General features: G+C 34.5%; 3 protein-coding genes and 1 non-coding gene across 9 annotated transcripts; 2 read left to right on the top strand and 2 right to left on the bottom strand.

The window, feature by feature from the left end:
• Positions 1-291: 291 nt before the first annotated feature.
• Positions 292-10764, bottom strand: LOC125055597 (hormone receptor 4). Of its 6 annotated transcripts, none has more exons than XM_047658054.1 (10): positions 10477-10764; positions 9011-9172; positions 4093-4377; positions 3459-3718; positions 3056-3222; positions 2894-2977; positions 2685-2822; positions 2393-2607; positions 1855-2046; positions 292-978 (listed from the first exon to the last, which is right to left on the bottom strand). In XM_047658054.1, the coding sequence occupies exons 1-10, from the start codon at positions 10669-10671 to the stop codon at positions 625-627; spliced, it is 2052 nt and encodes a 683-aa protein (XP_047514010.1). In that variant the 5' UTR covers positions 10672-10764; the 3' UTR covers positions 292-624. The 6 variants fall into 6 exon arrangements, with proteins under 6 accessions (XP_047514010.1, XP_047514009.1, XP_047514012.1 ...); XM_047658053.1 differs by having other exon boundaries at positions 304-978; positions 3056-3240; positions 9011-9169; positions 10477-10763; XM_047658056.1 differs by having other exon boundaries at positions 304-978; positions 2709-2822; positions 3056-3240; positions 10477-10763.
• A 428-nt stretch (positions 10765-11192) lies between these two features.
• LOC125055312 (nucleoside diphosphate kinase homolog 5-like) lies at positions 11193-15942 on the top strand. The gene is made up of 4 exons (XM_047657733.1): positions 11193-11527; positions 14891-15063; positions 15270-15415; positions 15686-15942. Exons 1-4 carry the CDS (start codon positions 11390-11392, stop codon positions 15928-15930), a joined length of 702 nt encoding a protein of 233 aa, XP_047513689.1. The 5' UTR covers positions 11193-11389; the 3' UTR covers positions 15931-15942.
• On the top strand, positions 15513-15584 carry Trnad-guc. The gene has a single exon. It is a non-coding gene; the product is annotated as a tRNA-Asp (tRNA).
• Positions 15943-16417: 475 nt separating the features above from the next.
• Positions 16418-46597, bottom strand: LOC125055586. Its single transcript, XM_047658042.1, has 21 exons — positions 46386-46597; positions 44835-44904; positions 44249-44393; positions 42244-42438; positions 41381-41414; positions 40998-41058; positions 37826-37973; positions 30368-30565; positions 29688-29801; positions 28724-28923; positions 28062-28159; positions 25989-26236; positions 25342-25515; positions 24013-24147; positions 23226-23363; positions 22430-22736; positions 20939-21069; positions 19690-19876; positions 18734-18873; positions 17740-17880; positions 16418-16732 (listed from the first exon to the last, which is right to left on the bottom strand). The coding sequence occupies exons 1-20, from the start codon at positions 46432-46434 to the stop codon at positions 17740-17742; spliced, it is 2913 nt and encodes a 970-aa protein (XP_047513998.1). The 5' UTR covers positions 46435-46597; the 3' UTR covers positions 16418-16732.
• Between the last annotated feature and the right edge of the window lie 10969 nt (positions 46598-57566).

Raw genomic sequence — 57566 nt, forward strand, 5'->3', positions numbered from 1 at the left:
CCGTTAGATCAACAAACAAATATGGTGGCGCGGGGCATATTCCGTTCAACAAATCAGCGCGCGAGGTGCGATCCGTTTCAAAATTTGACGGTTTCACTTCGATAGATTACAATCTACCGAATAATAATACGTTAAATTGTAAGCAGTGCGTTGAGGTTCACAATCTTTCGACAGTTCACAATCTCGCGAGGTAGATTAAAATCTAACGGTGTTTGCAATTTTACGGTGACATAGACATTCGCTATAAGTGCTAACAGTGGATAAGCTTCCAATTCTCGACTCAAAATCTTACACTAAATAATTTATTTGTTAATTACAACGCAAGTGGATTATTAAGGAACTTTGTTATTCTATTGTTCACGTTTATATTACAAAATGTAGATTTACATATTATTTTCTCTAATTGCCTTGCCAATATTTTTATTCAATCTGTAATGTGTTTGATTTAGTACGTAGACTTCTAAAGTAACGAAAAAATAAATGATCACTTCCAGCTCCGAAATAAGTAAGCACTTTATTAAGACACGGATTCTAAATTTAAAATTTTAACATTATCGTGTCGTCTTGTACCACGCCCTTCCCGTAAACATCTGATTGAAATGCACCGACGGGCGTGGACCCGTTTCAGGTACACAATCCGGAATTATCCACTAGCGATCTGGCCAGAACATCGGCCGCCGCTATATCACTCACTTTACCTTCAAAATGTCCTCTCACGTGGAACATAAACTCGGCTTTTCCCGCGAATTCCTGCCGACACATTAGACACAAGTGATGTGCTTGTGTATGCTGTCTCTCTGGTGCATAGTGTGTATGACCATGCGTGAAATAGGTCCCGCCACTATTTTCATTAACCACTGTAGCTGTAGACACAGAAGCTGAGGCAATGCCGTGCCCATTCAATATCTGCTGATTCTGGTTGTGATGGTGCAGCAACTGAAGTTTTTCCTGATTCGTTAGATGAACTTTTTCTTGTTGCTGAAATATCAGATATCTAATGAGTTAAAATCAAAATGGAGTCAAGGGGCGTGGCCGTGGGAAACCAAGGTTGGAAACGCACTTTCTTCTGATACATATATAGCTATAATAAAATTAAATTAAATCAGTGTTGCTACAACCTTTTTTAGGTTTGGGCCTAAGATTTCAGTTTCTGTTTCATAATCATTAGTCAATTTAATAGGCAAGTAGGTGATTATCCTCCAATGCCTGACACACGCCGTCGACTTTTTGGGTCTAAGCTAAGCCGGTTTCCTCACGATGTTTTTCTTCATCGTTCGGGCAAATGTTAAATGCGCACATAGACAGAAAATTCATTGGAGCACAGCCGGGGATCGAACCTACGACCTCAGGGATGAGAGCCGCACGCTGAAGCCACTAGGCCAACACTGCTCTATATAAAAATAATGCAATAGTCTTTATTTGTATATGTAATTTTTGTTATTCAAAGGTGGCCAGTATAACCTTTATCGTCAAGAGGCAAAAAAATTAAACATCAATAATAATGAATATTATGTAGTTTTCTAATCAACTAAAAAGAATCGTATGAAATTGCCCGTTCTGGCTGAGTTGTTGCCACATTATCAAGCTATGACCGTTTAGGTGTAGTATAACTTTATTTTCCCTAGATTAACAATAAAGAAATATCAACAGACATTGACCAACATAGTGATTATCTTAAGGAAAATGTTATCAATGTTATTGATTATTTGTCCTTTTAATAGACTGTAATTAGAAATAGGATGAGTAGTTACGCGACAGTGTTGCAGCATTATACAAATTTTTAAATAGCTCTATCGTGCAAGAAATCAAGGAAATCATATTGATTAATTATAAAATTAATTAATTATAGTGTACCTGATGCTGTGTCGCCTGCATCTTATCCTGTAAGAGCTTATTGTCTGGTAAATGTGATTTTGCATGAGCAGTCCACTCTTCTCTAGTAGCAAAAAGTCTACCACAAAGTTCACAGGACCAAGATACTACCATGCCGGCTGTGGCAGCCGCTACGGCGGCGCTCGCCGCGCTTGTGTGGACTAGATTTGTATTCTGGAATATTACAACGATTCAAAACCTATTAACAATACCCCTTTTTTATTCAAAAATAATTTAAGACTTTTTTAATTATATCTAATCGTATACAAAATATGAAATATGACACAATATCTAAAAAAAACACATTTTTTGACAATTGACATGCGGAGCCTGGGTGATTTGCCAGGATTATAAAGATATAAAAATATAAAGAAATTTATGAACAATTTTAATTACTTTGTAAGCATACTGACAGTGAAAGAAAGATAAAAAAAGAAGAGAAGTCATGCCAACATTTATATTAGATGATTTTCTACTGAACGTAAATTTCTCCATGCCATGAATTCTCATTGGGATTTACCGTAAAGTTGTGTCCAGGTACCTGGCAGACCTGTATAGGCTGCTGATGGGAATGTTGTTGCTGTTGCTGCTGCTGTTGTTGTTGTTGTTGCTGCTGCTGTTGTTGCTGCTGTTGCTGTTGTTGTTGAGCTACAGCAGCTGCTGCAATTTCAGCTTGGCTAGGTTTTGTATCTTCTTGTTTAGTTAATTGAGGCTTTACGTCATCTAACTTTAAAGCTGTAAACGAAAACATAAATGAACTTACACCGATAAATACCAAGAAGAGGAGTGGTATTTTTGTCACATCAACTTACGCGGTATAGTTATAGTTCGTTTACCTAGTGGAGCTATATTGGACGGCGTTATGTGCTTTAGTTTATTCATGTGAAGTACCAGCTTGTCCCTTCTCGCAAACGCTTTATTACACACTTCGCAAACGTATGGTTTTTCACCTATAATTAAGTAATTAATTGGTAGGTAGTTGGTTGTTAATTTTATCCAAATGTATTGTTATGTATATTACCTGTGTGTATTCTCATGTGGATTGTTAATTTGTCTTTACGAGCCAATCCTTTTCCACATACTGTACATTCAAATGCTTTGCTACCTGAAACAATCACATAGAAAATTAGTTTCTATCCAAATCTAAAATTGGAGTAATCATGAATATAATTAAGTATTTTACTTTCACTCGTTGAACTTGTAGGTTTGATTGTGGGGTGTTTTCTCACAACAGACGATCCTTGTAAGGCTTTAAGTCGCGTTCCAGGGTGCATAGATCCACCTTCAGTATATGGTTCCGTAAATGGTATTAAATTTGGTCTTGGAATTGTATTTGTTACTTCCGGCGACCTGTAGACGATGTCGTAACTAAAAGCGTCTATTAATTATAATATATAATGGAGAGCTAAGTAATGATTAAGCAATATTCTATATAAATGGCTTTACAATACAAAAAAGAATATAGTTAATTTACATAATATAAACTACATTTGATTCGACAAATTTATTTCAGTAGAGAGGAATTTACTAAATCGTAAAGCCATAATTAAATAAGCAGGTATATGTAATGATATGAATATCTTTACCAATTTCCAAGGCTTTGAAGAACACGAACTCCTCCTTCAAATCCCATTCCCACATCATCTGGTACTGTAAATGTAGAATCTGGGCCACCCGTACTGGAGCTCACTTGTGGGACTTTTATTGGAGAATTTATTGTAGTGTAATGATGTTGTGTGGAGCTAACTGTAGGTGGTGATGGGTGACCAGGATGAGTACTAGCACTTTGTGCTTGTTGTTGTTGCTGTTGTTGTTGCTGCTGTTGTTGCTGCTGCTGTTGTTGTTGCTGTGAATAATGTATGTTTAGAGTATCATTAATTAAATCAAATTCGTTATTTAGAAGTAAATTGTATTAAATAATTTACTTATTTATGTAAAAAGAGCATAATGTATTAACTTTAAGGTTGGAAAACGTAGCAACTTTTGATTTTATTAATGTTAGTATTTGTATAGTCAGAAATCAGGATCGAATCTTTCTAGCAGTCAGCAACGAATAAAGCTTAAACAATAAACATGTTTTATATAGCGAGCAATTAAAATTATCTTATAATATCTGTAAAAAATACTGTTCGTCCCGTTCATATGTTATTTTCTCCGAAAAATAGTTATACTGTTTTCCCCAATATAAAAATATTAAGTGATATTTAAAAAAAAAGTTACCTGCATTTCTTGGTGGTGTCGATTGCTATTTGTTGTATTATTCTGTTGCTGCTGTTGCTGATGCTGTTGGTGCTGCTGTTGTTGCTGCTGTTGTTGCTGCTGCTGTTGCTGTTGTTGTTGCTGTTGCTGCTGCTGTTGTTGTTGCTGCTGCTGCTGCTGCTGTTGTTGTTGTTCACGGCGAGCGGCAGCAGCAGCTTGGGCCATGTGCTGTTGAACTGCTACATGTGCTTCTAAATACGCCGTTTTTTGTGCTTCTGTCATTTTATCCATATTAACGGTGCCATCCTAAAACAAATAGTTAAGAACATTGAATTTTTTTTTTTAAATTTTATAAGTCGCCTCTGTGATATTTATGAAAATAAATCAGTGAAATTAATATATCTTCTATCTACTTATTTGTATATAGATTTTCATGTATAATATCATCGATGACCAATAAAAGAAATTATCAATAAAAATCATCAAAACATGCAAATCGCGAGTGGATTACACGTCATCACGATGAATTGCACAAATTATTTACTGTAGGTTGTCAAGCAAGCTGAATGCTTTTATTTAAAAAAAGTGTAAACCATTTTTATTGTAATTAGCCTCAAATTAAAATTATTATTATAAGGCTTATTATTTCAATAATCAAAACTACATATTTCTAATTTATAATATTTTACAGAGAAATAATAACATTATTCTTGAATCTCATGGACCTAGTCAAGTCCAAGTATTTTGTCCTTAATAAATAATATGTTGAAAATGTCTCGCAATACGTATCATTCCGATATCGCACCCGTAATAAACTAGAAGATATATGACGTTTATGGAAAATTAAAACATATAAATAAATATATATATTTTATTAATTATAATAAAAAATAATCATAAATAAAATTATATGTATATCCCATAATTTAACTTTTATCAATGTTGCATTGCCAACCCCCACAACTTTTTTATTTCCGCCTACGCACCTTCCTACCCGCCACCTAACGTCTTTGATGCGTTCGGAGGGACCACCCTCAGTGCATTCACCCCAGAAAGTGAGAACAACCCCCTGCCTACTTTCATTCCATGACACGATTGAACACCCTACGTTTAATTGCCTAAATTCGGCAAGGGATGGGTTCAATGCCCTCCTAGAAAATAGGGAAACGGCTTCAAATGTTTTGTTGTCAAGGAAATTATGGAACTGTATTCAAAATGAATGAAAACTTGTCTAGACACTGTCTATGGTATTACAACCAAAACTAGAAAAAAAATACAAAAGCTTTTTTTTACCCTGCATTGGTTTCACAAAATGTAAATGTTTTTTTAGTAATCATATTACAGAGTTGAGATATTATAGAATTTTAAGATTAAAGTTACAGCCTGTATTCAAGTTTATCGATATAAAAATGCTGGATTGGGCCAGGTTACAAAAAAAATATTGAACAGCAAATAATGTTGATTGATTTATTTGCGCACTTCTATAGCTATCATGTTAGATGGATTGGCTAGTTGCCGAATGCAAAATTAAAGATTTCTTGTCAATCAAAAAATGCAAAAATAAACTTCTTAATTAAAAAGCTTTTTTATGTTTAAAAGTTTCAATAATCTCGTGTATGTCAAAAACTTTTAATTATACATTGATTACTCGATCACTCGTGGATTACTCGGGTAATTAAAAATATTATTACATTACGAAAACATTGTCCAGTTAAAAATAATGAGTATTACACACTATATTATTATAGAATAATTTACTGTGAATACACTAAAATTTTATATGATTATGACAATATCTCTCGTCAACGCATACTTTTGTTGTATAAACTTCCCTTCATATTATGCAAAACGCTGCCTACGCATATTTATAAGTATCTCATTATGAAGGACACTCTACCGATCAGAATTCGCAAATCCTTTGTTTAGGGGTCCACCCTTCATAGATATGAAAGGGGGCGAATCTGGCCCTTATCAATCTCGCACTGATTAAAAGCAAACTACCCCAAGGGTGTACATATGCCGCCGTGGCCGAAGGCGCGCCACGTGATTTTAAGTGTTTTTCCCTATTAATTATAACTAGCATTTTTGTGTATATTTCTCCGCCTTTTCATATCCTTTAGTAAACATACAAAACAAAAAAACATATTCTCAACCAAGTACGTTGAATAATACATACGTTGAAAGATATCCGATAACATCAGTAAATTAATGTTAAAAATAAAACACTTTATACACAAAATGGAAATATCATGCCGAATTTAAATAAAACTTCTTTAAACGTTTATAAACGTGAATTTATAACATTATTTACACGTGCGAGGTTTCGAACGCTCTCAGTAATCTCACTCGGCTAAATCAAAGGCAATATAAACGTCCTAAATATAAAAATATACGAACCCAAATAAGGAAATCGCTATACTCGTACGCTGTTGTAGCCATGTTCACTTATAACTTAATAAATCACTTTTATTAATTCCATGCAAGTAATAATGACATTTAGACGTTGTTTATTTATAAGGGAAATGCACTATGGTTTAAACATGTTGGCCCCAAGACGGCCACCCTCGTTGCTTTCTAAGTGGTAAGTGTAGGTTGCCCTTTGCAACGGTCGCCTGCACTTACTCTACGCATTTTGTGTGAGGGGGATCCCTAAAATCTTAGCTTTCTTCGCAGCTACGGCGTCTACGGCGTAGACTTTCTCGTAATCGATGATTGCAGTGAAGTTATATAAGTCAATGGCGTTTTGACAAGGAAAATGTTACATATGTTAAATAGGTATGTTATTAACAAATTTAAGTCCCTATTAATCCTACCCCAACTATCTATAAATGTGCTAAACAAAAAATCTTGTGTGAAAAGCTTAATCTTATGTGAAAATGATACATTAAACAAACAGTAGTTCTTTCAGTTTATTAAAGTTTTAAAGGCCGGCAACGCACCCACTAAAAATGGGTGTCTATGGGCTGCAAAGACTGCCCTTTTTGGTCGTCCCGCAAGCTCGTTTACCCCCCTATTAAAAAAAAAATATTGAAAAATTACAAAAATATTCAAACATTTTCTACGAAGCGTTATGAATAAACATCGCTGAGCCAAGAAAAACCTTAAGCCTCATTAAATATTCAAAAGTGTAAGCTAAAAGTTCAAGGGAACTGCAGCTTTGTTTCAATAACGAATAATACATATTTAATTTACATTGTTACACTGGACTATAAAGCGAGAGACATTGGAATCTAATCCAACTTCAACAATGTATTAATCATAAATCTGACCCAGATCTTTGAGAAATGAAGAATCATAAAAGATGACTGAGTAAACGGGAACATGTCAAAGCATTCTTCATAATAGAAGAATAAAATAGCTAACATGATTCTTTTACAAAGTAGATTCCAAAACGCGGAATCTATTTAGCACGACCTTCGCTGATACAGCCACATTAGGTCTATTTTTGATCTCCATTTAGGAGTGTGGAAGCGCAGTGCAAGTGATGTTCAGGGGTGCTCCGGACCCCGTCGGGTGGCGGGAGGCCGTAGTAGGAATATCCTTCACCCGCTAGGTCAGGGTTAAATGTACCCCCGGCTGCCTTCGACCTTCGAGCCGATGCGTATATTGCACCGCCTGCATACCACCCAACCCAACGCGTTTAATATCACATTATTCAAACGTTCCAAGTTTAACAATATAATAATGTAGCGTTACTGAACTTAAGCTGAATCAAAACGCACCTAAAACGAAATACTCATCGACCAACTCAGTTATATTTAGCCGTAATAAGATACAAAAGTCAATAAAGACAAAACATTCTGGACATGCGTAGCAACAGTGAACGAAATCGTATCGCTGTTTCGGAAAACCTTACGACTGCCGTATTAAAGTAGATAGTCTATTTCTCTTAAAGACAAGAGGAGTGTAGTCAATAAAGAGTCGTAATGTGTTTTTATTGAGTTCGAAATCGTTTGTCTTTGTTAGTCCGAGTCTGTGAAGGTAATGTAGTTTGTAAAGGTTATGATATAGGGTTGAAATTTGGTTATTTGTCGCTTGGGTGGTAGTTGGGTCGATAAGCGCCGGGCGCTGCAGATCGATAGAGGGGCGACCGTGCATTACTGCGTGCCGGCACACGCCATAACAAGCTATAGGAATTCTTTGGGCCGACAATGCTTCAACATCAATGCAGTCTAATTTATCGATGTTTCGCATTTTATCTTAATGCAAAGAGTTACTGTCTTTGAACTCTTTGAAATGGGAATCTCTTTGTCGAAAGAATTCTAAATGCAAAGTGATGATTGAAGTAAGCATCAAAAGGATTTTTTAATTTGTCTGAAAGTTTGAAATTAATGAAAAAAAGAAGCTTTATTTGCATTTTCATTATATTCTCGATCGAGAACGTTTTTTATTCGGGATATAGATTATAAAAGATATAGTTCCAATCTAGTTCAGTTGACTTTTTAGCTATTCCTTTTCTTTATTCGCTTGTTATTTGTCTTTTAAAGGCATTGGCGTATATTGGAGTTCAAATATAATCAATCGGTAGCCCGATTCTTATCAAACTTTTTACTTACATGATAACAGTATCGATCGGGTGTTTAATAAGTCAGATGCTCATGCTACAACGGCTTTTTATTCATAGAACAATAACGAAGTCATTACAATTCAATTTCTAGTAATATTCTAGCCGTTTCTCGCGGTTTTAGCTACGTTCATTTAAGAGCCGTGCGTGTTGCAGTGCTATTTTAAAACTATGATATTTTCAAAGATATTTTTTCAAATCAAATGATGTCAAGGACAATTTGGTTCAAAATTAATTACTTATTAATTCTATATGTATTTGGAAAAGTATTAATATCATATCTTAATAAAAATATTGCAAACAATAATTTTTTTAGAACAAAAAATAATTTTTAAACGTTTTTAGCAGATTTTAAGAAAATTTTTAATGCCATACCTGAAAGTTGATAGTCGATGTGACAATTCTCATGGACTCAGCATAATTCCTAAGCACGGAATCCGTGTTGAGACAACTTTGCCGCCATTCGTAGAGTTGTTCCAGCCTCGTGACGCACCTTTCACAAATCTTCTTCGGCAAAAAGTCATCTTTCGATATCTGCTAAAGATTTATTACTATTAAATTAACAGACATATATATACTTTTAATTAAGCACTATGATAGTTTTACGATTATCATTACTATATAGTCACAAATCAGAGCTTTTAAGATGGTAAAGTTTATAAAAATGAAATGTGTATTAATGAATTAATATCAATATTCTGTTGAACTAGCTTCAGTTGGTACAAAATTGGCGTTTAGCGTTCGTTCAATGTGTGACAATTTCACAGTGGATTTAGGTTAGTAAACTTAAACTTTAATACAAACGCTGGGAATGTTGCAGTTAAAATTAGTTTTAGAGAAAAAAAGTAAATTTATTATACTTAAGTTGTAACATATATTTGAATAATAATTATAATTGTATTTAGCAATGGGAGAAATACTTAAAGACGATAAAATGTAAACATAAAACATACCTAAACAAAATTTTAAATGTGTGTTTTAACTCAAGCTTTAGCTTAAGATGGTTTCTCATAAAAGTTAATAAGTATGAGTCATACAACAAATTGTAATTTCCCTCGGGATCAAACATGTCTCTTGTATATTAAAATTTAATTATTTTCCTTCATTAAAACCATTGCTTACCCTTGTTTGCGTAGAATACGCAATTTAATAAAAGGTTCTATATCATATTCTATTTATGTTATATAATAAATCGTTTCAATCTATTAAGGGGCTTGTCATATATAACGCTAGCTGGCATTTACATTATTATAATATTTGTAAAAGTAATTGAAAAAAAAATATAAATAAAACGTACAGCACTAGAAGTAAATTATTTCAGAATTGATTCACCCATTTTATTGAGTTGTATCAAAGTCCAATGACAATAGAGGTAGTGGTTTGTAAAGATTAAGTTTCTGACGCGTGTCGCATGTTACCCTAAACCAAAGCAAATATTGCGGAATGGAGTACATTAAAGTGCATTAAATATTTAAATAATTTGTAAGTATTTTCCTAAACATTTCTACATTAGTGACTATAAATATTTATATGATCTAAATTAAAAAAAAATACATTTTTATTTAATATAATAAAAAAATTGCTAGGTGATATCAACAGGTATGAAGGACGTATCTATCACTTCTAAGCTCTTTATCGTAGCAGCGTAGAGCGCAGGCGCCTACGAGCGAGGTAACCGCACTCGACGCTCTACGGCCGTCTCTACATAAAGTAGTGCCGTTCTAAAATCACAATCCTTTATTATGCTACGATTTAAGCTATTCAAGTGGTATGGGAATGCCTTTCAGATATATATTGGAAAATGGTGAATTCAAAGTGGTATTTAGGTGCCTGGTACTCACCATAGTGGGTAGACAAGTGCGAAGTTTGAATAGTATCTGCCTCTGCTCAGCCTCCTTGTCGAAGATGTGAAGACGAGGTCCGCTCTTGAGCGAGCAGAGGCGGCAGAGGTCCGTGAACGCGGTGAAGTTGAGGTCCTCGGGCTCGGTCATCGCGAAGCACCGGATGAGGAGGTCGAGGAGGCAGGAGTTGTCCATGAATGCGGTGGTAGCGACGGGTGGCGGGAGTTAGCTCATCGCTCGGGGAGGCGTCACGCCGCCACTGCGTTCGGGGGGCACTGGGCCCGGCGCCCGGCGCGCCCCCCCCTCGCCCGTCGACCCCTCACACCCCTCTCCCGGTAGCGGGGAAAATGCGTGTTTTTCCCCGTCTCACGTCTGCAATTGATAATTGTATTGATTATGACATCTTAATTCAGAGGTGGACCGAACAGCTTTAAAATAGGTCAACTAAAATTAGAGTTGTACATGATTGAAGATTTAGTTTTAAACTGAAATCCGCAAACTATCGTGTAAATGATATTACGATGAAATCAATAAAGTTTAATTTTAAATAAGTTAATATAAATTAACCAACTCTAAAAGTTTATATAGAAATCTAATGAGTAAAAGATTTTTATAATGGTTTTTTAAAACATTTTTTTCTATTATAAATAGGAGATAGATAACAATTTTTACTTACCTATATAATTTATTAGTATATTATATATTAGTATTCGGGTCACGTCACGGGGTCAAGGAGTATTTTCACTTAAGTCAAAAATGAGACACGATTTATTGACAATATGTCAAATTATCTCCTGTCCATCTCGTTTTATGTATGGTTTTTTTCATCAAGTTGTTTCACAAAAAACTAAACCACTATATTGATTATATGTAAATGTACACTTATTACAAGGAATATTTATAAACAGTAAATATGTCCGCCATTTCGACCGATTCGATTACCGGCCAAGCCTATTCAGAGCGAACACTCGCGATAATAAAGCCTGAAGCTTATGAAAATTCTGAAGATATTGAGGGACATATACGCAGTAATGGATTTATGATTCTCGCGGTAAGAATTACTAGTTGAATTAGTAGTTGAGGAATTCTTTGGAATGATTTTTCTTTGTATATAGTCGTTTTGACAAGTGATTACAAGACGTTTATAATCACGGTACACGATTTAAAATATACTAATTTATTTGTTGGTTATTTACTTTTAATTTTTTTTTATAAAGGAATTTATATATAAATTACAACCCAGGGATTATAAATAATTCTCAGAAATATATCTGCTGCTTTTTACCTACGGTGATTTAAACGATTATTTAATAATAATATTTTTTGTGTTTTAATAACTAGCAAGTTGTTAGAATAAAGAGATTTCAACGCATTGGGAGAATTTTGTAATAACTTCTTTGTTTGATGCGTCAGATAAAGTCGAAAATATAAGAAAATCAATAACATTTTCAACTCTGGCTAAATAACTATGTATTTTTTTATCCGATACCAAAAAAAATCAAAATTATAATTACCGTTTAGATAATCTTAAACGAATAAACATTTATTCAAGTATCTGCATAAAGCTTTATTATGAGTGCTTAATATCAGAACCCATTATAGCCACAAGGCTGTGTCCTATCCCCGACCCTGTTTATTCTGCATATCAATGATATGTTGCAGCTTAGCAACATTCATTGCTATGCGGACGACAGCACTGGGGATACTTTTTACACTGGCCGGGCAGGTATTTCTCGGGCTGTTGTCGATGAGTACCGGAACAAACTTGTGTCTGAAGTCGAAACTCTTCTACGTGGAGTCTCGGACTGGGGTAGACTAAATCTAGTCCAATTTAACCCCAAGAAGACACAAGTATGCGCGTTTTCCGCTAAAAAAACTCCCTTTGTCGCTACTCCCCTCTTTGAAGACACTCTCCTTAAAGCCTCAGCTAGCATCGGAATACTGGGCGTTGACATATCGAATAACGTTCAGTTTCGCGGTCATCTGGAAGGAAAGGCTAAATTAGCCTCCAAAAAGCTTGGTGTGCTCAGCAAGGCGAGACGGTACTTCACTCCGGGCCACCGCTTGCAACTATATAAAGCTCAAATTCGGCCCCATATGGAGTACTGCTCTCACCTCTGGGCGGGAGCTCCCCAGTACCAGCTCCTTCCACTTGACCGTATTCAACGAAGAGCGGTTCGAATCGTCGACGACCAGTCACTTTCAGTGCGGCTTGATCCCTTGGCGTTGCGTAGAGATGTGGGATCTCTCTGCATCTTCTACCGCATTTACCATGGAGAGTGTTCAGAGGAGTTGTTCGGTCTAATACCTGCAGCTGAGTTTCATCATCGGACGTCAAGGCAAAATACAAAATACCATCCGTATCACCTCGACGTCCATCGTTCCACAACAGAGCGTTTTCTAAGGCAGTTTTTGCCGCGCACCACCACTATGTGGAACCAGCTGCCCACAGAAGTATTTCCGAACCAATTCGACTTAGGGTCCTTCAAGAAAAGAGCGTACCAATTCCTGAAAGGCCGGCAACGCACTTGCGAGCCTTCTGGCATTGTGAGTGTCCATGGGCGGCGGTATCACTTAACATCAGGTGAGCCTCCTGCCCGTTTGCCTCCTATTACATAAAAAAAAAAAAAAAAAAGTATTATTTAACTTAATATTTTGATAGTCGTACAATCTAACTCAGTTCACTGGTACACAATAAAGTCGATATCGTGACAGTGTAGGACATGAAATAATGGGGTTTATCTATCATAGAGTTCTATCGCGCCATTAAAATGACTCATTTTTAACAAATGACTCCACCCTTACATATAAACATGAAGAAATGTAATAATTTACGTAGATATGTCATATCTGATAATTAATATGCAAATTAAAAGTATGAATATTTTCGACCGATGTAGTTGTATTATTTGAATTTATATCAAAAGTTTACAACTTGCGGTTTTGTGTTAATTTAAGGTTGACAAATTTAGCTTTTTTTAAACTTTTATATTGAAAAAACAAAAAATTGTCTGCCGCATTATTAATTGAAGATTATATGTTTACTTAAAATGATATGCTTATGAGAAATTGCGATAATAATAATTATATTTGAGCATATATGTACTTACTCGTATATATATAGATATTGATAAGTATGAGTATTAAATCAAATTCTAAATTTGGTATGTTGCAATGGCACCGGAGGTCATTCAAAAATATAGATGTGCTAAATCAAAGGGATGGCCGGAGTAGACAGAAAGGGTTGTATGCAAAATTCACGTCAGCAAGGGGTGCACTCATTATTTTAAGTCACCGACAGCGAGCGACCCTTTAACTAAATAGGGCTGTCTATAAAATTTAAATTGAATAAAAAAAATATTTATATAGGTAAATTATCAAATTACTAGCCATGCCCCGCGGTTTTATTCGCGTAGATACCGATCTCGTGGAAGTGCAAAGTCTATACGGACTATAGATATATTTTTGTTATCATAAGAGTTTTATTTTACTTAGGTTTCTTAGTTTTTCATTACTTCCTTTCAGATTATTAGATACACACAGTCATAAAGTAATAAATATACAGATTTTGCTTTATAAGGAATACATTTTTAATTTCGTAACACCATTTACGTAGAATGTGGGACATTTGACAGTAAATTTAAAAATTCTCTACAGGTATTGAAACATTCTTGTTATAGCCTATGTCAGTCAGTGAAGAGAGCTTTCTATTGGCGAAAGAATTTTTGAAATCGGTCCAGTAGTTTTTGTGTGAAAACATTACACACATACATACAGAAACCCAAATGCTTCCTCTTTATAATATTAGTATAGATATACTGTATATATAGTATATCAAGATATTGTATGGTGACTTAGAAGTTCGCTTTTTAGATGCTTACGACTATCCTTTAATAAATAAATAATATTTCTATTATATGTTGGCTAGCAATATTATAACCCCAGGTACATTCAAGAGTACGAACAGTAAAAGCGTTTGAAATCAATCTATTAAGGGTTGCACAGTTGAAATGTTAGATAATTAGATAACTAAAAAAAAATTCCTTTTATATAAAAAGATGACAACCCTGTGCGATGCTGCTTTGAGCCCCCTCTCAGCGGTCAGTCTTGTGATCTATGAAATGGAAACCATAAAAAATTAATCTCGATACGTATTGACTTTTCGTCTTATTTAATATATGTTTCCTATGCTTCTTATTTGAAAATAGTGACAATAACATGGCAAAGTCTATTTAAATTAATCCTAAAACTGTTACTTGAGCAAACGTTTGATCATTTTTGACAATTGACTCGAAGTACAGAAATTAATTATTAAAAAGATATGCTTTTACTACACATCTACGTCTGGGAGTACGAAACAGTATATTGTAACTTACTTCTAAGACAACGTTAAAGACTATCATATTTTTTCCAGAGGCGAGAAGTTCGCCTTACACCAGAACATGCTGCGGAACTATACAAAGGTCACTACGGAAGACATCACTTTCCACATCTGGTGGCGCATATGTCAAGTGGGCCGGTAATAGCAATGGTACTTGCAGCTAGGAACTGCATTAATAGATGGAAGACCCTTATGGGACCAGCCAGGTACAAACAAATACTTTAACACGAAATAAAAATCTTTTTCGACAATTCAAAATCATATAGAATGAGTAGGTATTTTTAGTACAGTACACCCAACACGGTCGAAATTTGTAAGTAAATTCATCAATTGAGGTTCACAGCTATTTTAAAAGAACGTGGTATGGTATAGTTGTTTATTTTGTAGGTTGGGTTAATAATGTGATTTTTAGAGTCGTGGAAGCTCAAGCTTATTGGCCAGACAGCCTTCGAGCCTGCTACGGGCGTCGCACTAAATACGGCGACTATTTTAATGGGCTCCACGGCAGCGCAAGTTTGGCTGAAGCTATCAGAGAAATACATTTCTTTTTTCCTACGAGTAAGATTCAAAATAATTTAAATTGGAGATATCTATAAATATAGAACATACAACCGTAAAAATATTGGTAATCAAAATTTCGTTCATGTAGTCACAATCCTCGGTAGTATAGTGGTCAGTATCCCCGCCTGTCACGCGGGAGACCGGGGTTCGATTCCCCGCCGTGGAGTACCTTTTTTAACTTTTTAATTTTATTTCGGAGGCACATTGTTCTTAATTTTCTGTTTTGTGCAAAATTAACAACATATTTATTATTTAAAATATTTTCAGTGATTGTCGGTCCCATACTTCGTGCAAGCCAGGTGAACGATTATATACAAAAGAATATCACGCCAACATTACTTCCTGCTCTAACTGCATTGGCACAGGAACGACCCGCTGAACCAATATTATGGCTCGCTGATCACTTACATAGACACAACCCTAACGAGCCAGAGTTAGCGCCGCAAGCGCGGGAAATGCGAGAAGACGTGCGCTGTCAAACGCCAGTGCCCTCTGAGGAATCTTACAAATGAAGTTCTTACTTATCTAACAGACTATATTATTTTAATTCCAAACACACATAGGCCTGTGCAAGGCACACTTGGATGTAGAAACTCAATAATCTCTTCTCCTGTTACTTATGACGATAACGACTATAGCATAAAGTTAATTATATTAATAATTACATTGACAACAAACATAATTAATTTTAAAATATTTTCAAATTTAAATAAAAGGATTCTTTAATAAAATGAATTAGAGCAAAGCAGCAGTGCATTTATTTGACAAAAATCTAGAAAAATTACTAAAACTTTGATACCAATATCACCAAACCATTGGTATCAACTATTATTGTTTAACTATATTTACCCATGTTTTATAATATAGCCAATTTTGAACTGATATTAGAATGTATTTAATCGATTTTTTATTATAAGTATTAAGAGAGACAAGTAATGTCTCATGAATACATATTTTGTTGCCTTATGAGTAGAAAAAAGGTAAAATAAAACAACTCAATATTTTTACCCATCTTTATTTATAGTTTACAAAAGATTTATCTATCACAGACTAATTAATCATGTTACAAATCGAAATCACTGAAATTATATAAACACAATCGTGATTATAATTTGAAAAAGAAAATGAACTTTTTATAATGAAATTTAAGTTCTTATATTTAAATGATAATTCGTAAAGCTTAATACTAGTTGCAGTAATGTTATTAAACACAAAACAAAAATGTATTCTCTAAAAATAAGAATTTTAACCTAAAATTATTTTGAAGATGCTTAAGTAAGAGATTACGATGGTATATAACGTGGTGTTGCTGACCTGAAAAAAAAATGTAATAAAATTAAAAAATAATTTATATCATGATATAATAGAAATTTTCATTAATGACTTAATCATCTACTATGTATAAGATACTACTAGATATACTACTACTACTTATAAGATTACGTTCTTATAACTAATTTTACCCGTAACGTTCTAAGCCGATATAATTATTATTTCGCTGAGAATTAAACTCAGCAGCAGGGTTATTGGCCCCTTCAAAGACGTGAAACCCTTGTTGAACAAATTTCTTAATATTTTACGTGGAATCAAACCCATTCCCGCTAATTAATGTATTTCGAATAATGACACCTTCAAAATAGCAACATCACCGTGACATAGTATTTTTACTATCTTTATGTTATCCAAATCTTTATAATAAATGTATTTTCTAGATTATAATGATAGTCTTATAATTATTTATCCTTATCTTGATAACTAAACAGATAAAACATTAATCTGTAGTATTTTTATTTAATATAGGCATACTTTGTAGGCAAATTTGTTTTCTTTTTAATTTTATCGACGGACCATGGTTACGGTAGGTTTAATAAGACCACTTTAAATTATATTATTACTATAAATTTAGTGTTTCAGGACGAGATTGATAATAAAAAGACACTTTCACGACCATTAGATCCGAGCTATAAAAAGAAAAAATATACCTATAAACTGTTAAATAGAATAAATATATATACTATCTGTATTTATATATATATTTTAAATGTAAACGCCGGTGACGTCATTTTCCACCATATCGGTTTGCGGTATTCTTGAAACCTTACATAGAAACTAGCAGATACGATATTGTATCATTTCTATAAGAAATGAACAACTTTAGTAAAGACAAATACGGTTTTTCAAATACATTTTGAAGTTGTAGCTTTGTTATATATGTTATACTCGGTTACTAAGGTTTAGTATTGTATTATTGGCCTGTGGGTTGCAAGATTAAAAAAATATATTTTTGTCGTAAGCTTTCCATGTCATACGGCAACACTCACTTAATGCTTGCCCTTGTACATTTTGACAAACGCAGCATCTGAAGGGCTACACAGGCCGATCTTCTTGCAGATGCTCTTCGAACCCATATCTTCGATCAGATGAATTATGCTGTCACCGTAAATCTCTAACATGGTGTGGCACTGAAATAAAAAAAAAACTATCAAGTTGCGTTAGTACAAAATGTATTTTTTTATAGCTTTTGACGTCATAAAGCCTCTAAAATAATCTTTGCGGAAACAGATCTGATAAACTGGTTCTTGATATGTCAAATTACTTTGTTTTTTGTCGTTTATTTGCTTGGAAAAATGTCTACATAGCGATTATAACAAACTTTAATGACGACACTATAGGTGTACTGTAATTAACAAACTAAAATAATACAATGAATATCGAATCACAGATAACAAAAAAATGTGTGCATGTACTAGGTGTACACACGTAAGAAGTGAAACTTCTTTATGACCTTATTTTTCGAAAAATGATCTACCAGATGCAACTTTACAGAAATTGGTTAAATAAAGTTAAATAAGATAAAGTTTAACAAAAGGCTTTTATTATCACAGACATGAATACAAATACAATTATTTCATTTTACCTTATTACTACTAAGATTATTACAGAATTTCATTAATTGTAATAGAATTATTACTATCATTGTTATCGTTATTATATATTTTTGTTATCAATGGCTTCGAATCTCTTCGGATCAACCGTGGTAGGGACAAGAAAAAGATGGCGCGTAACCGAAGAATGTGACGGTAATTTTTTTTTCAACGCCGATAAAGTTGGACTTCAAAAAGCAACATGGCGCGTAACCGAAAAACGTGACGATTTGCTACAAAATTTCTCCCATACGTCGATAAAGAAGTTTCACTTCAAAAATTACGTCATAGTTTATATCATAAAAAACGGACTGTATATCTTTTTTTATAGGTTTGATAAGAAAAGATAAAAACTTGGTTTATTATTCCCATATACGTAAAATATACTCACCCTGCTATAATATTTAGCGGGCAGCATGTTACACGATTTCTCAACGATATGAACGATGTTGCGATCGACTTTGTCATTATTAAGGACTTTCTTCACGGCCATCACAACGGTCTCGCACACGGCGCAGTCTAGTATTTCAGCTGGAAAATCAATAATTTTAAGGTGTTTTCGGTTTTTATTTATTATATACATGATCTTAAATAGAGAAGTTGGTATGGGAGCGTTCAAGTATTACGTAACGCAATTTTTTAAGGTTATTGGACCCCCCCCCCCCCCCATGTAACTCGCCGTAACGTTTTTCAGTACCCAAGTACAGTACTGTTCCCAAGTCAAGTAAAACGTTTCGTGATCACCTAGTGACTCTTTAGAAACACAAGAGTAAGTTTATTGCCAGTTCTTCTCTTCCGTTCTACGCCCTTGACTTGAACTGGCAGTAAATGTAAAATTAGAAGCATTAATATGTATTTCTTTACTGACGAGTCATAAGTGAACATTATGTTACCTATATGATTAAATGATTTTTTTACTTTATTTTTACACAAACTGGAAACAGTTTTTCTGTCCACCAGGACGTCGAACATATTAAAATAACTAACATATATACTGAGGTCAGTGACATATATACTATAACATTATAACCATTAAAATTGTACGTAAAACGTCACAAACCAATTGAAACGTTGACGCTCCACAGCTGACGCAAGAAATATGTTCTTGACGAGAATTCTCATTCGAATACAGGATGTATTCCTATATTCGTAGACTTTTTATAGAAGAGTGGGCAAACGGGCAGAACGCCTAGTAGTCTTAGCCTCAGCTTAGTAGATCATCTGATCTTAAGTGATACCACCGCTGCCCATAGGTACTCAATGCCAGAAGGTTTGCGAATGCGTTGCCGGCCTTTTAAGAATAACATGCAATATTCAAATACGTATGAATATGGTTTAAAGACTTACATTTAGCAGTCTCCATAGATGTGGGATCACACAACTTCAACTCCCGGCAGACTTCATCAGCATCCAACTCTTGGGCCAAAAGACTGATGACCAAATCCGCGTACTTCTCAACGAACTGATTGCATTCCGAACGTACAGATTTTGGCATGTGCTTGCATACACCTAGAACTATCTTCTTGATTTCATCCTGAAATATAAATAGAAAATTGATAATAAATATAAACATACAAGTGTGGTTTTGAAGCCACAAAATCAGTGTATATTTTACATTACTAAAAAAAATACTTGGAACTTGAGAAGGCACCTGTAAAGAAAGCTAGAAAACAACATTAAAAAAGAACAACAAAGATTTAAAATTTAGGAGAATTCGTTGTAAACAGATTAAAATAAAAAACCAATGAAACTTGTAATCGATAGAATCAATCAAATCTTTGTAATAAATTTCAAAAGGATTATTTTTATAATTATTTGTGTTGATATAAATGTTTCCAATCTGATTCTTTGACATTTAGGTATGTAAACGTAATGTGAAACATAGGATAGTGACATTGCGCTAAAAATATTCTATAGTCAGGGAATGCTAGAATTATCAGGAAATGTTATGAGTCAAAGTAAATCATTAAGATTTCTTCTATTATTTTTAAGAATCGTAATTTATTTTAAATCGATTTGTTATTACTTAATTGTTTCATACTGTGGAATCATTACTTAACGAATAAAAAAACGAATATTGTTATGACCAATCAGAGCAGAGCATATGCTTAAAGTGGGGTCAAGGCGCCATCTTTACATTTGACGGTGCGTTCGTCAACTTTGGGGGTATTTGACGGTGCGTTCGTCAACTTTGGGGGTATTTGACGGTGCGTTCGTCAACTTTGGGGGTATTTGACGGTGCGTTCGTCAACTTTGGGGGTATTTGACGGTGCGTTCGTTAACTTTGGGGGTATTTGACGGTGCGTTCGTCAACTTTGGGGGTATTTGACGGTGCGTTCAGTACTGATTGAGTATTCAATGGAGCATTGTGGTGATGAGAGGAAGACCTAGTTTGTTGTGATTAAAAGAGATGTTACCCTGAACACTGCTTGTTATAATTTAAGCTAAAGTGTTTTTGTACGATAATTATTATTCGTGTCGTATAAACCACTGACGATGTCAATATCGATGGAGTAACGATATTTCTCCGAAATATATTTATAAAATATTCTAATATATTCTAAAAAATAATCTAATTATATTAAACCAAACTCACGTCATTATGCTTGTCTTTGATCTGATCATCGATTTCCTTGAGCACAAATTCACAAACAACGCAAACAGTTTTTTGTTTTGACCCAGACACTGGTCGGCCATTTGCCGTATGGTCTGGGATCTCATTGGTCACTGAAAATTAAAACATATTTATTAGGAATTGCAGTTATATAACAACCTTGCAGACAAAGCAATTATTGCTTATCACTTCTATTTTGCCTTAGTTCTGCGTAGAGATGTTATGGATATTCGAATAAAATAATATCGGTTTCGGATACGGTTATGTAACTATTTCGGATTATCCGTTAGTCTCGGTTACGGTAACTAGATTGAAGTAAAATATAAACACAATACGTAATAATTTGGTTTATATTTAAGTTATCAGTTGGTACCTCCACAATTTTAAGTTTTATCTATTAAAATAAAAATGCAATAAATTTAAGAGTCGTAAAAAAAGCTTTATACATTGCACATATTAACTTATAACCTATGTATAACATATAATTTATTTTTGTGAGTAATGAAATCATTAACTAAAACCTGTCGAAATATGTCGTTTTATTAAGAGTTTGCAATTATACGAAACTATCCGAAATTTGTGAAACGGATACGGTTACGGATATATTTTTATTTCGGATATCCGATAGTTTCGGTTAGGGTTACGGAGCTCCATAACATCCCTAGTTCTGCGCTATGGTATCGTTTATGGAGAAATTCGGTAAATGTGAATATCGTTTTTATTACTCAGAAAAAATGTATTAGGGCTATTATGGGTGTTGGACCTCTTGTAAGGTGTAGACCATTTTCCAGGGTACCAAACTATTTAATCACCTTCCCAGAAGTAAGATCACTGCCGTGTCATTATTTCAAGGGGGAGGCGATTAGATATTTAGCCTTTTTAATGTACTATGTAATATTTAGACCATAGGTTTTTGACATCAATTTTAAATAGGTATGTTAACTGTTAACAATTAATATGACATTTGCATGCCTATTTTTATATGGCTGATCAAAATCCTATATTCATATAGATAACACAATGTACACTTATGAACGTCAAAAAAGAAAAATTATTAATCAATCACTAAATGAACCACTTTCATTGGAAATAAACGGTTTATTATTATTATTTTAGTAAACTGAAGTTTCAATTTAATAAATAATTTCTCAATTTTGAAAGATTCTAATTACCAAAATTTAACTTTTGATGTCTTATCTCGTTAATCTGTTAAAGATTTGATTAATATCTTTAAAATGAAAAAAGTGCAAATTTTAAGTTCTTCACTTCAAGTACTTTAAATAACATATAGGTATATGCCAAAACTTTAAAAATCACCTTACTTATTAATTTTTTAAATTTCATCAATAGTTCAGTGTGTAAGAAATATGAAAGATAGATATTGATAGAGAAATAGAAAAAGCATTTATTGGAATTTAAAAAATCCTTGAAATTAAAGACACGGATTTCCATATAACAGACAAATGTACTCACTAATATCACCGCCATCTTCCTTCTCCAACATATACTTCGGGAGCATGGGCTGCCTTACATTGTTCCTATCACCTCTCAACTCCGGTTTCTTATGGAACTTTTCAATACCGGTTAATTTCAAGGGATCGGTTTTTCTGACGTCATCTTTGCACAATTTGAGGTAAACACAGATTTCCTGAGCATTAAGATCGGCTAGAAGCATTTCTACCAATTGTTTGGAGTAGGCTTCGACGAAATCAACACATTCGGTGCGAAGTTTCGCTGAGAGATGGTTGCACAGACCGTCTAGAGCCTTTTCTATGCTTTGCTGAAAAATTTTAAATGTTTGAAAAACATTTAACACAAATTTTGGCGTTTTAGTTTAATTTTTTATATCAAAACCACACTTATTTTCCCGGGCGTATGTGTTTTCGTTAGGTTAAAATGTGTATTCATAATGTATTTAGACCTTTTTCTATATTTTGTCAAATGATAATTAAAAACATGGTGGATTATATATTTGTAGCATAATAAAATACTCAAGAACATGTTGTTTAAAAAAATTAAAAGCACGCTATGACGTACGGAATTCATTAGCGCGTGCACGCATGTGTTCGTGACATCACAGAAGGTACGGAATTCCTTTGCTGCCAATGTATTCTTTACTAAATCTCTTCGGAATATTATTAACCTGTCAAGCTATTCCTCGTGTCACAATGAACATAAATAAGAGACAAATCTATAACTTAGGCTTCTAGTTCGAAACCAAATTTTATTTAAATAAATAAAAAGCAAATACAGAAATAAAATAACTCACCTCAGTACGATTATCTTTAAGCATAATCTCAAGTTGTTCCACCGCAAATAAGCAGAGCGGGCAATTCGATTTGTCAGAGTTTATGGCGACACGGCGCACCTCTGTTGTCGACGTACATAAGTTCAAGGCCGGGCAAATCTGGTAATAAGCATTTTAAATACATATATATGTAGTAAAGTCTAAAAACTGCCAGCTTATCCAAAAACGTCATCTCTTGCTAGGACTACTCAGTTATACTCCTGTTTGCTTTCTGTTCCAAATCGTATCTACTATTTCGTTTATAAATTTATAACTAAGTGGAGTGTATACTTGACCCCCTGACCCTCCCCCCTCACCTCCAACTTCCATCGCACTCGCAATTTGAGTTGCTCTACAAATGTATGTAAATATTCCGAATATGGACCGTACCTTTAATGTAAAATGTCTCGTAAAATCTTGATGAAGTCAAATCTGTCATTTTACCTATTATTATTATATAGCTTGTTTATTTAATTACCATTTAAATTAAACAATTGGAAAGAGACCTTAAGACTATGGGAAAACGCAAAACATTAAATTAAACTTACAAAACACGCCAATATAAATACAGTCAAAATCTGTTATAGCGACATCGAAGGAACTACTCATATTTGGTCGTAAAAACCGATAGTCGTAACAGCCGATGACGTTATTAAGAACCTAATACAATAGAATTGAGCCGGGACCTTTAATTTTTTTAACGATGTCGTAAACGGTTTTGACTGTAAAGCAAAAAATAAGTTTTTTTTGAATAGCAAAAGAAACTTACGCTCGCAGGATCGATTTCTTGGACAAGCAGAGCTATAACGGCTGGCCCGTACTCGGTCACAAACTGGCGACATTCAGAGTTAATAGATTGTGGCAGGACGTCGCACGCTTCTTCCACGGCTTTCTTTATTGTTTCCTAAGAAGGTTTAATAAATTAAATTATAATCTATCGTTCACGTAAATTTTTAAAATCTATTGTACATTTTACAAAGGGTATGCATTCATTGCACTTATTTCTGATTTTATAATTGGATTTGTAAATCTAAATAAAATAGAATTGTAATCATTAAACCATTTTGCATCATAGCGATTGTTTCAATTACAAGACAAATCGGACAGGAAAAAATTACAGATATTTATCAGTATGCAAAGTTTACATTTGTATGGTTTTATATCAAATATTAAAGAAATGATAACTAAATATTTCCGGATGTCGAAATCTAAAACTTTTTTGACTTGAGAGTCATACTTAGTGCTGTCTCGACTCAACCCTTAGTTTCAATTCAATTCAAAAATCATTTAATCATATAGGTAACACAATGTACACTTATGATCGTCAAAAAAAAGAAATTTATAAGAAATGCTTCTAACTTTACATTTAGTGCAAGTTCTCAAATCATGGGCGGAACGGCGAACGGCGAACTTTTGTAAGGAGCTGCAACCATTACACCATGTTCCACATGACATCTTAAGTAATTAATAATAAAATAAATTAAGAACAAAGATTTGTCCTCTATCAGCAGGAGGCATGGTAAAATAGGAGCACGCACTTACATTCTCGTGGGAACAACACACAAATACATAGTCGAAATAACTAACATCATCGCATACACGAATTCAAGTATGACAAGTAGAATTTCATAGGCTAAACATAAACTTTTATATCTCTCCCTATTTATAAGTTAACTTTAAAAAAGGGTGCGTGTACTTATGTACGCGCGTAAGAAGTTACACTTCCTTGGCATTATTAAAAATAGTTTTTGATTGCATGATAATAATTAATTACAATTAAATAATCAAAGACTGGAAAAGGATTCATTATAGTCTATTGACTATTTTTTTCAACTGTATACTGAACTTTATTAAGTTCAGTATACAGTTGAAAAATTAAATAAATAAATATTTATTATTATTCTCTTACATTAAGTTTAACATAAATTCTATTATTATTCGAATGTTGTTTTTAAATTATGTCCAATGCCGTAGCATCTTCCGTTGGCAACTTCATACTGATAATTTTGTGTCACGGTATGCGCGCATCGTAAAATTTCACTCTCATCATAACGCGCCTAAAGAAGTGTAACTTCAAAAAATTTATTACAACACTAACCTCTGTGTTATCATCACTTAATTCCACTTGCAGGTAATGCAGGAAGTACTGGCAGAATGAGCAGACAGCGTCGTTTTTGGGGTAAGTCACAAACATTCGCTCAATTGGTAGTACAGCCTCACTTCCCACTATTTTTACGTTAACTTGCTTGTTTTGAACTGGGACATGGGCCGGCTGAAAAAAGTTTAAAATCTTACAAACAGACAATCCATACAAATATTTTCGTTTTTTCGCAACTTTTTTTATTTTTTTTAATTATGTTACAGGAGGCAAACGGGCAGGAGGATATTAAGTGATACCGCCGCCCATAGACAAGCGCGCTGCCGGAATTTAAGGAATTGGTACGCTCTTTTTTCGAAGGACCCAAAATTGGTTCGGAAATACTTCAGTGAGCCAGCCCACTTTTATTTGTTGGATATCCAAACAAATCCAATTAATTTACGGTTAGAAACGCGATTTAGGTACACTGTTTATATAACACGAAATTTATTGGTGTCTAAATTCTAACTAAAAATTTTATCACTATTAGATTTTTTTTAAATAATCCTACGAATAGGCAATTAGACATATTTCAAAACATTAAAAAAAAGTTCAGCCTTGCGAAGCCGGATATTTGTTTACATAAAAAAAATAGTTTCATATCTTACATTTGTTTTGTAACTTTCGGCCTCATCTTGACCGATCAACTTGGGTGACATGGTGATAGCTTTGATGGCCATTTCCTTCGGAAGTAAAGGAGCTACTGGTCCTTCACTGGGCTTCCCACAGATGCCGATGAAGCTGCAGATCTTGTCTTCCTTGAGTTCAGACACGAGGAAGTAGTAAATGGTCGAGTGATACTGCTCGACCAGTTGAAGGCATTCGGACTTGAATTTGCCGGTGCTTTTGCAGAGACCTGAAAGTAATTTTGAACTTATACTTATTTCTTAGGGAAAAATTATGAGAATAAATTTTTACGATGCGCGCGCACAACGTCACAAAAAACCGGCACCTTGAAGTTAGCTAGTCAACATTTTGGTTTATTTGAAGTTATAATTCTTTTGGCGCGTTAGGGAAAAATTATGAGAGTAAATATTTACGATGCGCGCGCACACCGTCACAAAAAACGACACCCTGAAGTTAGCCATAGTCAACATTTTAGTTCATTTGAAGTTATACTTCTTTTGGCGCGTTAGGGAAAAATGATGAGTAAATTTTTACGATGCGCGTACACCGTCACAAAAAACCGGCACCCTGAATTTAGCTATAGTCAACATTTTAGTTCATTTGAAGTTATACTTCCTTTGGCACGTTAGGGAACATGATAAGAGTAAATTTTTACGATGCGCGCGCACACCGTCACAAAAAAACCGACACTCTGAAGTTAGAGCTATAGTCAACATTTTAGTTTATTTGAAGTTATACTTCTTTTGGTGCATTAGGGAAAAGTCATGAGAGTAAAGTTTTTTTTCTATTGTTAGTGTCGTTTTTTCTACAAACGTAGAATAAGGCGAAAGATAAAATTTTTGAAAAGATTTGTTACGCCAAAATATAACTTCTAACGTGTGTACATAACTACACGCACGTTTTTTACATTTGTAAGATGTTATTATCAGCACAAAACGGAAGTTACTAAACCCTAAAGCTAGTAAAACATATGTTTCTAAACAATAGTAATTTGTAAAGTTGTGATATGGCAGACCATATCGAGGAAATATTGGTTTTTGTATATTACGAAAAACCTGATAATCCCGGGAGCGTTCAAGTATTACGTCATGCAATTTTTGGGGATAATTGACCCCCACCCCCATGTTACGCGCCGTAACGTTTTTCTGTACCCAAGTATAGTAAAACGTTTCGTGACCACCTAGTGACTCTTTATACCTAAAAGTTACCATTATGTGGTGTAAAGTACTGGAAAGTCGAAAATAATATAAACAATAACGCGTAATTCAATCCCCGCGCCGCATCGTAATACTTGAACGCTCCCTAAACAACTGAACCGGTTTCAAATAGATACTGTTTTGTTTTTACACAAATGAATTCTAATTTGTTTTTTTTAAATCAGGTAACACAATAAAAAATTACCACAAACCGACATGGGTCTTTCTGTATTGTCATAATTTTTGCACATATAGGCACTATACGGGTTGCAGACCAAGAGCTAAGCTAAGTTAGTTTAGCTTAGCTCGCATAGCTGACGCAGTTTTCCATACTTGTGTGCAGACCGCAAACTATGCGAACTAAGCTATGTGAGCTAACTAAAATATGCGAAGCTAAGTTAGTTGTGTATGCCGATGCGCAGCTACACGAGCTAAGCTAAGCCCCTCCCGCTAGCCCGCACACCATTTGCACATCCTTCGCCACACTGACTGAGCTTTGGCTTAGCTGTTGGTGTGCACGCTATTTATTTCTAGCTTAGCTTAGCCTAGCTTGCTTGGCATAGCTTAGTTTTCGGTCTGCAACCGGCTCTAGACTTTTGGGTTTAAGCTATACCGGTTTCCTCACGATGTTTTCCTTCACCGTACGAGTGATTGTTAAATGCGCAGATAGAAATTCCATTAGTAACAGCCGGTGTTCGTTGACCATACAACATATCGTACTATACACACTCATCTAACAACACATTAATATGTGAACAAATGTTCAATTATCGTGTAGATACACGATTTCTTTTCAATCTTCCTGTTCCGCGTAAAATAATCAATGCAATTCACCATGTCTATACGTCAAAGACTTACCAGTTAGTACTCTGTGGAACTCGACTTCTGTGGTATTAGCGACAAGTGTGTTCCGCAAATGTTTGATCACTTGTTCGCAGAATTCACACGGCACATCACTAAAATAAATATACATTTCTATAGTTATTGACAAACGACTAGATTTAATTTTAGTTACATCAAAGTAGCAAAAACATCGAATGGATTCTATCAGTTTAAAAGAGCTAACATAGAACCAAAATAAGATGTGTAAGGCTTTTGTATTTTTTTTTGGAAACCAAAGTTTATAGTTAGTTGAAAGGCACTCGAAATACTATCACACTATTAATAAGTACTCGCACTTGAATTCTTAGTTCATGCGTATGCGATATCGCTCCAAATGTTTTTGTATACCACAAAATTAGGACAAAATATAATATACAAATTAACTATACATAAAATATTAAATCCGTGGACACGACCAATGTTGGAATATAATTGAATAGTTACCCTAATAATAGCAGCTGCCAGTGAACAAAACGATACATATTTTAAATACATAACTATATACAATAACAAGCTGGCAAAAACTGATATTATACATATACACTGAACGAAACCATCGGTGAATTCGTGCGACAGAGACAGATATACAAAAGTAAAATGAGGAAAAGAGATGGAAAATGTAAAGATCAATTTCTTACTCGGTCGCCTTGACGTCAGACAGATCATCATTCTTGAACGTGTATAGATCGTGTGAGTGGTATCTGTGTGTGCACTGGCCGCTAACGTGACACACTCCGTGCGGCGTGAAGTCCTTCTTGATTGCTTCTAGAATGTTCTCGTAGTATTGGAATACTAGCATCGAGCAGGAGTCCGATAGAGAACCGACTTGTTGGCAGACCTGTTTAGATAAATTAAATTATAATTATGTATTCTGAAGACTTATGATGCATAGTAATCCAAACGACAGCTTATAGGCTAACATTTGCCTATGAATATTATCAAGGAAACGTAATTTTTTTTCAAAAGATCTTCGAAAAGCGTTTCCTTACAATCAAGTTCTAAAGCTTTTTAGAATTAATAAATGAAAATTCCTGATATCATTCCTTACCATCAAGTTGTTTCTATATTATACTATACTCCGATTTTTAATTCCGTAGAATTCTGACATTTCAAAAGTGTTGCTACTAAAAAAAGTTATCCACTGAAAAAAGGACAAATTAGACCCATTTGAGGGCAATAAAAAATATTTGAATAACACGAACAATATATCGAATTGCCTTTAATTACTTTTTTATTCTTTAGCTGGCACCACTGCCTACTAATTTCAGGTGTAGTAAACCTTTTTAATAAAATAAAATGTTATCTTAACTTGAGCGTTTTTTACTGTTTGTGATGAAAAGGGCGTAATTATCACCGTTAAACCACTTTTAATGCGGAGGACCGCACATAATAAAATGGATACATTCCCTAAGAAATATAATGTATTGAAATTGAAAAATGTGCCCGGCCAAAAAGGTTTGCCATCTCTGACATGTCAAAAAATGATAGCTGTCAGAATTTTACGGAATTAATAATCGGAGTATATATCATAACAATATTTTATGAAATGAATTGTTAATATTTGTTCAGTTGTTTCTTGTGCGTCATATATACATTGTTTACCTGTAAGAGCTTCACAAGGAAATCTTCATAGCTAGTAGAGTCGAACCGTTTTCTTAGCACGCCTACAGTCCTGTGGCAGTTGGTACAACCTTCGTGGAGCTTCAATGTGGCATTCTGAAATAAATTATTTATATTTAATACTTCTGTTTTTGCTTATATATTTTAATTACGAAAACAGTTGCCAAAAAAAAAAGGTTTTGGGAGCATTCAAGTATTACGTAACGAATTTTGGGAGGGGGGGGGGCTCTATTTGTAAAACGTTACGATGCGGGGCGGGGATTTAATTACGCGTTATTGCTAATATTATTTTCGACTTTCCAGTACTTTACACCACATAAGGGTACAGAAAAACGTTACGGTGCGTTACATGAGGGGAGGGGTGTCAATAATCTCCAAAAATTGCGTGACGTAATACTTAAACGCTCCCTTTAGGCGTAATGATTTTGGTTTTATGGCAGAGTAATTAGACGATCTGAACATAATTAATGAATAAAGGGTAAAATATCAATCGAAAGACGAAATCGGTATTAATAATAAAATAACTTATTTACTTGAACTACGTTGCCTTAGTGTAAATTTTGTATTAATAATTTTTCTATTGTATTACGTAGTAAGAATAGAAAACATTTTGAAATTGATTTTTATATCTATAATAAAGGTCTTTATTATTAAATACTTACGTAATCTTCAAGGAGCCGGTCGATCCTGGCGTTGTTACACAATCCAGCCACAGAACAGACCTGATCAGGATTCATTTGTGAAGAAAGAGTCTCAACCAATTCCGGAACGAAGTCATCCGCTAGTTTGATACATTCCTTTGTCACGATCTTGATTGGAATCAATTTACATTCACCTTCGAAGACTTCTTTAAGCTCCTCCTAAACAAAATACGTTAATGAATACCTGGTAATTCACGGGTAATTTTTTTCTAGTTCTTTTCCTTAATTCCTTTCAATAAATAGAATGTCTTGTAATAATCACCCGGCTAAACCACCTAACCATCTGTGTATCCAATGTAAAGTATTTCCTAAATAGGAAAATACATTTAGGATATATTCGCCAATGGATTTTTGATTTAAAAAATCATTTAATAAACAGAAAGTAGTCGTCGGCTGAGCGACTGTCCAAATCCACACTAATAAATTAAAATATTTTTAAATTGTAATGTTTTGGTGCAACATTTATGATGATATTTTTGGCTTTTTTTATTTTATTATGCTGGCGGAAAATATTATTCTTCCGTAGATTCACCCGCGTGGATTTCGTATATGGCAGGAATGTTTACGACTTCTTCAACAAAAAGCATTAAGACACTCAGGAATCACATTATGCATTGGTCAACTCTTCGGTAGTTTTTTGAATATATCGCGGTCATGCATTCAATATATTGGAATATTCTATACGCTATCAAAGTTTCTGTTATCGTGAATGATTTTAATTGATGTTAATTAAATTTTGGGGCATATAGCAAGATTCACAGATAAATGATGGACTTTAAAGTCAACTATACGGAAAGGACCAAGGGAAAGAAGAGGGGGAGGTGGATAGAAGATATAGAAGCGTTAGCAGGAAGCGAATGGAGAAAATTCCATGGATAGAGAAATTGTGAAACAACTAGAGAAGGCTTTTTACCCGTGAAGGGCTCCGATCAATGGTACTGAAGGAAGTAAGGATAACGAGTAACAAGAAAAAATTATGTATATAACAAATTTAAACTATACATTATTAACATTTGTAAATATTAGATAAACGTACTTTATTATAATTAATTAAATTTGCATGAAACAACAAGATGATTTTATGGATCATCGCCTATATTTGTGATTTATTTATATAAGAAAATCATACCACAATTACTCATAAAATAAGTACGTGGCATCTAATATGTTTAAAAGACAGAAGACCTATGTAATATAATAGCTGATCAATATTATATCAGATATTTTTAGTTTTATTAATCTACCAATTTAACTTGTCGAGTTTGTGGCGTAGCCACAATACATTTATAATAATAATACATTAATTAAACTAACTACTATATAAATACAATAATATAATATATAAATACTTTACATACTAATTACACAAATATAAACATGCATAATAACACATAACATAACACACATCCAACAAACATATCATTTCTATATAGCCGTATCGTCGGGTCCCCGAGCATTGTCGGATCGTCCTTGTGTCGTGTCGCACCGAGTGAGCGCGCACGAAGTCCCGCTACTTGTGAGAACAAAGGAAGCCTCGAATGATCGCCGGCGCAGTGACGCGCCCGCTCACCGCTGTCCTCAGTCCGTCTCGCACGCTCACGGCAGACACACGCTTGCTTTACTTCGCTAATCTTTCCGCTTACGCTTTTATTAATTATTTTTTTTCTGTTATATTTATTTTGCTTATGCTTGATGTTAATTATATTAGTTGAGTTTGAAGAATAAACAGTGGTAGAAGTGTCAGGACAGTTTAATTGTGTTCCCTAAATACACACGAACACCTACATCTCCTACATTGGTGACCCCGAATCAAGAACATTACGTACGCAACTTAAACCGTAAGCTAGTGAATATCAGATTTTAAAATGCCTAAAAGCCACGAACAAAGTGATGAAAGCAGTTCGCATTCCAAAGAAAGGACATTTATGCCTTCCGACATTTGTCGTGTCGGGGTACGACTTCCGCCTTTCTGGCCGGAAGAACCGGCAGTCTGGTTTGCACAAATTGAAGGGAGTTTTGCGCTCTCAGGTGTCAAAGATGACGACACCAAATATAATTACGTTAGTGCACAGCTTGAACACCGTTACGCGGCTGAGGTGAAAGATATTCTAATTCATCCTCCGGCAAGTGGCAAATATGAAAAGCTCAAAAGCGAGCTTATCAAAAGGTTATCAGCGTCGCGTGAGAAGGAATTAACCCAATTGCTGATGCATGAGGAGTTAGGAGACAGGCGACCATCCGCGTTTCTTCGGCATCTACAGCATCTAGCAGGCCCGAGCATACCGGATGATTTTATAAAGACTGTGTGGACTAGCCGCTTACCGGGCAATATACAAATCGTCGTGGCATCGCAGCCAGAGTCATCACTATCAGCATTAGCAGATCTGGCTGATAAAGTGCACGACCTTGTACCACCCGCGCCACAAGTGGCCGCCACGGATGCAGTCCCAAATTCAGTCATTGAGAAACTGTCAAGAGAAATTGCAGAACTCAGTCGCCAAGTGCAGGCCCTCTCTGCAAGAGATTCGAGATCCAGGTCGAGGAGTACAAGTCAACGGGGAAGAAGCAACACGCGTTCCCAGTCAAGTTATAGGAAGTTCCCTACCTGTATTTTCCACCACAGATATGGTGACAAGGCACGAAGATGCTTGAAACCTTGTGATTATAAATCAGGGTCGGGAAATGCCAAAGGCAGTCATCAGTAGCGACACATGATTGCCGTAGCCCTACTACTGGTCGCTTATTCATAACGGATAGAAGGACAAAAACGCAGTTTTTAGTTGACACTGGGAGTGACATCTGCGTTTTCCCACGCTCCGTCCTGAAACAGAGGCGACCACGCTCAACCGAACTCAACGTTTACGCAGCGAACGGAACACCAATCGCCATATACGGTGTCCAACAAATGGAACTCGACTTAGGTCTTCGGCGTGCATTTTCCTGGCAGTTCATAATAGCTGACGTTACAAAGGCTATTATCGGAGTCGACTTTTTATCGTACTACGACTTAATCGTAGACTGTCGTAACAAACGCCTGATCGACAACAAGACCAGCCTATCAGCAAACGCAAATCCAGTTCCTGCATCTGATGCCATAACTTCAGTCAAAACGATAACAGGCGAGTCCAAGTACTTGAACCTTCTTCGAGATTTTCCAGAAATCACTCGACCAGCAAGTACACATCGGGTCATACGTCACAATACGGTTCATCACATAAGAACAACCGCCGGACCGCCCGTATATTGCACTCCAAGAAGACTTGCCCCAGACAAACTGAAGATTGCAAAACAGGAATTCGAAGAAATGCTAAGAATAGGGACAGCACGACCGTCAGAGAGCCCATGGTCGTCGCCCCTTCACCTCGCCGCAAAAAAGGACAACGGATGGCGACCATGCGGCGATTACAGGATGTTAAACGCACGGACGATTCCCGACCGATATCCTATCCGGCACATCCAGGACTTCACCCAGAACATAGCTGGCTGCCGAATCTTCTCAAAAATCGATTTAATCAAGGCGTATAATCAAATTCCAGTAAATCCCGAGGATATTCCGAAAACGGCCATAACCACGCCCTTCGGAATGTACGAGTTTCCTTATATGACGTTTGGCCTAAGAAACGCAGGTCAAACGTTTCAAAGATTTGTAGATGAAATGACTCAAAACCTGAACTTTTGCTACACATATTTAGACGATTTTCTGATATCCTCCCCTGACGAGGAGACACATTACCGTCACTTACGCCTCCTCTTCGAGCGATTGAAGGAGTACGGTATGGTCATAAACACATCCAAGTGTGTTTTTGGGGCACAAGAGGTAACGTTCCTCGGCTGTAGCGTATCTAGCAAAGGTATCAGACCACTAGATACCAAAGTCAAAGTGATAAAGGACTACCCCATCCCGAAAACTGTTCGAGAGTTAAGGAGATTTTTGGGGATGATTAATTTCTACCGTCGTTTTATCAAAAACGCTGCCTCGTTCCAGACGCCATTGCATAGCTTACTTACTGGATCCATAAAAGGCAATCACCCCATAAACGTCACCGGAGAAGCACTCCAGGCATTCGAAGACTGCAAGAAGAGTCTATGCCAAGCAGCTCTCCTAGCGCACCCAGACATGGACGCCAAACTAGCGTTGGTCACGGATGCATCCGACGTCGCAATCGGCGGTGTTATACAGCAGCAGAAAGACGGGGTATGGCAACCCCTCGCCTTCTTTAGCCGTAAATTGAGTCCATCGCAAAAGAAATACTCGCCGTATGACAGAGAACTACTGGCGATTTACGAATCAATAAAACATTTCCGACACCTGGTGGAAGCAAGGCACTTCACAGTATTTACAGACCACAAGCCAATCTGCTTCGCATTTCAAAGTCACAAAGAAAAGTGTTCACCACGCCAGTTTCGGCATTTAGATTATATAGCTCAATTCACAACTGACATCAAACACATATCAGGAAAGGATAATGTAGTTGCCGATACTCTCTCAAGAATAGAGGAAATAGTACAACCTGTCGAAACAAAGAACTTGGCCATTTCACAGGGTAAAGACCCAGAACTAAGGCAACTCCTAGAAAGTGGAACCTCGCTTAAACTTGTCAAAGTAACTGTACCTGGAACAAAACTGGAACTTTACTGTGACGACAGCATGCCAAATCCACGACCTTACGTACCAAAAGAGTTCAGAAGACAAGTCTTCGACAGCCTGCACTCACTTAGCCATCCTGGCGCTAAAGCTTCTGCAAAACTAGTGGCTCAGCGTTACGTATGGCCAGGAGTAAACAAAGATTGTCGTGATTGGACCAAGCTCTGTCACCCATGTCAACGTTCAAAGGTCACTAGGCATGTAACTCCACAGATGGGCAACTTCAAGCTACCAAACGGTAGATTTACCTATGTGCATATTGATCTCATCGGACCACTACCTCTCTCGGATGGCTACCGTTATTGTCTAACCGCCGTAGATAGATTCACTAGATGGCCCGAGGCAATCCCCTTGCAAGATATTACCGCTGAAACAGTCGCCAAAGCTCTCGTTTGCAACTGGATATCACGTTACGGTTGCCCTACTGAAGTAGTGACAGATCGCGGGAAGCAATTTGAGTCTGCACTGCTGAAACAGTTATCAGAACTTGCCGGATTTCAACGCAACAGAACCACTGCGTATCATCCTGCAAGCAACGGAATGGTGGAACGGATGCACAGACAACTTAAGGCAGCCATAATATGCCATGGAAGTCTTAAATGGACGGAAAGCTTACCTCTAGTACTACTAGGAATGAGAAGCGCCTTCAAAGAGGACATACAAGCATCACCCGCTGAACTCCTCTACGGCGAACCCCTCAGACTTCCCGGAGAGTTTCTGCAACCAACCGACCAGCATACGACCAGTGACCTCATCGAATACTCAGCACGACTGCGTTCTATTATGAACAATATCCGCCCTCAGCCAGCCGCAAGACACAGTAAACGTAACATCTTCGTGTACCGAGATTTACCTTCTGCTACTCACGTTTACGTCCGAGATGACACCGTGAGAGGATCCCTTCAGCCGGCATACACTGGGCCATACTTAGTCCTGCAACGAGACACTAAAGTCTTTAAGCTACTTGTTAAAGGAAAAGAACAGACAGTATCGATAGAGAGGTTAAAACCAGCCTATATATTTACACCAGATACTCGTTCAGAGACTCGTTCGTTTGAAGATGAAATTCCAAACCCTGTAAGCATAGATAAAGAAGTAAGAATTACTCGCTCAGGAAGAAGAGTGAGATTCCCTGACTATTATCGCCCATCCTAGGATGGTCTCAAGGGGGGAGTCATGTGGCGTAGCCACAATACATTTATAATAATAATACATTAATTAAACTAACTACTATATAAATACAATAATATAATATATAAATACTTTACATACTAATTACACAAATATAAACATGCATAATAACACATAACATAACACACATCCAACAAACATATCATTTCTATATAGCCGTATCGTCGGGTCCCCGAGCATTGTCGGATCGTCCTTGTGTCGTGTCGCACCGAGTGAGCGCGCACGAAGTCCCGCTACTTGTGAGAACAAAGGAAGCCTCGAATGATCGCCGGCGCAGTGACGCGCCCGCTCACCGCTGTCCTCAGTCCGTCTCGCACGCTCACGGCAGACACACGCTTGCTTTACTTCGCTAATCTTTCCGCTTACGCTTTTATTAATTATTTTTTTTCTGTTATATTTATTTTGCTTATGCTTGATGTTAATTATATTAGTTGAGTTTGAAGAATAAACAGTGGTAGAAGTGTCAGGACAGTTTAATTGTGTTCCCTAAATACACACGAACACCTACATCTCCTACAAGTTAAATAGTGGCAGAGTTTATTGTTCTACGGATAATAAGAACTCTGTCTAATTTAGGTAATAGGAACTGTCAGTCCCTATCCGTTCTACGCCCCTGATTTAAGAACTGACTGAAAATGTAAATCTAAGAACTCAATCTTTATAATACATTTACTTATTACCGTTCATAAGTGTACGATGTGTTATATATAATATATATAAGTGGTATTCTGTTGTTTATAGTGGAAAATTGTAAGTGAAATTAGATAAGTCGTTATCCGACATTGGATTCTAAGTCAATATATAAAGAATAATAAATGTTGATTTCTGTGTCATTGTTCATTATCGGTCGTCGGCACAAATTGACCTTTGGGTCAACAAACAAAGAAAATAAAATTTATCGCAATTTTAAACGGCTTTCGTACTGTCAATTAAAAAGAAAATGTACATTAATTGCAGTCATTTTACAAAACGTTTTACGACATTAAGATTGAAACCATAGAGCGCAAAACAAATATCATCAAACATATTCATTAAGGATGTGTAAGGGAATAACTAACCTACATAATAACGTGTGTATTCATATCATAATTCTTTAAACGAAATACCTAAGCCAGCAGTAAATCTAAACTTGGCTACATCAATTTCCACTCGTAATAAGAAATAAAGGCCGATTTACATTATCTTAGTGTTTAGGAGAGTGCTTTAGTACAACTTGAAAGGCAAGTTCTTTAGCGTAGCGTTTACTAAAGCAAGTAGCGTTTACATGTTTCAACTAAAGTACTATCCTAAAGCACTCTCCTAAACACTAAGATAATGTAAATCGGCCTTAAGAAAGAAAACTCTGACCGCATCAAGTGCCACTTAACGTTACTGATATACTAATAACCAGAATAATAAAAAAGGGGCCATGAAAAAATGTATTATAACGCTTTTCACTTTTCAGGATTATCCCCACATGATTGATTGTGTGTACATTATTTCTTTGATTTTTTTTTATAGACACGTTTACTAACACATATAATCCAAAAAAACATATTACTATAGTAATGATTTAAATATTGAGTGATGGGAGTTAACTATACCTGTGTTTCATTGCTTTGCAGTTGATCACGCGCCTGCTTCACCATGTCCTTGCAAATCTTACAGATGCCATCGTCATCCTGTGGGAACGTCATTCGGGACCATACACGTTGCACGCAGTGGTGTGTGGCTTTGCATTCCCGGCCAGTACTGAAAATATCAAATGGCTGCTCAGGTGTGGGGCAATGGGGGGTGGTGGTGGTAATTTAAAAGATATACTTTATTTATATGGACCATGATATGTACTTTAACAAATAGAAGACACCTGTACGTTCTTTCCGTTATCGTATTCTTTGGCATCAATCAAATATATTTATATAAAACTAGCTGGCCTGGCGAACATCGTACCGCCTAACAGTCGATTCTTTTTTTTTTTTTTAATACTTATTCTGCTATTCGGGACACCGGTCTAGCAAAGATATAAAAAAAGAAAGTTGATAAGACAAATACATTATGTCAAAAAATAAAAATTTACCTTCCCGGAACCCCTCCACTAACACTTGAACTTTATGATATGGTATTAACGTTCAAATTGACTCTTAAGTATTACTACGAATATTATGTATGGTAATATACAAAAGTGTTGTTTTTAGACTTTTTCACTCATTTTTTTTAATTTTTCTCTCCGTAAGAACCATCCTCGTACTTCAAGGAATATTATAAAAAAAGAATTGGCCAAATCGGTCAAGCCGTTTTCATGTTATGTCGTGACAACGGAAAACGGGTTTCATTTTTATATATATAGATAGAAGTCCTACATTTGTCTTTTTTTAGGAAAGAAGAGAAAGAAAAAAAGAGAGGATGCCCACCGGAAACCTGGGAAGACAAAATAAAAGAGAGAGAGATTGAGGAAAATGAAGCGAAGCTGAGAGACAAATGGAAGAATTTAGAGGAGACCTTCGTCGGAGTTCGTGTACAAATATTAAATACAAAAATAACATAAGCCTAATGTAATCTTTATTATAGTACTCGATTATAGGGTATTTATTTTACATTTGCCTAAGTTAAATTGTACGAATAGTAGTTTAACCCTGGCGTAGATAAGAAGTTTTAATTTTGTTATCCCGTTTCAAAAACAAACGCAAGATTGTAAGTTGCAAAGTAGACACTTTGGCACGCCTGCCTATCACTATGAAGGTGACAATTACATGACTATACAAAGTAGACGAAATACCAACCGTTAAAACCGGAATAGCTATGCATTATCAAAACAAACTTGATACAGCGAAACTATTACAACTGAAGTGATTGCAAAGTATTAAACATTTCCTAATATTCACATGGATTCAAAAACGACTAGACCGATTGAAATTATATTAAATTCGAATAATAATAATAATAACTATGTATATAAGAAATAACAACTGCAAGATTTTTACTTCCCACATACACACAAGACATGTTTTCGTCTTAGCGATATAAACAAAAACAAATAGGAACGAATTCAATTTAATCTTTTTACATAACATTATAAAACAATGGATTAATTCTCAAACTGCAATGAAGCATTGCGTTTTCTCATGCGCTCCATTAAGTAACAACGAATATAGGTAGAACGTCAGATAAAGAATTTTAACTCTAAACTTTAGCCAATATAACTGCATTGATCTTACAAAAGCGAACAGGGTTCTTCATTAAAAATGATACTGATGATGTTCTACTTTCTACAAAATTAGGGTCTTTTATAGCTACCTTAATTTTTATAAAAAATAAATCCTATTACAACACGTACCTACGTAATACGTATTAACGAAAGTACTTGTCTCCTTTCATCACAGCGTAAACTCAGAGATGAAAGAGTAAAACAGTTAAGGCCATAACAAAGAAACATACATTCACGGCCGATTTCAATTTGGTTTAAGACGTAATTAAGTTGTAGTTTAAAATGTTTAATGTTTTTTTTTTAAGTTGAAGCCTATATGAAGTTTATAGCTCTCTTTAAAAATAATCTATTATTTTCACAACATTAGCGTCATATTACATCCAATAAGCAAGTTGAAAGGGAAACAAATCAATATCAAATTGCGAATCGACCTCAATAAACAATCGCGCGCGCCGTAACTTGTCTTTATGTAATCATTTTTCCTCATTGTACCGAGGGGCGATTATAAATCACACAGCGAATGTCTCACTTGTTATTTCTGCATTATTTTTATGTAAATTAAATATGTATATTTTGTGTATGCAATATAGAATTCCTACTATGTAGTAGTAATGATTCAACTATTCTCTATCCGACAACGAATTATATTATCTAGCAGAAGCCATGACAAAATGTAGAAACGGATCGTGGTTGGGAACACAGAACAGAAAGGACGTGGCCGTTCACCAACCAGATGGACTGATCGAGTGAGACTTGCTGACCACGAGGCTCCAACATGAACTACCAACTGAAGAGAGAGATTCTCTTACCACTGGCTTCTGAGTAGGATATACAAGGCAACCGTGGAAAATGAAGTCGGATCACGTAGGCCTTAACGTACATTCCTAAATTGCTTCAGGACGTACTAGAGAAGAGACAGGTCTTAAGTGAGATCAAGATCACGGTGAATGTTATAAAAGAGGATGAAGCGAGAGGTATGTCAGGACTGTAGCAAATGGAGATACGTGATCTCTGCTTACCTGTTGGGGAAAAAGGCGTGGATAATTTCACGATCGCTCGCTAATTTGGGCTAAATTTATAAGCGATACTAATAAATTGAAGAGCTTTTGAAAGATTTGTTTTGGTCTTAAAATGTGTAATTTATGTATATTCATTGTAATGTGTATTTAACAAGAAACAAAGAGATTCACTTCAATAGAAACAGAAAAAAGACAAATAAAATTGAAGTATTGGGTGTATCTTACAGTTTTAAATCAGTGTTAGGTTATTCAATATAACATATAGCTATGATATTTTATACGACGACCCATATTTCTAGAGTCGTAGAGCAAGCTATGTCAAAACTCAATACGTTTTTGACTCACACATACACAGTCATATTCTAATAATTAGAACAAAAACTGCCATAAACTGCTTATTAATAAAACTAGAGAATTCATATCTTGTCCTTATCATGCCACTTGTCAAATAAACGTGACAAACATTATTTTACTAATCGCATATATACGTATATATTTAAATTAGACGCGCATCTCATTAAACGTAATTTTATCTTACAAAAAATATATTACCTAAAATTGCTGCACCAGTAAGATGGACCCCAAGTACACTTCTCGCTACCAACTAACAGAGCTGAAATAAAGATAAGTGTCATAAAAAAATCATTCAGAGAACTTGACTTAATTTATTTTTATAGGGTGCAAAGGCAGTCATCCCAGCCCATTGACACCCATTTTAGTGGGTGCGTTGCCGGCCTTTGAGAGTATACTTTTTTTTTTAAACAATTGGAGGTCGTATCTCCCAGGGAAGACCCCCACCGGGAGTCGATTCCACAGTTCGCTAAATAATTTAATTTAACTGCGTTTTTAATTAAACTAAATATAAATGAATAGTTTCGTATCTTATCCAGAAAAAAAAAGCAATTTCAATAAAAAAAAACCTGGCAAATACTCACGCTTGTGTCCTTTTGGTTCTGCGGGCGCTTTTTTCTACACAAAAAATGCCTTAATTAATTAAAAAACACTTGAAATTTTATTAATTTAGTATAACAAATTAAAAACAACTAATTAATTACTATAAAAAACGAATTAATGTCCTAATTAACATTTATTTAATTTCGTTTGAATTAATTTATGGATATTGTAAGACTTGTAGACTTGTTTGCCAATTCAGTGCCTGAAATAAGCCTCTAAAGGGAAGACTTTCTATGGCTTCGTATAGAATTCCGGCCGAGACCTTTCTTTATAAGGAAAGCCTACAGTTTACAATTAGGGCGTAATATAGTATATATCGCTTCTTTTAATCATTGCGAACATAGATAGCTCTAGACTTTTGGGTTATTCAATACGTTCAAACCGGGACCTGTTCGACTTCCCGCGAAAATATTGGGTAAAACAAACTTGTAAAAATTTTTAATGTGTATAGTCAGAAATAATTAAAAAAACAAGAAAAATGTTTTAATCCTAACTTATTATTACAGAAAAAAAATATTTTGCTTTTTGTCACGTAACTGGCGTATAAAAACCAATATCTTTAATTATTATGGAATTTCTGATTAATTATTTTCAAGTTATATTCTCCGTAAAGCTTTTTAAAGCTATGTTTTATCCAGTTAACTTTCAATAGCACTTTATTTGTATACCTTCAGGACTGGAGGATGAAGCAAAACTATGGACTTGACAAATCATTATACATTTCACACTACATAAGTATAACTTCAGGAATCGCCGCGTTATATGGGAAGTGGTAATGGCGTTATACGAAAACGCAATATAGGGGTACCGCGTTATAGAGGGGATTACTGTATATTAAACTTACCGTATGAAGAAAATTGTCCACTTTCGCATTCCCGCACATACCAATAACCACACACATCATCTCCGGAGTGGTGTCGGACTTCAAAACATGGCTTATGTAGCCCTCGAGCCCGTCGGTATTGCTCTTGCATAAACGAGAAACAGCTGCGTTAGATATATCACGGCATGCTGTGTTTATTCTTGCGGCTAGGTAATCCTATAGGAAGAATATATTCCTTTATGAACTTTAAAATTTCTTAATTGAATATCAATATGGGCTAGTCGATAGTATAGTAGTTATTAAGTCCTATGCGAAGATAATATTCAAAGGAAAGTATTTGGCATACATTTTTCAATAATATCTCAGTAAGGTGACCAATTTTCTGTGTATATTGGCTTAATAGAGCAAATTCTTGCATGCAGGTAACAAAACCTCCTGCTAAGTAACATTCCACTACTTATCATAAAACGTTAGTTTCTACCTTAAATCTAAAAATGTCAAAACCTAAAGCGTAGAAAGTTATAGTTATACATATATAATACTACCCTGATTAAAAGTATTGATTGAAAAAAATTAAAAAAGTTTACTACATGCAAATAATAAAAAAAATTTTTTTTTTCAAATATTAAGTAATTAAACATACTCTGGACTGAATTTGCTAGGCAACCCATATGGATTATATTTATTGACATATTAAATTAAATATAAAATAAGTTTCGTTAAATAAGCATCTCGGTGAAGGTCGTTGTATATCGGGATCTTAGACCAATTAGAAAGAACTTTTATCGCCGTAACGTTTTAAAACTACGCAATACCATCGCAATTATACGTACTGAAACGTTATAACTTGAAAATATCTACAGCTGAATAAATATAGCCTGTTACGCCAATGATATTGAAACAATATAGCTGATTTTGAAAACAAGTCATCGTCAGCTATATTATTGTATAAGTTACGAACTGGTTTCCGGTGATAAAACCACAAACTCCAGGAAATTATTGACGGCCAAACAAAACATTTATTACTCATAATAACTAAGCCCGCGATTGATCCCAAGGTATTTTGTTACGAACTCTTTAAAGAAAATACAATTTAGCGGATCAAATCTCAATAAATTAATAAGGTTGAAAGACATTTATTCTCATTACAGACAATAGTCACTTACATGAGAACTTATATACTAAAGATACAATTTATCACGTCGTGGGTCATTGAAGAGCTTCAAGGATGAATTAGCGAAGTAGAACTTGGATGGACTTTCATTTACGTAGAGAACTGGGATCACTCAAGAGATGGTCTTTTAGTCTTAATTTAATTTAAATATTGCCAATTAATTAGTTTAAAATGTATTTTAAATTCCTTTTGGTTACATACTAAAATATTTGTTTATTAAATTCAAAATAATTAAACAATTATTTTTAACTATAGTTTTAGATTTTTATTCTAGTAGTTTACTATGCTTTCGCTTTCGAGATATTTTCATAAGAATTCCTGGGCCCAAGCAAACCGTGTCATTTTCTAGTACTTTTACAAATGCTAATAATATAATTAGAGCAGGATTATAACCGGTATAACTTTAATTTAAAAAAATGTGAGCCGTCACGGGATGCCTGGCAGATGTGAAACATCGACATTATTTTGTAAAAGTAAAAAAAAACAAATATTATTTATTGTTAATAAATAAATAATTACAAATTTATTTATTTATTTATGATTATTTATTCATTATTTTTTTATTTTTTCCAGATAACGATGACGATATTTATTGATATACATTTATTTAAATTAAATTCAAAAATTTACGAATTTATTTCAAATCGTGACTACTTAATTCGTTTAATCAGTGACTTCGACACACCGTACACACTACTGCATATAGACTGTATATTATATACCATCATATACGCCAGAAATCGGTTTTACGTGCGGCTATAGATGTTTCACATCAAAAATTAGTCTAAACCTTGCAAGTAAAATGTGAAAAGGAATTTACTATCTCTGATAAGATAAGAAATATTTACTAACCTCATTAATGAGGTCCTTAACATCCTTCAATTGCCGGAAGAGACGTACAATTTTGTCGGATGCTTCGTTTAATTCGTAAGATGTTTTCTGTGTCTCCCAAACTGTACTAATGCAGTGACCCACTGCACCGCAGTCTGAGGCTGTCCTGTTAATTGAAAACAAATTATGCACACAAGTTAAAATTTGTCAGCATCACATTTGCATTAAGTAACTATTACCTTCTAGTTCATTACTGTTGAAACATTTTCATGACTCAACCCTCATAGACAAAAAGCTATTAGCAATTGAACTTAATCGGCACTGTCTAAATTGTATTTACAGATTAAAAATATAAAGAATATTATAAACTATAATTGTTGTTATTTTCTTATTAAGTTGCATTGTTGACAATGTTAAGAACATATCTTAGCGTATGTATTAAATTACGAGTAAATAGTGTGTGTATTATGTTATTGAACTATTATTAATGGGAATTGATAATTTATTTTCTAACTTGTTGTGTTCAATTACTAATGTATTGACTTTTAATGCCGAATTGCTAAATAATGATCTATTAATGACTTAAATCAATATTAAAACCACTTACTTTAAATCTTTACACCAATATTCTGGTCCTTTGGAACATTCTTTGGGAATTTGTCTAGCTGTAGACAAACCTGTAAAAATAATGGGATTAGCACCTTTTGGAGCAAACAGGCACTGCATTTCTGATCAATAAATTATTCTTTTAGGGAAGCAAAACTATAAATGTTTAGATTTAATGAAATTTTTGTAAATTTTGTCTACAATATGGCTATTTAGTCATATTGCATCAGCCATTCTTTTCATAAAATCACAACATACAAAGTTATGAAAAATTAATATTCATCAACTATTATATTAGATATACTAATAATAAACAATTTTTTTTTAAACTGAAAGGTATCACTCAATACAGAGTATTATATATATATACTATAAAATTAAATATAATAACACTACATATTGCATTCTACAACAAATTCAACAAAAAAAATTACCAATTATTTTCTGAACCTTAAATGGCACATATTAAAATTTGCGTCCCGTCCAATTTTTAAATGTTATTTCATGTTCATTTAAATGTCTACAACATTGCTTAAAAGTAACTACCAGGTCTAGGTTTACTAAGTGTGACTAGTTTCTACATAAATTTTATCAAAAATAACATATAAAATTGATTTTTAACAATAAGCAATTTATAGCCACATATTACAGAAAAAAGATTTTGAATACAATGTGTACAATTGGTGTTGTTCTATTTATTTTTCTACTACATATAAAACAAAGACATTCGGGACTATTCCTTCTACTAAAATAATTTATAGGTTCAAGTTATATGGTCAAGATTGTGGGTATAAGCATCAAAGTTCTGAACCCTCTGGCATTGAAAGTGTTCATATCTATATCTTTGGAGGAATGACTTGTTTACACAAGATAAATATTATCTATGAACTTTGTTGAAAATATTTCTTGTCATATTTCACTTTAACTATACATATTTAAATGGTCAAAGATTATAAACATAATATTTGAAAGGAATAATTTTAATTGCATTTCTTTTTTCTTTCTAAAACAAAAGTTCAAACTTTTTGATTTAATTTATATATTTACATTAATTTGTAAATAAACTACTAATTTAGCATTGTAAAATAAATGCCAAATGTTTTTATCAGAGGTTGTTAATCTATTATGATTCATTAAATAACATTAGTTGCAGTATTGCTCCTGTAATTAACAAAGAAACATGCTAAAATCAAACATGGCATGATAAAAATTAATATTAATTATCTCTCAAAAAGTTTATTACATATTATACTTGTTTTTTTTTAAATAAGCAAGTTAAGTTCTTTTTCTTTCTTGTAATATTAAAAGCAAGCTACTTTCTCTTGCTTATATCTCGTATTTTATGAGATTACTAGTCTAGAATACCCTCCTAAAAATATAGTTTTAATTCTAGAATATTCTAAAAGAAACATTTTCTTTATCTTAATCATTATTGCTCACGCATATTACTGCTAAAATAGGACATAGTATTACGCCAAAGAAAAAAATCAACAAGGGCAACAACAATAATAACATGATCCGATTAACTTAGAAAAAATAAAACAATACTTACCAACTAAAAATAGAGATATTGAAAGACAAACAGCAATAGTGTTTGCCATGATGAGGCTGCGTTGTGAGCTCTTCGACGAATATTCTAGCTTTACATGGGGTGATAAATTACTTTAAAATTTTCACTTTGTGTAAAAACTTTATTGCGTTTTGGCCCAGTAAGTTGTCAAGTCACTGGCTAACAACAGCACAGATCATGGATAACTGAAAATTCGTGACATTGAATGAGTAAATCAGTAAACACAAATATGACAGAATTATGATGAATGAAGTTTGAAGTTGGCAGTTGCCCTAACTACAATCTGTTAATCACAGACAAAAATGTAGATTATATATATCAAAACTACTTTTCGGCATCAGTTTTCAAGAATAAAAAGATAGTTTATTAAATATAAAAAAATCGTATTCCATGTTTATTAAAAAAAATTCAAAATATTGTTTAAGAAATTATAAACAATAGTCTTTTGACTTGCAAGATAAACCTCAGGAGCAAAGTAATAACTTTGGAAACTGCTCACTAGATGGCGCTAAACTTGAACAGCAAAAGTAGATTTTCTACTCATCGCTAGGTGGCACGCAGTAGTTTATCAGATACTTGTTTAAGGATGTAGATATGCATGTTTTCGGTTATATTTAATTATTAACTTCTTTAAAACTTTCTTATTGTTTGGATCTTTGGAAGTCTTCTCTTTCATAATTTGAATCAGTGTGGCGCAACTTTACTATAAATAAAAATTTTCTGTATCTATTCATCTGTATCATAGGTGTATTACATTCAGCGAGGCCAAGTGCTTTGGTTGCTAATTCGAAATTCTAAGCTGTAACAGCTTACAATTTGGCCTATGCCCGTGAGAAAATACACCAAAAATTATCACTACATTGCCTAATAGATAAACTACCTATTACTCTTGTACGTAATAGGTAGTTATTGTTTACTAGTTATAAAGTTAAATTCGTGTACTTATTTATGCTCGGGCCACATTTTAATACATATCCGCCGAGGTAGGTCTCGGTTAAAGGTAGGTTAGATTCAGTAATATAACACAAAAGTCGTTCTTTATTTACTACGATATTTGCAAAGAGAAAACAAAAAATCTAAGAGAATATATTTTTTGCTCTACAATTAGGTTTCCCCGAGGAAGGAGCGGGTCGTAATAAAATTAAGAGACGCCGGGGCTCGGTCGCGGTAAGTCGAAGCCTTCGGGCATAAAACAAATCCGCTCGCTGGCCTCTGGGCGCCGTAAGAAAGTCGTGGAGCCGCTTATAAAATATTTCTAAATTAAAATATTATTATAAAACAATTTGCACTTTGCTAAAGCATCTGCTCATATGATATTACATAACTATATATAATAATAATAATAAAGCTTTATATAATTCCATGCATAGTACATATTTAACAATACAATTTGGTACTTATTAGTCTATAATAATTAATAACAGTTATTACGCTTGTATGAATTATTTGATTTCTAATTATAAATTCTATTTTGTAATTATTATTTGTTTAATTTATTTATTGCTTGATTATTAATTATTTTATTTGAATTAACTTATACATAATTAACTTATATAAATTTTTATTAATAACAGTATTGCTTACGCCTGAAAAAGTATTTAGTAATACGAATACGAAGCAATGGATATATTTGCGAAAGATTTTAAAAGAATTCATGAATGTAAGTAGTTAAGTAGTTTTATTGTCAAATACTTATATAATTTGTTAGTAGTTTAAGACAGTATTTGTTACCGTAAGTATTATTGTTAGGATTTTGTTGTTAAGAATAAATAATAATACTCCAGTATCGCTACAACGCTTAATGGGTCTTGATTTCAGGTTGAATCCGTTTCTTTGTATGTCATAGACACGTAGTTGATCAGTATTCTGTCTCGTCTGACACATCAGACAAGTTTTAGACACACTTAGACAGCAAGTCTATTGGTACACAGCTGGGGTTCGAACCAACGGCCTCAGGGATGGGACTCGCACGCTCATGCTACTAATTACACTGCTCTTTTTTCTCAACGACTGTGTGGGTGGGTGGATCAAGGGTAACCCATTACCATGTCACCAATGCCTTTGGTCACATGATTAAAAGGTAATAAAACATGTAAAAAATATTTAACTCAATGGTTTGGTTTATGTAGTTTCGGCCTGTGACCTATAGGGGGCCGTGATTTTAACAGCTGATCACGTGATGGAATGTAGACAATGCTACGCTGTTACGCGGATCGCTGGTGGCGCTGCGGGTTTTTAGTGGGTATGCACAGTAGCGAGTCCCACATAACCCTCCACCACCAGGCAGTTGCGCCGCGGGAGCATATGTTCCCCACGAAAAACAAAAGTGACTGTCATTCCGGACATCGAGCGTTCGAATCACGGCTGTGCATCCATGGATTTTTTTTCTTTGTGCACAATTAGCATTTGCTCTTACGGTGAAGGCAAACATCGTGTGGGATCCGTCATGTCTCAAAACCAAATATCGACTTGTGTCAGACAAAGCCTATCAGCTACTTGTCTATGAAATAAAAATGATAGAAGAAAGGAATGCAATCTGAACCCGTAGGCTTGAGTGCCACTGAATGATTATTTATATTGAAGCCATATCTATCCATATCATATTGATATGGAAGTCATATCAATGACATAGATGCAGATAAAGTGCAACATATATTTTGGAAATCATTTTGTTGCCGCCATTTTGTGGCTGATGTTACTATCACGATATGGCCTTGGTTCACAGACAATATTAAATACTTTGATAACCAAATCAGACAGTTGACTGTTACTAAAGTTACTAAATCTGAGGCCAAAGAGGTTGTAGCGCCACTGATTTATTTTAATAAAAATTAGCGTGAATGATGTCTCCATAGTTTTCCGTTCACGTATCCGTCGTCCATATTCTGAATAACACTTGAATAGCTCGTCCTAAAGCACTGACATAGCTGTTTGTGTTCATACAACCACGTGACATGCTTTTGTACTCGAATATAAGATTTTTTGTGTACAAAATATTGATAGTATTTATTCGTATAAAAAATACTTAGTTCTATACATGACCGTATCATTAGACATTTTAAACCAGTTAATTAACGTTTTGTTCATACATATATATTTTCAATAGACTTATCAGAGAGTTAAGGAAAAAAAATAAACATATATTTAACATCTAATTTCTCGATTGAAATATACAAAAATGTGTACCTCTTTGTGGGTTAAAGGCAAAACAATAAATGTTAACAATAAAAAAACAGTGGCGCTACAACCTTGTTAGGTCTGGGCCTCAGATTTTTGTATCTGTTTCATGAACAGTCGTCAATCTAATAGGCAAGTAGGTGATCAATGTGCTTGACACAGCCGTCGCCTTTTTGGGTCTGAGGCTGATTCTCAAGATGTTTTCCTTCATCGTGCAAGCGAATGTTAAATACGCACATATAAAGTCCATTGGTGCTCAGCTGGGAATTGAACCTACGCCCGGATGAGAGTCGCACGCTGAAGCCACTAGGCCAACACTGCTTTTAATGTTTACAATAAGTGAGTGTAAAACAGTCATATTATTTGGTCGAAGAAACGCTTTCATGATATACCTATTGAGGCTATAATCTATGAAGCACAATTATAAGCACGATATGCATATGTCACCGTAAAATTGTAAAAACCGTTAGATTGTAATCTATCTCGCGAGATTGTAAACTGTCGAAAAATTGTGAACCTCAACGAACTGCTTACAAATTAACATATTGTTATTCGGTAGTTATATGAAATTGTTGGGAAGTAAAATTAATCTGTAATTGACCAAAGAAGTTTGAATGATAACTAAGTTAGTGTAGTACAATCTACCGAATAATAATATGTTAAATTGTCAGCAGTACGCTGAGGTTCACAATCTTTCGACAGTTTATAATCTCGCGAGATAGATTACAATCTAACGGTGTTTACAATTTTACGTTAACACATATATTTCATAGATGTGAAAGTGGTTCTCAAGTTCAAAGACCCTTTATTCCTTTAGCATTCCAAATTTACAATTGCACGCAACATTCTACCATAATCTACGGGCAACGTGTCGCGAAGTTGCCCGCAGTTAGGAAAGATTTGTCGCGTCCGCCAACTAATGCTACTTGTAAGTAAAAATTATGATTATCGCTCGCCGAGAGCTGAGCCCTTGATCCCTAACTAACGGTCTCTGAGACGCAGACTTTCCTTTTCGTCTCAACTATAACTCTTTTTTATTGGCCGCCGGTGCACGGACGCTGGATTACGGTGGCCTAACTGATCACTGCTCTTCGACGATAAAATGATCTTAAAAGCGGTAACTAGGTGTACCTATAAATTGCTAAACTAATTGTTTACCAATTTAAACGCTTTATCGTACTATTAATATCCTATTTAATACTTTGCTGTAATTGAAAAGTTTTTTGTATGAGACAAATAAAAGAGTTTTAAAACCACATTAATTGTTATTTTTACACCCAAATATACAGTACGTATTTAAAATATTCTTAACCTACATAGTAATAATAATAATTCAAAATTGATAATTAGAAAATTAAAACAAACCTCGATGTGTTGCGATACTTATTCGTTGAGCGAGGAAAGCACCAGCTCTAGGGTTACCGGTACTATCTACCAGGCGCCAACTTAATTCTTTAATTAGCGCCTGTGCACTTGAACCCCACTTTCCAAGAGTATCTACTCCATAGGGAACAAAATCATAGTTGGCGAAGTTGGTTTCTATATTAAAATACTAGTTAACGTTCAAAGTGACACGAGAGGATGAAAATTTCAATAGGTATTTTGTGTTAGTAGTAATTATAAATAAGGGATTAATTATTGATCATATCTTTGTCAGCTTTAGGCTCGGCTTCCGTGGTCGCCTTAATAAACGAAGACCTTTGTATTACAAACTAACTGTTACCTTAACATAATAGACCCTCCGACGCAGTTAATATTTTTAGTACAACAGCATTGATCAATAAACAAACTATAGGTAGATATAACTACACTCTTACCTTAACGGGAGTACATTAGCAGTGGCTTAATGGCTTCATCGTGCGACTTCCATCCCTAAGGTCTTAGGTTCAATCTCCAGCTGTGCTTGAACCTTCTATCTATGTGCGTATTTAATACTCTCTCCTACGGTGACGAAAATATCTTGAGGAAACTGGCATGGCAAAAAGTCGTCCGCGTCTATTCTATTAGAAGAGAACAAATGATTACAAAATAGTTACCGGAATCTGAGGTTCACACGTTAAACGTTGTAATATATTGACTATTTTATTACCGAATCGCCTTTTAACAGTATCTTTATATTTTTTTCACCGTTGTGAGGGATTTAAATGAAAGTAAAAATTTTAGACATCAAAACCTGTTGACAGATATGATGACGGATGTGTACAACAGTTGTGCATTTTGTTAAATTAATATTACCTACTATCATTTTAGAAGAAATCAACATTTAGCGATATCCGTCTGAATGTCTAAAACAATTATTATATTATTACTAGCTGACCCGGCAAACGTCGTTTTGTCATGTATATTATTTCTTGTAAACATTTTTTAGTTCAATAAAAATAACTATCTACTATAATAAAAAATTGGGGTTAGTCGTAGAGGGGTGAAAATTAGGGGTTGTATGTATTTTTATACGCTGTATCATAATAAAAACAAAAAAAAATTGTCTATAAAATAAAATTTTGAAGTGGACACTCCTTATCACTTAGGGGGTTGAAAGATAGATAGTAGCCGATTCTCAGACTAACTTAATATGCATTAAAAATTTCATAAGAATCGGTCGAGCCGTTTCGGAGGAGTATGGCAACGAAAACTGTGACACGAGAATTTTATATATTAGATTAGGAAATTTAGTTTAAATAATTCGTATTGTTTAATCGGTAAAAACATCGATCTCGTAAAACAATTTCACGTTCCACATCAGATATGTCAGTGTCAGGATTAGCTGGATATCGCAAGGCGCATTTTAAATTTAGTTCAAAATGGATTTTTACTAATACTTTTTTCTGGTTCCCTTCGCATAGATACAACTCTTTGAATTCTTCTTTCATCGTTACTGTGCAATACTCTGCCTGTAGCCGAGTAGATTTACATTTCAGAAACAATTGAAAGAAAGAAAAACTTTATTATACATACACACAAAGAAAGTGCACTAGCCTTAATAATTTCTACATAACACTTAGGGCCTGTTTCACAATGTACGGATAAGTTCTACATAAGTTCCAAATTAGCTATTTATTACTTATTGGTAGGATAAACACTATTGTTGCGTTTCACGACTGTCAGATAACGCTATTCGTCACATAAAGTCCGCAAAAGTTATGAGTCCGATGAATGTCAAATAGCACAATTTATCTTCCAAATAATTTATGTTGCATAGCTATTTGGTACTCTATCCATACATTGTGAAACATACCCTTACAATTTTATAATTACTTGCACAATAAGAATACTTTCAAATTAACAATATTGTATCGATAAACCAATTCGTTACTTATACACATGTCAAAACATTTCTTCATTAATAAGTTGAGTTTTTAATTTATGCATAGTTTTATGTTTTAGTTCTGTACTTTTTAAGTCTGGAAGAAGCTGCTTTTCGACCTTTTACATCTCTTATTTTTTCAATGTAATAGGAGGCAAACGGGCAGGAGGCTCACCGGATTTTAAGTGAACCGCCACCCATGGACCCTCTCATTGCCAGAAGGCTGGCAATTGCGTTGCCGGCCTTTTAAGACTTGGTACGCTCTTTTCTTGAAGGACCCTAAGTCGAATTGTTTCGGGAATACTTCAGTGGGCAGCTGTTTCCAAGTTGTGTGTTATATGATTTAAATAAAGTTATTATTATCATTCTTGGTTTGATTTCCTACAACTTTGTTTCCTAATCTTACTAAATGAAAATACCTTCAGTTATAAAATAAATAGATTTTATGACTAGTTAAGATGTAAAATAAAACTTTTGAGTGCTCAAATACTATGTCGATAACATAGATAACGCACGTAGTATCAAATTGCTTGAACTAACATTTACTAAATTACTAATATTTGTAATTTTTATAGGTTACGTTGTTCATTCATATTATTTCAACCTTTTTCTAGGACTCAGTATCAGTATTTCATACTCGTGAACGGGTGCTACTTGTGGTGACTGGTCGGACTTGACATGTGGAACATGGTGTAATACAACTTTAAATTAAACAAAAAACTTGGCAATTAAAAAGAGTGGCGGAGAGTTTATTGCCAGTTCATCTCGTCCGTTTTACGCCCTTGATTTGAGAACTCAAGTTACGCAGTCAATGTAAAATTAGAAGCATTTAATATGTATTTATTTATTGACGTTCATAAGTGTACCTTTATGAATAAATGATTTTGATGTTAGGTATAACATTCCACGAATATTTTAAATACCATATTTATGCTAGGCTAAATATTAATCATACAATATAATTGAACAAAACATCTAGCGGATAACTTCAGTAGTCATCCATATATAGAAAATTTAAAGGATTAGGGAACGGCGAAGCAAGATGGTGGAACTCAATTCGTTTTCAGGAGTGCAATACAATATTACATAAACGAGTCCCCGAGGGTCGCGAGGCAGCCACGGTCGATTAAGGAAGCAGTGCATCGTTGCCATGGTAACGCCGCCATCTTGCCTCCTCAGTCACCCCCACTACTGTAAACAACCCTGTATTGCACTGAAATACTCGATATATTTAAAAGATTCAACGTTAAATCGCTTTTAGATGAACCTACGACGTTTTGAAAAACATTTATTTTTCTGTAATTTGTTTGGATATTTAGTTTCTATATCATTTGAGTGTATATAAAAACAACCAACTGCTATTAAAATATGTAGATTTATTTAAAAAAAAAACAGTGGCGCTCCAACCTTTTTAGGTCTGGGGCTCAGATTTCTGAATATGTTTCATGTTCATTTGTCAATCTAATACGAAAGTAGTTGATCAGCCTCCTGTGCCTGACACACGCCGTCATTTCTTGGGTCTAAGGCAAGCCGGTTTCACGATGGTTTCCTTCACCGTCCGAGCGAATGTTAAATGCGCACATAGAAAGAAAGTCCATTAGTGCACAGCCGGGGATCGAATTTACGACCTCGGGGATGAGAGTTGCACGCTGAAGCCACTAGGCCAATACGGCTCTGCTATTTATCATTGTATAATAAATCTTCACTTAAAGTAATCTCAACACTTTATAGTGTATTTATAAACATACCTAATATAGATACTCGTAAATGTAAGCTTGTAAATGAAGCCATCCGACAATCAAATCATTTTCGGGTTGATTTTCAGGCTTTTCCGATCCTCATCATTATTTAACTTCAAAAAGCCAGGACACGATAGCCGAATCATTAAAAAAGAATCATTAAAACACGTGCGAATACGGAATTTAATGAACGGTGAATGTTCAATTTCACGTGAACAGCCACAAAGATAAATGGAAGCCATTATTCAAGATTAGGGCATCCTCAGTACTTAGCTATTGCGGAACCAATTGAATACTCAACTTTGATTTAGTTTAATGATCTTTTTAATGACTGTATCATTAATGTAAATTTAATGATAGTTAATTGAAAGTGATTATAAGTGCCTTTAGAAGTTTAGGAATCGTTTGCTGTATGGTTTTTCAAGCAAACATATTAGGTTACAAAAGTCCTGGATTCTTTCCTAGCAAATAATAGTTTAAAAAAACTAGAACACACGCTTTTAAAGCACATCAAACTAAAAAGTGAAAAATAATTCCTAATTTAGGCTGAAAATGGTAATGAACAAAAAATACTGGTATTATTGTGAAAAAGCGTGGGTTGCTCGATAGACAAAAAATATGGCACAGTGCTTTAAAAGCGTGTTTTTTAGTTTTTTTTAACTATTATTTATTTTTTATTTTTTTGTGTAATTTTTTTCTTTTTTTTTCGGATTATTGCATTGTCATCGATCTTTGACAGGTGCGCAAAGCTTTAATTAAATCTGTCCGTTAAAAGTGGGTCAAAATCGAGGCCGAAGGAGTCGGTTACATACATACATACATACATACAGGTGAAGCTTAATATAAAGCATGTAAAAACCTGAAAACAATAAATTTACCAACATTATAAAGGCGATTAACTCGACAGGAATCTAACTGTTGATAATCTGGCATTGTGTGTAAACCCTATATTTGAAGCCCAAAGAGTGTAGAAGTAGACTTCTACTGAGTGTAGAAGCTATAAACAGAATTTAGTATTGTAATTATATTGGAGATGAAATTTTAATTAAGCATTGTTTTCGTGAAATTACGTTTCCTTTAACATAGACAAAGACGGCATACATAATGTATTGTATGTTTAATATACGGGGAGACCTTCGTGTGCTAATTCCCATTAAGTTTATATTATTAAGAGCAGGCAATCTGTACCGTTTTAATGTATTACGTAGAATTATAATGGCGTCCGCCCCGCTTATTTCTTATGATTTATTCATGAGGCGGAACAACGCTAAATTTGAGAATGCTTACTTGTACCGGCCCGTTTTACTATGAAATGCCAAGCGCTTTAAACTAATTTGTTTTTCGAAGAGATTTATTGGTGTACAAATTTTGATATCAATTAAGAGGCAGTAAATTCCTTAATGTAAAATCGCTACTGATACGCGATTTTTCTTACCTATAAGTTATATTAAATCAATATTAAAAATTATCTTTGAAGTAGAGTATGTCTATGGTATTAGATGGTATTCGCTCTGGCGAACAAATCTGCAGGTTGGCGGATGAGGCCACTTTAAAATCACAGTAAAGTATTCACCTTGGCCGTTACGAAATTTCACAGAAAAATATTTCACTACAGACTGTTATCTATGGCAGATAGCAGACATACTATAGAATATATTTCTCCTATACGTATATTTACGGCACATTAATTGAATCAAAATCCTTTACTCAAAATATTTGATTAAAAGCCTAAATTACATTTGAAATAAACGTTTTAATAGCATCAACCCGTGACCAAAAATCTATAATTAAACTTGTTAAAATTCGGTAATTAGGCAAGGATATCATGCAGTAATAAAACGCAGCATTATAATAGATAATGCGTAATTTTAAATGAATATATCATAGCGATAAACCAACCAAACAACCAACTGGTCCCTAAATACAATTTACATTTAAAACATGTCCACATTGCAGCCATAAATTTAAAGTATCTAGTGCAATATTCCAAGTTTGTATTCAGCTAGAGAGAATTTATATACAAATATTTCTGAAAGAACTTCTTTGAAGTCGAACAAAGCCAATCCGTGGTTATCCGTGATATTTTCAAACTGGAACCTTATTCGCAAACAGCGTACAATACAGTGAGAAATTCGATAGATAATTTCGTATTGGATAAATAAGGCGAAAGGGAAAAAATATAAATTGAATAGTCGAATACACGCATCCCGGCATTATCATAAAGGCAACAGGGATCAACCGGGATTCCTCGACGAACTTTTTTATTTTCCTTCCACCTCTAAATCTCGCAAGAAAAGCTTGCGAATCTGCAAATGTTGATTTGATGATGTCGTGTCTCCGTTCACTATTTACTTCGATGTTTGAATGTCTATGTAATAGACGATTTATTTGTTAATATCAGATACTATGGTTTGGAAATCGTAGTCTCTAGATTCACAGAAGTGGACGGGTTCCACTTCTGTCATTTTTCCAGTGAAAGTCTTGCATGTCTGTTGCTCGGTTACTCTTGTTAAAGAAACACTAGACTATAATGAAACGCATCATGTTTTTTTTTTTTAGTTTTTCTCTTTAACTAGGGTTGCCTGGAAGAGATCGCTTATTAGCGATAAGGCCGCCCGTTGCATCCCTTATAATTTTTATGTATTGTGTTTCTTTTATTTGCAACGAAGTGTAAATAAATAAATAAATAATGAAAATTTTCCACAATAGGCAAACGAAGAAAATTATCTATTTTGTATTTACAATAAGAATTAACAAAACAATAACACATAACAAACTTAGGCGCCCTACCGGGCGTAACGTTCTACATATTTTAGAACAAGAAAAATATGCTAATAATATAATATATAAGTATTATTATTATAATATTTCATTACGTATTCCAAACGCAAATCACATTCAAAAAAAGAATTTCATAACATTTCCGATAACCTCATTTTACAG

The sequence above is a fragment of the Pieris napi genome, chromosome 13 (assembly GCF_905475465.1).
Source record: "Pieris napi chromosome 13, ilPieNapi1.2, whole genome shotgun sequence".
NCBI classification, from domain to species: domain Eukaryota; kingdom Metazoa; phylum Arthropoda; class Insecta; order Lepidoptera; family Pieridae; genus Pieris; species Pieris napi.

Bases quoted from the DNA above. Each gene is read 5' to 3' on its own strand.
- LOC125055597 (XM_047658052.1), bottom strand. From the start codon at position 10,671: ATGGACAACTCCTGCCTCCTCGACCTCCTCATCCGGTGCTTCGCGATG. The intron at 2,608-2,684 runs GTAAGTTGATGT...TTTCGTTTACAG, and splicing joins ACGAACTATAACTATACCGC to CTTTAAAGTTAGATGACGTA. The intron at 2,047-2,392 runs GTAAATCCCAAT...GTAATATTCCAG, and splicing joins TACCTGGACACAACTTTACG to AATACAAATCTAGTCCACAC.
- LOC125055312 (XM_047657733.1), top strand. From the start codon at position 11,390: ATGTCCGCCATTTCGACCGATTCGATTACCGGCCAAGCCTATTCAGAG. The intron at 11,528-14,890 runs GTAAGAATTACT...TATTTTTTCCAG, and splicing joins ATGGATTTATGATTCTCGCG to AGGCGAGAAGTTCGCCTTAC. The intron at 15,416-15,685 runs GTAAGATTCAAA...AAATATTTTCAG, and splicing joins ACATTTCTTTTTTCCTACGA to TGATTGTCGGTCCCATACTT.
- LOC125055586 (XM_047658042.1), bottom strand. From the start codon at position 46,434: ATGGCAAACACTATTGCTGTTTGTCTTTCAATATCTCTATTTTTAGTT. The intron at 44,905-46,385 runs GTAAGTATTGTT...TTATTTTTACAG, and splicing joins AATATCTCTATTTTTAGTTG to GTTTGTCTACAGCTAGACAA. The intron at 37,974-40,997 runs GTAATATATTTT...TGATATTTTCAG, and splicing joins TACTGGTGCAGCAATTTTAG to TACTGGCCGGGAATGCAAAG.